The sequence below is a fragment of the Gigantopelta aegis genome, chromosome 5 (assembly GCF_016097555.1).
Source record: "Gigantopelta aegis isolate Gae_Host chromosome 5, Gae_host_genome, whole genome shotgun sequence".
NCBI classification, from domain to species: domain Eukaryota; kingdom Metazoa; phylum Mollusca; class Gastropoda; order Neomphalida; family Peltospiridae; genus Gigantopelta; species Gigantopelta aegis.
The window spans coordinates 28,622,221-28,694,309 of NC_054703.1; the positions used below are offsets into that span (position 1 = coordinate 28,622,221).

The 72,089-nt window shown below is 37.5% G+C and overlaps 4 protein-coding genes across 7 annotated transcripts; 3 read left to right on the forward strand and 1 right to left on the reverse strand.

Moving 5' to 3' along the window:
• Nucleotides 1-11,251: 11,251 nt before the first annotated feature.
• LOC121373059 (uncharacterized protein K02A2.6-like) lies at nt 11,252-12,115 on the forward strand. Its single transcript, XM_041499502.1, has one exon. It carries the CDS (start codon nt 11,252-11,254, stop codon nt 12,113-12,115), a length of 864 nt encoding a protein of 287 aa, XP_041355436.1.
• Nucleotides 12,116-23,136: 11,021 nt separating this feature from the next.
• LOC121373572 (gastrula zinc finger protein XlCGF52.1-like) lies at nt 23,137-26,646 on the reverse strand. The gene is made up of 2 exons (XM_041500256.1): nt 26,551-26,646; nt 23,137-25,994 (listed from the first exon to the last, which is right to left on the reverse strand). The coding sequence occupies exon 2, from the start codon at nt 24,875-24,877 to the stop codon at nt 23,672-23,674; it is 1,206 nt and encodes a 401-aa protein (XP_041356190.1). The 5' UTR covers nt 24,878-25,994; nt 26,551-26,646; the 3' UTR covers nt 23,137-23,671.
• Nucleotides 26,647-32,163: 5,517 nt separating this feature from the next.
• On the forward strand, nt 32,164-42,539 carry LOC121373571 (zinc finger protein 665-like). Its single transcript, XM_041500255.1, has 2 exons — nt 32,164-32,390; nt 39,413-42,539. Exon 2 carries the CDS (start codon nt 40,185-40,187, stop codon nt 41,640-41,642), a length of 1,458 nt encoding a protein of 485 aa, XP_041356189.1. The 5' UTR covers nt 32,164-32,390; nt 39,413-40,184; the 3' UTR covers nt 41,643-42,539.
• Nucleotides 42,540-45,754: 3,215 nt separating this feature from the next.
• On the forward strand, nt 45,755-62,682 carry LOC121373575 (zinc finger protein 239-like). 4 transcript variants are annotated; one of them, XR_005958096.1, is made up of 3 exons: nt 45,756-45,888; nt 55,835-57,808; nt 61,612-62,682. XR_005958096.1 is itself a non-coding variant. In XM_041500259.1 (2 exons), exon 2 carries the CDS (start codon nt 56,666-56,668, stop codon nt 57,755-57,757), a length of 1,092 nt encoding a protein of 363 aa, XP_041356193.1. In that variant the 5' UTR covers nt 45,755-45,789; nt 55,835-56,665; the 3' UTR covers nt 57,758-58,553. The 4 variants fall into 4 exon arrangements, 2 of the variants coding, with proteins under 2 accessions (XP_041356193.1, XP_041356192.1); XM_041500259.1 differs by lacking the exon at nt 61,612-62,682 and having other exon boundaries at nt 45,755-45,789; nt 55,835-58,553; XM_041500258.1 differs by lacking the exon at nt 61,612-62,682 and having other exon boundaries at nt 55,835-58,553.
• Nucleotides 62,683-72,089: the final 9,407 nt, after the last annotated feature.

A 72,089-nucleotide genomic window follows, 5' to 3' on the forward strand; every position in this document is an offset into this window, starting at 1 on the left:
AGAGAGAGAGAGAGAGAGAGAGAGAGTGAGAGAGAGAGAGAGAGACAGACAGACAGACAGACAGACAGGCACGGTTTTACGAAACAAAGTGTCATGAATTTTGTATTGACCAAGCAAGTAAAATCAGTACGACACGCACGCAGTGTAATAATTTCTTTATTATCCATATTATTATTGTTATATTTTATGAATAACAAGGGCCGTCTCAAAATGCTTCATCCACAACTAGAAAGAGACGGCGAAGTGACGCCATATTTCCCCCATACACAGGCTGTGCTAGGACTGGGGAAGCAACCTCAAGTTATAACGTCGCATAGCATTATCATTACATTTGTTATTACACGTGTGCTTCGTATAATTATGATGAAATTGATTGCGTTCAACCATGTGGATAATAAATATATACACACATACAAATATACATATGCATATACATATACACATACACAAACACATACACATACACATACGCATTCTTATACATATACACATACACGTAGGGCCTACTTATTCTTATACATATACACATACACATACACAATGTCATACACATACACATACGCATTCTTATACATATACACATTCACACACACATTGAATTGTGTTTGTTTTGTTTAACGACGCCACTAGAGCACATTGATTTATTGATAACCGGCTACTGGATGTCAAACATTTGGTAATTGTGACATATAGTCTTAGAGAGGAAACCCACTATACACATATACATATACAATATATAAATATTATACATACACAACTTACATACTCACATATATACACATATACATATAACAGATGAATCATATACAGAAAATAAAAGATTAATCATGTGTGTGAAACAAGTTTGCTTTTTAGTGGGAGTTTATCCTTTTTTCACCTTTTAATTTTTTTTTTTTTTTGCCAAAACCAGAAATCAACGACAAACGCAGCATGCATGTTTTCTATATGTAACACTGGTGTATTTCCTTTTGAGAAGTTAATTATTTTTTTCTTTTATTTCAGCCTTTTGAATGGTTAAATACATCATTTGTGAAGAAAAAACAAGTATTGAAGACTAATTGTTTTTTGTTAAACGACACCTCTAGAGCACATTGATTTGTTAATCATCGGCTATTGAATGTCAAACATTTGGTATTCTGAAATATAGTCTTAGCGAGGAAACCCGCTATATTTTTCCAATAGTAGCAAGGTATATTTTATATGCAACATTGCACAGATAGGATAGTCCAGTGGTAAAGCACCCGCTTGATGCGCGGTCAGTCTGGGATTGATCCCCATCGGTGGGCCTATTGGGCTATTTCTCGTTCCAGCCAGTGCATCACGACTGGCATATCAAAGACCGTGGTATGTGCTATCATGTCTGTGGGATGGTGCATATAAAAGATCCCTTGCTACTAATGGAAAAATGTAGCGGGTTTCCTCTCTAAGACTATTATGTCGAAATTACCAAATGTTTGACATCCAATAGCCGATGATTAATAAATCAACGTGCTCTAGTGGTGTCGTTAAACAAAACAAACTTTATATATATATATATATAAATGCAATTTCAAATATACTAATAAATTGTTTCAAATTTACATTTTTGTACAAGTTAAGGAGGATAAACATTATGCAATACAATACAATACAATACAATACAACACAATACAATACAGTCATTATTGAATCCATTGTATGTTTACAATTGTTAATGGGAAAGATTCCCATTATTACAAAAACAGAAAAAGCAAACATATGAACTAGTTAATTTTAAAAAAATGGTGGGCCAATCGAACCATCGTCTTCAATACGTATATATATTTTTTTTATCAAAGTTTGTTGTTTACCGACATCACTAGATAACACAGATTTATTAATCATAGGCTATTGGATATCAAACGTTTGTTAATTCTGACATGGTTCCATTAGCAGCAAGTTATCATTTATATGCATATATCACGGCCTTTGGATACCAGTCGTGGGGCACTGGTTGGCACGAAAAACAACAACCCCAAAACAAACACACCCCCCCCCCCCCCCCCCCCCCCCCCCCCCCCCCCCCAAAAAAAAACAAAAAAAAAAAACCCAAAAAAAACCCCGACCCCCCCCCCCCCCCCAAGATAATCGGTCCACAGCGGAGGTTCGATCCTGCGACCAAAGCAACTCAGACACTCACACTCTATTTTAAAAGAAAGAAACATATGATATAGAAAATTGTATCATGAACACCACCACATTAAATCGGTTATGTCAAATTTCACTGTTCTACCATACATACGTTTTCCGCTATTCATCTTCAAAACGTGGGACAGTGGTTAAACTACCGTTTCTTGGCCACTTTCGCCCATTGGATTAGCATTAGGAAAACGGCGCCTCCGTCACAGCACCTCTCTAGAAAGAAGCGCTAAAAATAGTTCGAATTTCCCCAAGCTAAAAATAGAACCCTCCTTTCCTGTTGTTTTCCCCTTGTGGTAGGGCCCCCACCCTCGTCATAAATAGGATATATGGTGTATAGTAGGGTATATATAGTAGAGTATTGTATTTGAATGTATTGATATCCCAACACATCGTGATTTATTATATAACGCAGTATGTGCAAACAACAGGTTTGGACTTGTCTTCAGAATGCGATCTAGCCAACATAGTATCAGCCAATCAAAATGATTCGAAGTTGTGACGTCACAGTTTGTTGATAAATAAACCTGTCCATCTGAATTTTTAAATTAAATTATATATTTTTTAATTTTAATTATTTTTATATGCCATAATTCTAATAGATAAAAATCTAGCATTTAATTAATTTTGGCCTAAACTCTTTTTATATTCAGTGCTGAAAATTGGCGTATGCAGGCCATCTAGACCTTCCTTCCAGTTCTGGTAACTGGGATACCTTTCTTCTTAACCTGGATAATAAAAGTTGTCGACTATCGCCTGAAACATATACCAATTCACTTGCTGTGGATGTTATTAATCGTTGTCCAAACAGACTGGTTGCCAGTGTTTTAAGAACGATGGCACCAACAGAAGATCATTTTCAACAACTGGATGATAAAGGCATCTGCTAAGCAGCCCAGTATCAGGCAAATACAAATCACAGCAAACCACAAAAGACAATATACTGACTTTTTAAAGAAAACATTTGCACAAACCGAAAAAAAAAAAAGAGAAAAAAAAGAAAAAAAGAGAAGAAACCAATCCTCTAACACCGAAAAAGCAAAAAATGCCATATGTTATAGAAAAACAAAAGGTTGAATTGAAAGGAGTTAAACGTAAACTTGTCGAGTCAGAAAATGTTGTGATATGAAACAAGGAAATGGGAATCGATTTGTAAGCAAGCTGTGAACAATTACAAGATGCACTGAATGTTCAAATAGAAAGTCTTAATTCAATAACCAACAGTTTCTCTGTTATTAACGACGATAAGGAAAAGCTTTCTGATGCATTACATCATGCTGAAGTAAGGTACAGAAACTAAAGGTGATGGACTACACCGTACACTAAAGAAATTTAAAACATATGATAAGGGCACAGTCCAGAGGAGAAATAACATAATTTCAAAGAAGGATTCAGTTATAAATGAACTTAATGAAAAGCATAAACAGGATTGTACAAAGATTTGTGACACTGAAGGTAAATTGAAAAAAATAACCAGTGAATTATTCGAAATGACGAAAATGTGAGAAACTCACGTGTAATGTTGTGTCTTCGTGTTTTAGACCCGCCTCAGTTACAGTATGTGTCCGAGTTTTAAGGGAACCAAAAAGGAATTTAGAAATAAAGGCAACCAGTCTATCTCGAAGAATCTGAGTTCGTGTTGAACATTATATTTGGCGACGAAGATGGCCAACACGTGCAGAACAAACAATAATTATGTCATGTAACATAGGCTCAGGTAACGGTTATGAGTCCCGTTCCAGCTAACTGCAAAACAAACAAAATGCGTACACGTGAACTGTTTATCTTGTTGTAAATGGAGTACGGACAATTGCTCACCGGACAATACCTCACCGGACAATTCTCGGAACCGGCTAGTTCACCAAGGTAAACATCTACGGTCCGTTTTTAAACATTTTGACATTTATTGGACCCGATGTTTACAACTTGAACAGCAAAAACAAGCGTGCAGTTTCCGCCCAGATTTCAGGCGGAATCGATACAACCATGGAATTAATTATTTCGTGGCGAAATATGAGATGTACCAATAAATATAAACACTTACTGTATAAAGAAAACTTCCCGAGTCACGTTTTACGCATAAATAGACAGTTTGTCCAAATAGTAATCCTGCATTAATCCAATTTTCAGTTACGAACAAAATCTCGAATATTCCCGCCGGCCATTGTGAGCATATTTAAAATGTGATTGAAAACTGTTGGTGGAATCGGATTATTTTTATTATTATTCGTCTCGGGTTCACGAGTTTATTCCACGATATTTAATGGAATATCACGTTTAATAATAATAAATAAATAAACTTAATTAATGAATAATATTTTTAAAAAAAAAATCAATTAATTAATAATAAATTAATAATAACAATTAAATTTAACTGAATAAAACCCCTAAAATAACTAATGACCAGTAATTATAGCTAAAAAAAAAGAAATTAAATTAAAACAAAAAAGAAGAGAAAAAAAGAGAGAGAGAAAAACCTTCTTGGAAACACATGTAAGCAATGGCCTGTAATAATAATATTAAAAAACAATCACTAAAGGAAATAATAATTTGGAAAAAAAGTAAATAAATGAAGGCCTTAAAATAAGTAATGACCTGTACTAACAATCATTATTTTTTTAATAATAATAAGAAAGAATAATACACCCCAAAACTTAATGTGATAATATTATTAACAATGTATATAATGCAACCCACACAAAGCACATATGTAGAAACAAAAAATAAATAAATTTAATAATCAATTCCATTCAGTTCCGCAATATTTCTTTTTACTGGGTGTACGGTAAAATGCTTGATACGAATAATTCTCGTTCCGCAACATTTTCATTCCGCATTTTCGATGTGCCAGGATAAAAATAGCTTTCAAATGTTTTAAATGTGTCATCTTCAAACATCTAATCCTGGAAAGGTTACCAAAGGTATTGTACTTAATATTTTTGTCTAAAATTTATTAAAATATGTTGTTGTACGTGTTGAGGCTCTTAAATAAAGCACATATGCCTGATTTGATTCAATCGTGATTGCAAATGGAAAATTCGATCCAATGGATAAACGTTACGGCACAGCAATAAACATCACAATAATAAATATCGTGCCGGAGACGTTTATCTTGATGAACTAGGAACCGGCGTGACGTCACACGGCCTAGTTACCGATCATCCGGGTCTTTGGGGGTGAAACAAAGCCTTAGTGATTACTGGTTTACATAGAATAAAGTTATCATGTTAATTTTTTACATGCCTTACATATTGTCATTTATTTTCTGTAGCTAACACATAGTTGCAATACGTCATGTGTATTATAACAGCTTGGGTTGCCATATAAGAGAAACGAACAACAGGAATCTGAATTAGTATAATCTATATTTAGTACCGATATGTTTCCGTGTACTTTGAATGTCGAGGGGACAGGGAAGGTTGGGCAGAATATAATTTTTGTTGATGCAATTTTCAGGTAATGTTAATTATAAATTTTAACAATTTTGAAATGATAAGATAATTATTAAGATAATAATTATGATGTGGGCTACAAAATATATAATTTGTATTTATAATACAATTTGTATGCATGATTAAGTTAATTATTTTTATGATTTAATAATGATTTTATTTCCAAATAATATGTAATAATTAAACAATGGCAAAGTTGTTACTTTACAACTTCAAAATTACAAAAGTATTATTGTCATATCTTATTATATAGATGTAATGGCAACAGTTATAATGTTCCACTGAATACATTCTTTTATTCTTAAAACAAAATACAGTTTCTTGAAATAATGAAATGCTTTTGGTTTTACAGATTGCAAAATTACCACATGATGTTGCCCTTCCTTACTGGTTGAATGCAGGCAAAAAAAAGAAGCAATAATAAAATATAGCCATCCTCAGACCTTGACATCTAGGGGGAGCAATATCTCTCTCTACTTACCCATCACACCTGAGATTAGTTTCAAGGAGAATAATATATAGTTTCCTTTGGCATGTGAATTTATATACATGTATCAATATGGTAATATTTTAAATTGCCCCCCATAAACTACATTAGGGAGCAAATAATCAGTTCCCTCAGTTATTTTCATGTCGAGGTCTACAACCTAATAAAATACAAGTGTTACCTCGTCTAACAAACATGCAAATGTTTTAATAATAGGGTTTAACCTGGTATATTTAGTAATAAAACACAAAATCTTACCTGAGTAAATAACGGTTAATATATATATATAATATTGGTGTTTTATATCTAGTGACAATGGATATTGCAGATATTTTCTTGTTCAGTCTTGTGCTGTATTGGAATTGTTATTGCAGTTCAATTTAAGTAATATCTACAAAACTAATTTTTAATAGGATACAGCTGGAGAAATGCAAATATGTTTGTTAATAAACTGATCTATATCGGTGTGCCTTCTACTAGACTACACATATTTAACCTAAGTTGCTTTTAACCCGGGTTAAATTACCTCATGTAGATGCACTTATGTAGCATATTCAAGAAAAATATATGAATGAGATAGTTAAATGCTATATTCTCCATGTCAAACTGTTTTCAAAATGGAAAACAAATATCAGATATGGCAGTTGACCATTCATTTTATTGCAGGTAATTGCTAAAGCAGATTACACACACAAACACACACACACACATTGAACTGTAGAATACCATGAAACTATATATATATGTAAAAAGGTAAGTCTTCTAACTTGAACAAGCAAAATTTACAAATGTACCACAACCACCAAATTATATTGATCCACAATAGAATAGATTTTTATGTATTTTAGATTTATGTATGTGTATGTATACATATATATATAAATATAAATATATGTATATATATATGTATATGTATATATATGTATATGTATATGTATATGTATATATATATATAATATATATATATATATATATATATATATATATATATTGTATGTATATGTATACATATATATAGATAGATATATATACACACACACACACATATATATATATATATACTGAAACAAAGGCACACACACATTATTTACCCTCTGCACCAAAGTAAATACTAAACCCACGGAGAGAGAGGGGGTGGGGGGGGGGGGGACGACCTATATTTTCTTACTGCAGGCTTGCTACAGGCACATTTGCAAAATGTTTTTAAAAATAATAATTATTAAAGTTTAAACAAGAATTTAGGCCTATATTATAATTATTATATGTGTGTAATATAGCAGTATAAACTTGTATTTTAAAATTAAAAAATAAGATGTTAGTAGCTGTAGTATGGCAAACTAAATACAAGTATAGATAATATCCAAGCAACTAAGATTAAATGAAAAATAAAGAGCACGCAAATTTAATGATAAAGGAATATACTCTATTCAAGAACTGGATGCATCGTTTTGTTGGGGGGTTTTCATGGAAGACGATGGAATTGTGTGTTTTATTTACAGTATAATGTGGGATTTTTATCACTGCACATGCTTTAAGCATTTTGTTTGCTAAATTAATCTCTGCTGGTGTCAACAAGCAACAACATTAAAGTCAACGTAGTCACATTCTGTGAGGGAAGCCATGAAATTCCATCAGGTTTGTCGTTTTAATGACCCTACCCACAAGCGGCGCCTAGTCTCTTCTTTTGGAAATTTGTAAAACGATATTTTTTTTAACATCATGTTATGGTTTATGCAGCCAACTGCAGAACATGTTTTAGGCATCGTGACCGTTAACTGTTGTAAATGATCGACCAAAGTTGCCTCATTTCACTATCAAACCATACGTAACTAAGGAGAAGCTTCACCGCGTCACGTGATAAACAATGGTGGCCAGGGGTCGAAGTACCCGTATGTTCGGTTCCGAGAATTGCTCACTGGACAATTGCTCACCAATAAAGTGAGAAATAGGACAATTGCTCACCACAATTGCTGATTTTTTTTATCAATAAAATTTTATTTTAGGTTGAAGTGTGTGTAAATGGTTGGGTGGGAGTGGGAATCTCTGATATTATCAGTGGGTATGGTAACCTCAGTTTATTAAACACCTTTAAATAAAATAACAAAAATTAATTCTAAATCAGCTATATTTTAAACAAGTTCAGCACATCAGTTCAGTAGAGTAATGATTAAAGGCTAAAAAGTAACTCAAAAACTTTAATTAAGTGAATTGTGTAATTAACACAACTTTGAAGTTGTGCCTTTAGAAATTCTGTTTTATGTTCTTTTTTATTGAACAAAAGAAAAAATATCAAAGGTGACCACGATTACCTAACTCCAATGCCTTCTAGAAATTCTGTTATTTTTTATTACTAAAATAATAAATAACATTTTATTAATAAAAAAAACCTAAAGGTGAGCAATTGTCCTATTTCTCACTTTATTTGTGAGCAATTGTCCAGTGAGCAATTGTCCGGTGAGGTACTGTCCGGTGAGGTGTTGCCCTACATTCAATACTATGGTGTCTAGGTTAGTGATTGTCTCGCTTTACAAAATCATGGCTCAATCTTTGCCAATATTCCCTACGTTTGATGTTCACAACGAACCGGCGTCTGTTGGGCAAAGGTGGGACAAATATATAAAACGATTTAACAATCTTATGCTAGCTCTGAACATAAAAGACACAAAAAGACAGCGAGCGATACTTCAGCATTACGCTGGCGATGACGTGTGCGACATCTTGGAAACTTTTCCCAAAACCGGAACCGACCTCAACGAGGCAATACAAACATTAAATCACTACTTTAACCCCAAGAAAAATGTCCCATTTGAAACATATATGTTTCGGCAAGCTTCACACAACACCGGTGAAACTATGGATACTTTTGCCACTAGACTTAGACAGTTGGCTACATATTGCGAATTTACAGATCTCTCTCGAGAAATAAAAACTCAGATAATACAAGGTTGCAACTCTGCTGCTATACGAAGACGCATACTTCGTAATCCAGACATTGCTTTAGATGAAATTCTAAATATGGCCCGATCGTATGAACAGTCGGAAGTACAAGCACGAGACATTGAACTAAGAAATAACCCCAAAAAACCCGAATCAGTCAGAGCCGTTAGCAATAAGTAGAGAAAACCGCTGCCTACAAAAAAATCTAAGAAACCTCACAATGTCACGTCCGATTTCATCACATGTTACAACTGTGGATATGCATTTCCACACACCAATGGTAAACCGTGTCCATCTAAAGGCAAATAATTCAATTACTTCACAAACTAAATCAGTTTGCATCAGTTTGCAAAAAAACTAAGAAGAAAAGAACGAACACAAAACTGTGAATTTGTCAAGCAAGTCCATACTGCCGATGCTCCTGATACACACTCAAGCTCAACCATAGACTCTGATGATGAATATGTTTTTGGATTAAACACTACAAACCAATATTTGCCTACTAATAGAAAACAACCAAATACCACTGTACGTGTAACTGGCAACCCACTCACTGTCATCATTGACACAGGTGCTACAGTAAATACCATGAGTGAAACAGTATATGAAACTTTAAAGCCTCTTCCAAAACTAAATCAAACCAATTTACCTCAAATGTTTTCCTACAGTTCAAATCAGCCACTTGAGATAATCGGAAAATTTGCAGCAGATGTTGATATAAATTCAAAAACAATAAACACAGAATTCTTTGTCACTAAGGGTGTTTGTAATACATTGCTTAGTTACAGATCCTCCACTGACTTAGGTCTACTACGGATTTTCCAAGTAATAGCAAATGGGCAATCTGAAGAAATTATAGCCACGTTTTCTGATCTTTTCACTGGAATTGGAAAACTAAAAGATGTTCAAGTGCAACTTCATGTAGATGAAACACTAAAGCCTATTGTTCCGCAACATCGACAATTGCCATTTCACCTACGAAAACGAACAGAAGATGAACTGGATAGACTTTTAAAGCTTGATATCATTGAACGGGTTGGTGATGTCCCAACTCCCTGGGTATCTCCAATTACAGATGTAGAAAATGCCCAAAATCGAAATCAAATACGTATTTGCGTGGACATGCGAGCACCTAATCGTGCAATCGAAAGAGAAAGACACATCATGCCAACGATAGATGATATTGTTGCTGATCTAAATGGATCTACTGTCTTTTCAAAACTCGACCTCAATGCGGGTTATCACCAAATCGAACTAGCCCCTGAGTCTCGTATCTTACTACATTTTCTACTCACATTGGTCTGTTCAGGTACAAACGTCTGAATTTTGGAGTTTCGTCTGCCACTGAAGTGTTCCAAAACCAGATCAAACTCGCCTTGCAAGGTATTGATGGCGTATTAAATGTAAGTGATGATATCCTAATCCATGGCAGAACTCAAGATGAACACGATCGAAGGCTAGAATCGACACTACAACGTTTGTTCGAGAAAAATCTCACTCTCAATACTGAAAAGTGTGAATTCAAGAAGTAAAAGCATTGAATTCTATGGCTTCATATTCTCTAAAGATGGTATCTCACCAGATCCTAGAAAAGTAAATGCATTCAAAAATGCAAGTCCTCCCCAAAACTCCACTGATGTAAAAAGCTTCTTGGGCATGGTACAAGTACTGTGCACGTTTCATTCCTGCTCTAGCAACACTGTCAAAACCACTTCGTGACTTGACTAATCAAAATGCTGACTTTGTTTGGACATCTGCTGAAGAAAAAGCATTTGTTGAAATCAAGCAAGCACTATCAAGTGATGGTGTAATGACCTATTATGATCCATCAAAAGCTACCAAACTTGTTGTCGATGCAAGTCCAGTTGGTCTTGGTGCCATTTTGCTTCAGAAAGATGAGAAATCCAACATAAAATTTGTTTCATATGCAAGTCGCTCCTTGACAGACGTTGAACAGCGCTACAGCCAAACAGAAAGAGAAGCCCTCGCACTTACCTGGGGTATTCTTCACAATCATCTCTATCTCTATGGTCATAATTTCACTGCAGTCACAGACCAGACGCCTCTAGTCGCTTTGTTCAACAAGTCAACGTCCAAACCACCAATACACATTGAACGATGAATGCTAAAGCTGCAAGCATATGACTTTTAATTGACATATCGGCCTGGTTCAAACAACCCAGCTGATTTTATGTCATGACATCCGATGAAATCTGCAATGAAATCAACACGTGAAGAAAAAATAGCAGAGGAACACATCAACTTTATTGCCCAAAACATTTTTCCCAAAGCACTAACACTAGACGAGATCAAAACAGCTACAAAAACTGATTCTGTGCTACAAAGAGTGATTGAACTAATCAAATCAAACAAATGGAAATTAGTGAAAAATAATAAAACTTGCAACTCAAATGAACAAGCAACCAAGAAACAACTCCAGTCGTTTGCTGCCATACAGCAAGAACTATCTGTAACTTCAGATGAAGGCATCGTACTTCGAGGTACTCGAATTGTAATTCCTGCTATACTTCAAAGAAAAACTTGTCAACTCACGCACCAAGGTCAGCAAGGCATTGTAAAAACGAAAAAGCTTCTACGTCAAAAGATATGGTTCTATGGAATTGATTCCATGGTCGAATCGATCATAAAATCATGTTTACCCTGCCAAACGGCAACTCCTGAAAATACACTTCTGAAAACTCCATGGGATGAAGTATGTGCTGATTTCATTGGCCTGTTGCCATCTGCTGACTATCTGCTAATTGTGTATGATGAATACTCTCGGTATCCTGAAGTAGAAAGAGTAACATCAACCTCAAGCAATGCAACAATTCCTGTCTTTGACAAAATCTTTGCAACTCATGGAATCCCAAGTATTCTAAAAACAGATAATGGACCTCCATTCAACAATGATCAATTCGAGTTGTTTGCACAGCATCTTGGATTCCATCATCGTAAAGTAACACCATACTGGTCAAGAGCAAATGGTGATGCAGAACGCTTCATCAAAACATTGGAAAAAGCTCTTCAAACAGCCGAAGCTAAAGAATACCATGGAAACAAGAACTGTATAAATTCTTAAGAAACTACTGTGCAACTCCCCACACATCTACTGACAAACCACCTGCAGAACCTCTGTTTAATCGTCCGTTCAGAACTGATGGTACCTGTTGATGATCATACTGTTCGAGAAAAAGACAACTGTAAACATAAAATGAAGGTAAATGCAGATAATCAAGCCAGAGCAAAACCACACAAGATCAATGTTGGCGATAACGTGCTGATTCGTTAAAAGAATTCAGGAAAGTTATCTACTCCTTTCAGCCCTCTTGTATACCAAGTAACCAAATTAAAACATTCAATGATAACTGCTCAATGCGGTGAACATACCATTACCCAGAATTCATCATTTTTCAAAGCGGTAAACATTCATAATAACCCATCAGCTGACAAAAGGATAAGTGATGTACCTCATTGCAATGATCAAACAGCATACCGAAGAAATGCCTCACAGACTTAAAGACTTCAGACTGTGAAACATTAAGCTCTGAAATGTTTCATTATATGCAAAAAGTTAATTAATTATTAACATTAATTATTTCTTTTATAGTGATAAAAAGAAAGTTTTATCAACACCTTTAATTTGAATTTTGTAATCAGTATAATCATTTAATCCTTATTTAAAATGTTTACATTTCATACACACTACATGAACTATTTAATAATGACAGAAAACTGTTTTGGAAAGATATTCTGTGAAGTTTTAGTTTTATGAAAAACATTATACATGGAAACTGCTACATATAAACAACTCAACAGATTGAAATAGTTTTGAAAACTTTTATTGCTTTCAAAAACAAACTATTCCTATTCATCTTATTCATTTTTTTTTTTTATTGTTGTAAACAAACTATTAATGTTTTGTTAATTTAGTATAACTCCCATGAAGGACTGTTCCTTTAAAAAAAAAGTTGGGAGGGGTGTAATGTTGTTGTTACGTGTTTTAGACCCGCCTCAGTCACAGTATGTGTCCAACTTTTAAGGGAACCAAAATGGACTTTAGAAATAAAGGCAACCAGTCTATCTCGGAGAATCTGAGTTCGTGTTGAACATTATACTCAGCAAGGACAAACTTGCTCTGCAAATGAAGATGGGATATTTAAGAAAGTGTCTCAAGTCACGAATACAAACAGTGAAGGAAACAAATACTGAACAGATAACAGTCAAAAGACTTAGAGAGGAGAATGATCATCTGTCATAAGGGAAGTTGTGATAGAATTACTATCAGAGAACATTGTTGCCATCTACTACATTAATAAACACCGTCCAGACAGAGAGCAAATTTCTTACAAAAGTACAAGTAGCACATGCTATTCGTGGGACCTTGCATTCTGATGGTGCTTCTAAAATGTTCAGACATTTGCAAGGTTTTCAGGTGACCAGTGACCGAGGTGCTCTGACTATGGGTCTACAGGAAGTTTTTGGAGGAGACACTGACACAAACATGATTGCATTCCTGACTGAAATCCGTGACACAGCAACATATATTTCTAAAAATGAAAACAGAGGCAGAACTTTTGTTAGGAATAAAAAACACCACGAGTGACCACCACATTGTTAACAAATTGTTTAATGAAAAATTGTATGAGTTGAGAACAAAAGCATTGCCTGCTGCTGTTCTAAACTTTCCAGATTTCGGTCATGATGATCGCCAAAGGCTATTGAGAATGAATAACCGATTCTATGGAATGCACCTGATAGTGAACATGGTATGGGAGAAAATCGTATCAGATGAACAACTCGGAGCTGGAGCTCTGTCGAGATTCTTTGCCAGCAAATCCGAATCTGGTGTACAACGTTTGATTCGCACTGCATGTACGGCACTTGAAACTTATTGGTCAGAAAAGAGTGAAGTCGGGTTGCAGTTTAGCACTTTCCTTAGAGCGAAGCTGCATACTACCATTGTAGCAGTCTTCTAGCCATGCTCGTATTTTGTGCCACCCTGCCTTTTTTTTTCTTCTTTTTTTTGGCCATTCCATTTTTCTGTGTTCAATTTTAACTGTGACAAGTCTAGCTATTTTACGAGTTAGCTCCCCTGACGTTGAAAATTTGTTATTTCCGGTTGTTATGAAAACAAGTTATAAAAGTTATAAAAATACCACTACTTTTTACACAAAATGTTGTTTAACCATGCCAACACGAGAAAGGAAACTGAAAGCGTTACAGAATGCGGCTGGATTGTACCCCCAAAAAAATCCATTGGATCAAAGTAAGTGTCCATTTTTTTATTTTTTTATTTATGACAATTTACATCTGATGCTGAAAATATATGACTTTCTGATTGATATACTATACAACAATCATTTTCTTAAATATCTAATGCAAACAGACGTTTATTAGAAATTAAATGTTAGTTATTGGGTGTTTTTGTTTTGTTTTATCTCCTTTTTTTTCAACTCCGATAATCGGTATCATTCCCCACATTTCACAAAAGGCCATGTCGTTTTTTATTCCCAATTTTGGACTAAAGAATTTCCAGTCTGAATGTAAATAATTCCTTTTTTATTACTATGTAAAATATATTTTTTTTAAAACGAAACGGAACACTTGACAAAGACCACTAAATTACACTTATTTACTTTTATGTATATGATAGACACATTCATTAAAACAAAAGAACAAATATTATTCTAAAAATCTCTCTAAACTCTCAGTAGATTTAATTGTGAATATAATTTGCATTTTAATACAAAAAAAAAGAAAAGATAAAACAAAAAAGAGATAAATAATAGATTAATAAAATAAGAATAATAATCATAACAATTAAAAACAGAGTTCGTTGGTACACTGTTACTGGAGGAAACCACTGTTTATCCCAAGTGGCAGCACATACCTTTGATATTATTGAGTTAATAAGCAAATATGTTGGAAATGATTACTTTCATAAATCAATGCAATAACTCCTAAATTTGGCACATTCATCTCGGATAACAGTGATTTGCATCTTTATAATGAAATTTAAATGGACGTTTGTTTATTAAAAATATTGTACTACAAAGAAATTATTTTATATTGTAAATTACTGACTACTATAAAGTAATTGGTGTATATTTGCTTCCACAAAGACTAGTCTTCCTCACGTGTGTGAAATTGAAATATGTTATAAAGTTATATAACTTAGTTACGCTATGTCATAGGTAAAACTATATTGTTTCATCAACAGCAAACAATTGAGGTGGGGAATATAGAAGGCTTTGTTGATCACATGGTTTTTGGTAACTGATTTTCTATGTTTTTGTTTCAGTTTTGGAGACTATTTTACTGGCGAAAGGACGGGGGCAGGATGAGGAAGACAACCAACAATTCCTGTATGGGTCAATATCAAAATTGGTAAAATTTTGTGTCCCGGCTCTAAATTATATTATAAAATGTATATATTTCCCAATTTTTTTCACAGAATATTATTTAGACATCTGTACACAAAACCACACATTTGTAATATATTTCGGACATTAGTTTTTTAAAAAATCAGTATTTTATTTCAGGATTTATGCCGAAATCTCATGTCCTTTGCAAGGGGTGAAGTTATATAAAGTTTAATATTGTGTCAAAAAATATAATATTCTTTAACTTTTTCTGCATAAATGTAATTATGAGATATTAAGTAACAATACTGTGCTATTATACTTTATTTTTGATAATTATATTTTACAAATGTTTTTTCTAAATATGTGTGTCCCTTATATATATATGTCCATACTGTTACCTCCATCATAAAATGTTCATAATTGGTACTCCATGAACTTGGTCTGTTGTACTTTCGACAAAGGATCTTTCACCTTCTGTCTTATCATTTGAATGTGGCCTTAATTCAGTAACTTGTACCAGAAGACACATATTTGTTAACAAGTAAGTATATTTCTTTGCATACAAATTTTGAGCATCCATACTGTTACTGTCTTTGCATATGCCAAAATTAGAAATTACATTTTAAAACATTTAAGGAAATTATGTTGTCTAAGAGCACACCATGTACCAACCAGGCATTCTACATTTGACCATGACCTTGCGTACATAATTGCTAAAATATTTTAAAATTGTCCTAACTGTTATAGTCCATACTGTTACTTCACTCCTTGCAAGGGACATCAGATTTCGGCATAATTTCTTAAATAAAATACTGATTTTTAAAAATTAATGTACGAAATATATTATAAATATGTGTGGCTTTGTGTATTGATGTCAAAGTAATATTCTGTGAAAAATTGGGAAATAATATAATTTAGAGCCAGCACCCAAAATGTTACCAATTTTGATTTTGACCCGTATGTGAATATTTTAAAGGTGATACTGTTAAAAAAATAACACGGCAGTCTCATGGGAACCTATGACAGAATTATTTGGAAAACTGTTTCTAGAAACACCAGTGTTAAAGTTTTATAGAATGAGAAAGCGTTGTTTAAAGGCTTCAACAACATTCACAGGTTCTGACTTAGAGTTTCTTAATCAGACTGCTGCAAATTTAGATTCTGCTGGACCAAGACTTGATAGCACTGGTATCTACCGATGCACTCTTTTAGGAGATTTGCAGTGTTTATCAAATATAGTTGATGGTCACCATGTGACAAATGGTTTGATTGTGGAACTGCACTTTTTTATAAAAAAAATTTAAAAAGGAGTGCCTTCCATGGCAGTCGGCATTTCAGTGGTTCGAATGTTTTGGTGTTAGTTGCAGTGGAAGTGAAAGCAAAATAAAGAAAGCTGTGAATAACATTGTTTCAGAATATCGAACAAAGGCAAAATCTAAAAACAAACACAGCAAAACAACAGGTCAGCATTTTGAAGACTTCTGCAGTAAACTGTTCAAGTATGCAGCTGGCACAATTTTATCGGATATAACAACAATTACAAGTGAAGACAGTTTCAAAACCACTGTACCAACTGTTGACAATGCTGTAAGCAAATCTAAAACTAATGTTCAACTGGGAATATTGCTTCGTAGTACACAGGGGCAGTTACAAGCATTAAAAGAAGAAAGTGAACTTCTTAAATACAAACTGATTATATGCAACGGAGAATGTTCCAAAAACAACAACAGGCTGATTAATGAATTGCAAGAAGATGGTGAGAAAAAAGACAAATGAATAATGGAGCATGTCACAGCTAAAGCATCACTGACTGATCAAGTGGCCAAGCTACAAGGAGAGCTAAGTTTGATAAGACAGAGTAATTATTATAATAGATTACAAAGAATGTTAAAATCATATCTAGTGACTCCTCCTTTGAGACAGACCTGTATCACAAAGAAACAGCTTCTCACAGGTACTTAACACCATCCAGTTGCCACCTCAGACATGCATTCCATGCAATACCTTACAGTGGCGCTCTCCGGATTCTCAGAATCTGCAGCAGACCAGAGTGGGCAGACCAACACCTAGAACAGTTCTGTACCTACCCCCGTCAATGTGGCTACACAAAAAAGTAGAGTTACTAACATCTTCAAGAAAGCTAAACAACATACTCGAGATGAACTCTTAAATTACAAACAGCCCAACACTAACTCCAAAAGAACACTTCCCTGGGTTACTACATTCGACCCACGCCAGCCCCAACTCTGTAAACTGGCTGCAGACACCAACATCCTTACCACAAGTAACAAAATATGTCAAGTGCTAGAGGAGACAAAACTGGTAATTGCGGAAAAACGAAATGCTACCATTGGCAACATTCTGAGGGCTAACAAACTTAAACTCCCGACATCAGATAAAACTACCTGGGGTTGTCGCCCGTGTCACAGGCCCAGGTGTAAAACTTGTGAAAAAATTACATCCACCCAAAATATTGCCAGCAAAAACAATAAAGTGTTACAGATAAAAGACAGTGTAGACTGTAGTACAACCTTTGTTATTTACTGTCTCACTTGTATTAATTGCATAATGCATTATGTAGGACAAACTACCCAACCAAACTACCCAACTACCCGACTCAGTAATCATAGGCACAACATTCTGTATAATAAACAATCTAAGGCACCCCATGTGGCCCCTCATTTCAATATAGCAGGACATGATTATAATTGCACTGTGTTACAAAAGATTGTTAATCTTGATAAAACTAAATTGAACATTGCCGAATCACTCTGGATGCACCGCTCGAACACAATGTGGTCATTGACTCTTCTTTTGTTACTTTCCTCCAGTCGGCTTATCCTGTGATTTTTTTTAGTCTTTTAACTTGACATTTTCACTTGAACTGTTTTTATTCACCTGTTTTTAATGCTGAACTCCTGGTTTTATGTTTGGTTTGCTCCTGAGGATGTCAGCATTTAGCTGACGAAACGTTGAGCTTTTTAACTTGAGATTTTTAATTGTGGTTTTCAGACAGAGACTTTATTTTATCAAAGAAAAGATGAACAACGAATTGTTTTTTTTAAAACAACAAAATGAGAAAACCCACATATTTGAAAAGCAACCCCCCCCCCCCCAACAACAAAATGAGAAAACCCACATATTTGAAAAGCAACCCCCCCCCCAAAAAAAACCCAAAAAAAAAACAAAACCCACACAAACTCAGTTGAATATGTTACTGACGAAGTTGTCGCATAAAGATAAAACTATAAAGCTGTTAAGAGAAACACAGTGTAAACTAAATGTGATGGGCAAAAAAATAAAACAAGAGTGTGACAGTTACATAGTACAAAATGAAGATTTGAAAAGTGGTGAAAAAAACATTAACAAAAGCTGGAAACAAGTATAGTGATGCAGTTGTTATGTGCATCATTCAGTTGATTAGAGAAGCAAGTGTACCAGTAAAAAAGTGTACTCGGTGTGCAAGTGTCATTCAGTGTGTTTCAAAGTATCTCTTTGATCGTCAAATAGAAATTGATAAATTGCCGTCTGAAAGATCAACACTTCACTATGCTGACAGAGGTCATGTTCTCGCAAAATACCACACTGCCGACTCCATTATGAAGTCTGACAGATTTGACATGCATTCTGATGGAAAGAGTCATGACCACAGAAAGTACATTGGCAGCCAAGCAACACCTCTCAAGTGGCAACATTTTAGCATGGGATACACAACCGTTTGTACTGAGGATACCAGAACACTGCTAGACATTTCAGTCACCCTTCTCAAAGAACTAGCAGATATTTATGATGATGATGGAGACTCAGTGGACCAGAACTTCAAAGAATTGCTTCAAAAGTTGTCTGGTTTCATGTCTGACCGAGTCAGTGTCAATAAATCCTTTTAACAAACTGGGACTCTTCCCCCATTGATTACAAGAGGTATCTCCTAGAAGATGCGTTGACGAGCCTGGCCTATGGCCATTGGAGAATTACCCAGAATGCTTTGCAGTAAAAACAATAAATAAGGATGAATGCATCAAAATGAAGTCAAGCAATCAACATCATGGGAAGGAGCTCTTGTCTAGAATGTGGAACGGATTTGACCAGAGTAGATAACACAAGGTGACAGACTTTTCAATCTTCTCATCCTCAAATCCCCCATCCTCCTCCTCATTTCCATCTTCCTCAAATCCCTCCTCATCAACTGTTCACCTCTGGTTCACAAGAGTTACATCCATCCACAATGATCGTGTCAGGGCATACCTCGTGTGGAGAGATGTTTTTGGTATAAAAGTTGTTAAACTATGGTAGAATTCATCCAACCCCACAGATGATCTGGTGGCTCTACAAACGTTGACGGCCTTTGTATGATGTTATCAAAGCATCTGCAAGGGTTTAATTCGTCCAATGCATACCCGAGGACTTGGAAAGAGATCATTATTTGCATTCCAGAATCAGAAATCTGATTGCGTTGGACGACCTGATGTCAACGCTGGCAAAGACCATCCCATCACAGACCTGTTCACAGAAGAAAGTCACCACAGAAACCTCTCAGTGATTGCCATCAACCAGAACTTGTATCACAGCAAAGAACCGACACAGAGAAGAAACTGTCATTATATGGCACTGTTTGACAACCCCGTTGACAAGCAACAAGTCCTACCTTTGTCAAGGCAGATGTATCCTGGAAATACTGCAAAGTTTATGCATCAGTATGAAAATGCAGTGAAAAAGCCATATGATCAACTCTTTATCGATCTCAAGCCTTTGACACCCACTCCAAAACGATTATGGCCCAATGCTCTTGACCAAAGAAGTGAAACCCCTAACGTTGGAGATGAGGTCACAAATTCTATAAAAGGAGAGTACAGTCAAGATATGACTAATTTTTATCCAGACCATCAAAGTAAGCAGACATGTGAAGAAGAGCTCTCCAAAATGCTTTCCTGCAACAATTGTGGAGTGATGTTTCCAGTAAGAGACGATCTACAGATATACATAAAAAACATAGTGTCCTGAAAATGTCTGGGAACCTCCAGCAAAAAAGAGTTGGATATAAAGTAGAAGAAAGTCTCAATAACACTGATGATGAATGGGAAACAGCTGGATTGGAATATGTGTGGCAGCTCACCTACTGCAATAATTAACAGGAAATGTGTGAAAAGAAACAAAAGTATAGGGATAGCAATGGGTAATTAAAAAAATGACCACATAATGGGATCAGTCCTGTGAATAGACTGGCAATTATACTACTATTTACTCATTGTTTTTCTGAATCCTCTCTGATGAAACCAATTCTAGATAGAATCCACAAGATGAATCTCACTACCAATATATCACACTCTAAGAGAAAATTAAACCACTCTTGAACACAGTTGCAAAGAAGGCTATTTCCCAAATCAAAATATCTGATGAAGAATCAGACAGTGAGGAAGAGGAATCAGACAATGAAGACTAGACTGTATATAAGACATCTACTATGCCAATAAGTGACATTGTCACTGACACCGTGGGAGAGTGCGGATCATGTGGGAGGATTACTTATAAGAAATGTATTATGACTCATCAAACCCGGCCCGTTTTTCTGGTGCAGATAAGCTCTACAGGTATGTCATAAAAGCCAGGGAATAGATAATCAGAAAACACAATATCAGAAAATGGTTAGAAAACCAGTCTTATAGTTTACATTGTCCACTCCGGTTGAAGTTTGCCATGAACAGAATCGTGGTCACAGAAATTGATGATCAGTGGTCAGCCGATCTCATTGACATGGTAAAGTTTACAAACTATAATCGAGGTTACACCTTTGTACTGGTGGTGATCACTGTCTTTTCCAAATATCTGTGGTTGAGACCCTTGAAAGACGAGAAGGGACAAACTTTGTTTAGAGCAGTGGAAGATATATTCCAAGAAGGTAGACAACCCAAATGAATCCGCACAGATAGGGGTATGGAGTTTAGAGCAAAAGATGTTCAAAGACTTCTTAAACAATGGAAAATTCAACATTTGCACACCAATAACGAAACCAAGGCAGCAGTGACAGAAATAGTCTTAAAAACGATTAAGACACGGCTGTACAGATACTTCACCTATAAACAGTCCTATGGGTATGTCAATCGTCTGCAGACGTTTGCTGACAGCTATAATACCACCTTTACGTTTCACAGAACCATCGGTATGGCTCTAAACGAAGTCACTAAAAACAAGGAAACCTCTATATGGTGAAAAATGTACTGGCCCAAGAAAGATGTGAAGCCAGTGAAGAAGCACTTGCGATTCAAGGTTGGAGATAAAGTGAGAGTCACTCATCTCAGGAACGTTTTCACAAAAGAATATGACGAGTGCTCGACTTGAGAAATCTTTATCATATCACAGAAGATCACACGTGGTGGACTACTCATCTGCTGAGTGAAGGACTATAATGGCGAGAAGTCCAGGGCACCTTCTACCAGTCGGAGCTACAGAAAATAGATATCAAAGAATATGATCTGTGGAAAGTGAAGAAAACCCTAACACGAGAGGTCGAGGGGTCAACAAACAGCACTATGTCAAGTGGTTGCACTGGCCCAAGAAGGTAAATTCCTGGATACGAGCCTCTGATGTTCAAGCTATTGAATAAAACAATCATTGTACATTGTAGTTTTTGCCTTTAAGCCCTATCGATATAACCCTATGTGTGCAAATTTTTATGTATGTTAAGTAGTCTATATAAAGACCAGAGATTGTAATTAGAAATAATTAAAACCAACCCATAATGTCGCTAGCCCATGCAAGTCCCGCTCGAATCGATGGACGTATAGGACGTATAGCAAATGTTTTGTTATTGCTGCTAAATTAGTTAAGAGTGGTTGAATCTGAAGTTCCCTATTTAACACTTAGTTAAGGATCTATATCACACATGGGGAAAACAAAGTCAATATGAAGGGAATGTTCTATTTTCAGCTTAGGGAAATCTGATCTATTTTAAAGTAAACATGAATAAATCACATTGGGTTGGAATATCAATACATTCCCATACAATACACTACACTATATAACCTACTATATACTATATTCCCTATTTAAGACGAAGGCGGGGCCCTTCCACAAGGGGAAAACAACAGGAAAGGAGGATTCTATTTTTAGCTTGGGGAAACCCAAACTATTTTTAGCGCTTCTCGGTAGTAAGGCGCTGTGACGGAGGCACTGTTTTCCTAATGCTAATCCAATGGCAGAAAGTGGCCCAGAAACGGCAGTTTAACCACTGCTTTTGTATATAATAATGTATGTATGATTTTATAAACATAATTTTAAAACAAAAGTTTGTTAAGGGTGGGGAGGGGGGGGGGGGGAGGGGCCATGGCCCCCGTGCCCGCCACTGAAATATATACTCACACACACACACACGAATTCACACAGATACACTTATATAAAATGTACAGAATGTTTGACATCAATACTCAATAGTCGATGATTAATAAATCAATGTGCTCTAGTAGTGACGTTAAACAAAAAAAACCCTAATTTTTCCAATTTCGCCAATTTTGAAAACATTTTTCATTTTTATTTTGTGAAATATGTAATAATTAATATTTTGTTAGAAAGTAACTGTGTTTCTTCAATGTTTGAAATTTAATAGATAATTTATCAAATATTCTGCTCAACTAGCTTATACCAGCTACCAAAGTACCCTATATATATATATATATATATATATATATATATATATATATATATATATATATATTAAAGTGGGATATATTTTTACTATTAAGTCGCTTTTGAGAAATAAAATCTGACATTATTTAGATTGTATTGTTTAGCTTATTTATTCCCATATATCCGAAGTGTTTCTGGTCACCAATACCACAAAATGTATTGTTCATATATATATTTTTAAAAACGTTTATGGAGACATACGGCTATTTTTCAAGGGTATTTCCCCGTTTCAATGTACAAAGTCTTGTTAAAAAACTATCTTAAATTTATCAAAATGTGTTACAAGTTAAAATTAAGAACACCACCAGAGCACATTGATTAATTAATCATCAGCTATTGGATGTCAAACATTTGGTAATTCTGACTTGTAATCATCAGAGGATACACGGTGAAAAAATATATATCACGAATTAAAAGTAAAAACTGAGTGATACAATCATTAGTATACGACTGCAAACATATTCGATGTACAGACACTGGTATTCTAAAAAAGCAAATGTATTTAGTATGAAATAGTAGTCGCCAACAAGGCTCTGTTATCGCAAACATCTTATAATGGTTGCAGACTCAGGACAATCCCTTTAAGTTTTTCAACTTTTGTGACATCTCAAATGATTTTTAAAAGTGTTTTTTCCCCCAGTATGAATCGATATATGGTCTTCTAAGTTATGTTTCAGTGAGAAACGTTTCTTGCACACTTCGCATTTGAATTTCTTTTCACCAGTATGAATAAACATGTGACAATTCAAACTGGTCATGTGTCTAAAGCGTTTTCTGCACACCTCACATTCGAAAGGTTTCTCACCAGTGTGAATCAACATGTGCTGTTTGATGCTGGTCATGTGTCTAAAACGCTTATGACACACATCACATTTCCAACATTTCTCATCAGAATGAAGCAACATGTGATTACGTAAACTGCTTGCACGTTTGAAACGTTTGTTGCACACCTGACATTTAGAAAAATATTCCTCTCCATGAATCAACATGTGATTTTTCAAGCTGGTCTGATGTCGGAAAGATCTTTCACAGACCTTGCATTCCCAACATTTCACATCGGCATGAGTCAACGCATGATTGTTTAAGCTGGTCGCGTGTCTAAACGATTTCGCGCACACAACACAACTCCAACGTTTTTCGCCCGTATGAATGAACATGTGGTTTTTCAAACTGGTCTGATGTCTGAAAGATCTTTCACAGACCTCGCACGCGAAATCTTTATCGCCTGTATGAAGTAACATGTGAACTTTCAAATTGGATTTCTCTGTGAAGCACCTCGAACACACATCACATATGAAGGACTTAACGCCGTCATGTGACTTCTTCACATGATGCTTCAGGTAGCAACTCCGGGTGAAGCGTTTCCCATAGTGGACGCATTCTGACGGTTTTCGATCAGTGTGAGTCAGAACATGGACCTTCAACTGACTCTTGTGAGCGAAACATTTCTTGCACACATCGCACTGAATTGGGGTTTCACCTGCGTGTACCACCGAATGTGCTTTCAGACTAGAAAAAGCCACGAAGGATTTGTTACCCACATCGCATGCGTCAGTCTTGTTACGAATGTGGATCGACATGTGGCGATTGACGTTGGCCTGGGACGCGTAGTCCTTCAGACAGATTCCACATCTGAAGGCTCTTTCCCCGGTGTGGACGACCATGTGTCTCTGTAGGTAATTGGATACGATATGCTTGCTACACACCTCGCACTGCACGTGTGTCGTCAGTGGATGGCATGTTGCTCTCCTAGTGGACGTCTTCGGTCGACGATTTGAACAGACACCTTCAGTCATAGATCTTTGCTTGTGTTGTATTGCTGTGATAATATCACCGCTAGGCGTCAACTATCTTAACACAGTTCCAGTACTGTTGTAGATCTTTGCTTATGTGTTGTATTGCTGCGATAATATCAAGACTTAACGTCAACAATTTTAACACGTCTTCAGTCATAGATATTTGCTTATTGTTGTATTGCTGCAATAATATCACCGCTAGACGTCAAAGATTTTAACACACTTTCAGTCTTTGATCTCTGCTTATGTGTTGTATTGCTGCGATAATATCACTGCTAGACGTCAACTATTTTAACACAGTTCCAGTACTGTTGTGGATGTGTTGTATTGCAGCAATAATATCAACACTAGACGTCAACGATTTTAACACATTTTTAGTCGTAGAGTTTTGCTTATATGTTCTATTGCTGCAATAATACCACTGCCAGAACACACCTTCAGTAGTAGATATTTGCTTATATGTTGTATCGCTGCAATAATATTTTTGCTAAACTTCTTCAGTCAACGATTTGAACACACATCCATTTGTAGGCATTTGCTTATATGCTATATTGCTATGATCGCTAGACGCCAACTATCTTAACACATTTCCAGTACTATTGTAGATATTGACTTAAATATGCTGTATTCCCAGTACTGTTGCGATTACTTGCTTTTATGTTGTAGTGCTGCGATGATATTATTGCTAGATGTCTTCATTCAACAATTTGAACCAACGTCCATTCGTAGATATTTGCGTATATGCTGTATTGCTGCGATATGACTAGACGTCTTCCGTCAGCTATTTTAACACACATGCAGTTGTAGATATCTGCTTATATGTTGTATGCTAGACGACTTCAGTCAACGACATTTTCAGTCAGCAACGTTAACGGGTGTAGACCAGTGTATATGCTATGGCTAACCACACTCATGCAACACAGTATTTATTGTTCCTTGTATTTTGGGCCAGTGGCCTTAATACTGATTAAAGCTTGTCTTGATTTGTCTCGTCTTGTCTTGTCTTGTCTTGTGATATCAGAATCTGTTATATTTCTGTATGTATGATTAACTCTCCTTAAATAAATATTGTTTAAATCAGTGTATCGCCAGCATTGTAGAATGAAGTCAGAAACCACTGAAAGTGAACCAATACATTCATTAATAAATGCAATCTATAAAGTAATGAATGATTGTTTAATAAAAAAATTTAAAAACCCACACACCCAAAAACATATATTCCCCCGAAAAAACACACACACACATATTCCAAAACCCCCCAACAAGAACCCCCCTCCCCAACAATAACAACATTGTCTATTGGGTGTCAAACAATTGAATAGTATTTTTTTTATTATTATTATTAATTTGTTTTTGTTATTTCCAAAACACTTTTACTTTTCTTCTTATGTCAGACCAAACTGAAATTATGTAAAAAAAAAAACCCAAAAACTACATTTTTGTAGGAGGAATCTTATGGCAAAAACAAATACAATTTTTTTTTTTATGTCTTAAAGTCTTAAAAGGTATACGGTATGCCGCTCAACTCTAGTCTGATTTCACGTCCCACTTCGAATATGACCTAGTATACACACAACTGTTGAATCGCTTTTAATTATTCGAAATAATTAATTGTATATGATAATACATGTATGCGTATTTCATGAAGCCTTTTTTTTATTATCATAACTCACCAGGTATCGGTTCATTGTCTGTTGCTTTTAACTGCAGAATAAAACAAATTATACTAACAAAATAACTGACCGACGCAAGAAAAATCAGGTCAACACAAAGAAAATGAACATAAATAAACTGACCTGACACGGAGTTCGGACTGACCGTTGATATGCGGACCGCTATTTATCATCTCCCCTTTTCAGGTGTAGTTTTATTTGTTTGTTTTTATATAATAAATAATATTACTCACACGAGTCAGTTTAAATTAAATGAGGCCAAAATTTAAATCTACTTCCAAAAAAATTTGAAATGTCCAAACTAGCAAACTCGGATCCAGAATATTTTGCAGGGAGTGGGTGGGTGGGGGCGGTGGTTAAATGAAACATTTAAGAGTGCCTATTCATTAATTAAAGTAAGTGAAAAACATTGTTGTCCTGAGCGGAGGGGGGGGGGGGGGGGGTATGGACTCTGGATTCGCGCCTGTGTACATGTGAACTAACTAAATTATTAAAATAAGTTACATTTATTCTATATACAAATTAAATTTCACTGTACTACTACTTCTACTGCTGCTGCTGCTACTACTACTACTACTACTACTACTACTACTACTACTACTACTACTACTACTACTACTACTAAAATAAAATAAAATAAAATAAAATAAATAAATAAACAAAATAAAAAACAAAAAATAAAAATTGTAAAAATATTTTATTTTATTTAATTATTTATTATTATTATTATTATTATTATTATAATTATTATTATATTATTATTGTAGTAGTAGTAGGCCTAGTAGTAATAGTATTTGTAGTAGTGTTGAAGTAGTAGTAGTAGTAGCAGCAGCAGCAGCAGCAGCAGCAGTAGTAGTAGTAGTAGTAGTTACTTAGTCGTTGTTGTAGTAGAAGTAGTGGTGGTGGTATTAAAAATTGTTTTGTTTAACAACTCCACTAGAGCACATTGATTTATTAATCATCGGATGTTGGTTAAACATTTGGTAATGCTAACAGTCTAAGAGAGAAAAGCCGCTACATTTTTCCATTAGTAGCAAATGATCGTTTATATTCACCACAGGCAGGATAGCACATACCACGGCCTTTGATATGCCAGTCGCGGTGTACTGGGTGAAAATAGCCCAAAGGAACTGCTATAATTTCTTTTGGAAAATTAAAACGTAGTCACACTCTACTGTGAGTATAATATATTATAAACGCTAACGCTAAGTTTGTTTTTGCTACATAAAAATACTGTTGGTGGTCAAAACGTACCCAAACCGAAACGTACCCAACCAAAACGTACCCACTTTTGGTCAAAACGTACCCTGCCAAAACATACCTACCAAAAACATACCCTATTTATATACGCTAAGACTCGTAAAGATTAATTTACAATTCATTTCAATAGTTTTTGGAGCTAAACCAAAACGTACCCATTTTTAGTCAAAACGTACCCAGTACAAATTATTTTTTGAGTAGTAAATAAATTATCAGTTTGAAAAAAATTAAGAACTGTTTTAAACCCAAAACAAATAAAATAAACCCGTTTCATAAATTTATTTCGTTTGTACATGTTGACCAGCATGACTCCACAAGGAAAGAAAGAAATGTTTTATTTAACGACGCACTGAGCACATTTTATTTACGGTTATATGGCGTCAGACATCTGGTTAAGGACCACACAGATATTGAGAGAGGAAACCCGCTGTCGCCACTTCATGGGCTACTCTTTTTCGATTAGCAGCAACGGATCTTTCATATGCACCACCCCACAGACAGGATAGTACATACCACGGCCTTTGTTACACCAGTCGTGGATCACTGGCTGGAATGAGAAATAGTCCAATGGGGCCACCAACGGGGATCGATCCTAAACCGACCACGCATCATGCGAGCGCTTTACCACTGGGCTGCGTCCCGCCTTGGCTCCACAAGGCAACATTGATTAATTAATAATCAAACATTTCGTAGGTTATTTAATTTCGGACACCAAGTGATGATTAGTTCTAGATCAGTGAAACTTTGTTTATAGTTTCAATGTTCATCTTAGATCATGTGGTGTTGAATGCCGTATACATGTATCAGTGGCTGTTCAATAAGTGTGCGTTTTTCATGGTCGTAGTGTCTGTATTAGGTCAAATTTCATTTTATATTCTAATAATAGACTAATATATATATATATATATATATATATATATATATATATATATATATATCGTTAAAAAGTGTATGTTTTTCTCTACATGACAGGCTTGTTTCGTGAGAGAGTTGAATTATTGCTCTCACTCATCAGATGTAGATTTAATTACACCGTCGACGGAAAGCTGATCTATATATGTGTGTGTGTGTGTGTGTGTGTGTATATGTATATGTATATGTATATACATATACATATGCATATAGATATACATATAGATATATATACATATATACATATACATATATATATATATATATATATATATATATATATATATATATATATATATATATATATATATATTGCGAAATTATTGGGAGATTAAACCCAAGTTGGGCTTTTTCAGACATACACATTGAATATATACAGATACTGATATTCAACACAAGAAACTATATTTGTGTAATTTTAGTCGTTAAACGATTCCATTTGAAAAACAACAACAACAAAACGTCAACCCAAAACCCAAAACAAACCAACCCTTCTTACAATGATGGGCAGGGCGTAGCCCAGTAGTACTTTAAAGCACACTCCTGATGCGCAGTCGGTCTTATATCGATCCCCTATTTCTCGTCCCAACCAGTGCACCAGGACTGGTATATCAAAGGCCGTAGTATATGCTATCCTGTGTGTGGGATAGTGCATATAAAAGATCCCTTGCTACTGATGGAAAAAATGTAGTGGGTTTCCTCTCTATGTATGTGCCAAAATGACCATATGTTTGACATCCAATAGCTGATGATTAATAAATAAATACAAATGTGCCCTAGTTGTGTCGTTAAACAAATCAAACTTTAACTTACAATGACAGCAAAATCAGGAAAGTTCCTTTAAAATAAATTCTGGTAAATCTTTATTCAATATGGTGCCTTTTTCACAGCCCGTAGTTTGTACATAGTTTAAGACCATTATATTGCTTCTATTTTTCACAGCCCGTAGTTTGTACATAGTTTAAGACCATTATATTGCTTCTATTTTTCACAGCCCGTAGTTTGTACATAGTTTAAGACCATTATATTGCTTCTATTTTTCAGGGGGCGGGACGTAGCCCAGTGGTAAAGCGCTCGCTCGATGCGCGGTCGGTCTCGGGTCGATCCCAGTCGGTGAGCTCATTGGGCTATTTCTCGTTCCAACCTGTGCACCACGAATGGTATATCAAAGACCGTGGTATGTACTACCTTGTCTGTGGGATGGTGTATATAAAAAAACAACCTTGCTGCTAATCGAAAAGAGTAGGCCACGAAGTGGCGACAGCGGGTTTCTCTCTCAACATCTGTGTGGTCCTTAACCATATGTCTGACGCCACATGACCGTAAATAAAATGTGTTGAGTGCGTCGTTAAATAAAACATTTCCTTCCTTAAAATAAATTCTGGTAAATCTTTACTCAATATGGTGCCTTTTTCACAACCCGTAGTTTTGTGCATATTTTGATTAAGATCATTATATAATTTATATTGCTTCTATTTTCAGTATTTGGTGAAATTAATAAACACCAGAGATGCAGTTTATAGACTTGTGGGGAACATAAATGCAGATGCAGTATAGGTGAAACGCTGTATGACAAAGAAAAAAAAAAGTATATTAGGGTTCACACTGATGCCAAACCTTTTCAGTGCGGTGTATCTTTGAAGTATTTCTCAAGTAGATCTGTCATTCTACGTCATATACCCGTTCACACTGAAGACAAACCGTTCAAATGTGGATTGTGCACAACATATTTTACATTCCGTCCCAGCTTTAAACGACACATGATGTTTCACACTGGTGAAAAACCCTACAAATGTGAAATGTGCAAAAAATGTTTTGCGCAGAATGGCGACTTGAGTCAGCGTATGTTGACTCATTCTGGCGATAAGCCTTTCAAATGTGGAATGTGCTCAAAGTATTTTTGCAAAAAGTCTACGATTCTACGTCATGTGCCAACACATACTGGCGAAAAACGTTTACAAGTGTGAAACGTGCACACAACTTTTCACACACGTTCCCAGTCTGAAGCGGCATACGATGATTCACACCGGCGAAAGACCCTTCAAATGTGAATTGTGCCCCACAAGCTTTACACAGAAAGATGACTTGAGAAAACACAGTTTGATTCACACCGGCGAAAAGCCTTTCAAATGTCGGTGGTGTGATAAAACGTTCAGACTTCGGAGCAGTTTAAGAAAAGTAAAGTTTGTTTCATTTAACGACGCCACTAGACCACATTGAATTTTTATCTTATCATCGGCTATTGGATGTCAAACATATGATCATTCTGACACTGTTTTTTTTAGAGGAGACCCGCTTTCGCCACATAGGCTACTACTCTTTTACGACAGGCAACAAGGGATCTTTCATTTGCGCTTTCCACGGGCAGGATAGCACAAACCATGGCCTTTGTTGAACCAGTTATGGATCACTGGTCGGTGCCAGTGGTTTACACCTACCCATTAAGCCTTGCGAAGCACTCACTCAGGGTTTGGAGTCGGTATCTGGATTAAAAATCCCATGCCTCGACTGGGATCCGAACCCAGTACCTACCAGCCTATAGACCGATGGCCTAACCATGACGCCACCGAGGCCGTTCAAAGAGCAGTTTAAGACGACATACATTGGCCCACACGGGTGTAAGGCCTTTCAAATGTGAAACGTGCACAGAATGTTTTAGGGGTAACCAGTCAATTCGTACCATAGTCATGTCGTACCATAGTCATGTCGTACCATAGTTATTTTGTACCCAATTTTACCATTTCGTACCCAAGTCATTTCGTACCATGGTTATTTCGTACCATGTCTGTTTGGTCATTTCGTACCAAAGTCATTTCCTACCTCCCTCAATCATTTATTGCGTAGCTTAGTTGACTGATGGATAGTAAAATGTCGAATTACTGATTTAAAAAACATTAGGCTAATGCAGCTATATTGAAGCCCCACCCTTAAGAAAGAAAGAAAGAAACACACAAATAACAAGAAAAAGATGATATATTACTTTCATCTTCAAACGTTTCCGTTCATCGTTATATTAATTACCAACGAGCACTTTGTGTTAGAATAACATATCAAGATCTTCTAAGACAAGCTGATCTCAGAAAAACCTTAATTACCCACAGAGATGTACACATGGAGTAAGAAATATATTTAATACACTGTCGCTTTGAATTTTAATGACAACCGCATGCCGTGATCAAAATCGTACAATCCACAATCTACTTACAAAAATAAGAAGTGGCATACCATGACAAAAATAAGATACCGAGTACGAAACCACTGTGGTACGAAATGACCAAACATTATGGTACGAGATGGTAAAAAGTAGGTACGAAATGGCTATGGTACGAAATGACTGTGGTACGAAATTACCAAAGCACTATGGTACGAAACGACTATGGTTCGAAATGACTATGGTACGAAATGACCATAAACTATGGTACGAAATGGATGGTACGAAATGACTAGTAACCGTTTTAGGAACAGTTCCAGTTTATCTCGGCACGTGATGGGTCACACTAGCGAAAAACCTTTCAAGTGTGAAGAGTGCACAAAATGCTTCAAAGTGAGATGCGACTTGAAACAACATGGATCGATTCACACTGCAGAGAAGCGATTCAAATGCGAGATCTGTGATAAATCGTTTACACGCTGTGCCACGTTGAACGCCCACGTCACGGTTCATGCCAGTAAGAAAACAAACATTTGAAATGTGAAGTGTGTACCGAATGTTTTGCATAGCATTTCATTTCAACTTATTTTTGTGCTTATATCCCATTAAGGTTCAAACACGCTGTCCTGGACACACACCTCAGCTAGTGGTTAATTGTTAATAGTTAGTGAGCGAGAAGAGGGTGTAGTGGCCTTACGCCTACCCATTGAGACCTTAAAACTCGCTCTAGGTGGGAGCCGCTACTGGGCTGCGAACCTTGTTCCTACCAGCCTTATGACCGATGGCTTAACCAGGACGCCACAGAGGCCGGTTTTGCATAGCAGTAGAGCAGTGAATTAAAACAGAACGGGCTGGATGTAGCCCAGTGGTAAAGCGCTCGCTTAATGCGTGGTCGGTTTGGGATCGATCCCTGTCAGTGAACCCAATTGACTGTTTCTCATTCCATCCAGTGCATCACGACTGGCATATTAAAGACCATGGTATGTGTTATCCTGTTTGTGGGATGGTGCATAGAGAAGATCCCTTGATACTAATAGAAAAAAATGTAGTTGATTTCTTCTGTAAGACTACGTCACAATTACCGAATGCTGTATATCCAGTAGCCGATGATTAATAAATCAATGTGTCCTAGTGGTGTCATTAAACCAAACAAACTTTATTATTTTATTTATACTAGTATACTATTAAGAAAACAAACATTTTAAACGTCATGTGTGTACAGAATGTCAGGGCCGTACCCTGATCAAAATCCCAGGGGGGGGGGGGGGAGGAGACGCAACTTTTTTTATAAACAAATGAAACACTATACAAATTAGATGTGTATACTATTTTCTGGAGTAAAAAAAAAGTGAGATTCTAAGGAGGCAACTGCCCCCTCCTCCTGCCCCCCCCCCCCTAAATTTTGCGACAGTTGTAGGGTAATGATTATATATTAATATTCATTTTTTTTTACGATCCCCCTCCAATCCTTCCCCAAAGTTCCCTTGGCAATCCGCTTCATGTCATTGCCCCACTACAATGGATTTTCTGGATCCGCCACTAAGTGGTATAGCGCTCGACTGATGGACGCAGGATCGGTCCCCTCTGCTGTTCAAAGGCTTACAACCAGGAGCGGATCCAGCGTTTTTGTAAAGAGGGAAGGGGTCACAAAATTCTAAAAAGGACAATGAATGTGTCAACGGTAAATGAGTCGAGCTCCCTGGATCAAGTTAAAATAAGGAATGGATGAATGAATGAAATGAATGAATGAATGAATGAACGAATGTTCAACGATACTCCAGCACAAACATGCATACATCTACTATTGGGTGTCAAACAAATTTAAAACGTTTTGTGTGGTACATGGGCGTACGGGCTGTTGTTATTGTTTTGCCCGAATTTGAGGAATTCCCCCTCCCTCTCCCCCGGTTTCGTTCGCTTGTGGTGTGGTAGCCTAGTTTGATAGCAAGTTTGGTAATATATTTACTGAGTACTTTTTGACCAAAAGTGGGTACGTTTCGGTTTCGGTACGTTTTGACCAGCTCGCAGTCCGCACATCAAAGCAAGTTAATAGTCCGAACCAAAGGCTAGAATACTTGTAGTTGGCTGACATCCGTTTCCTTTGTGGAAACCTGTTTTTTTTTATTCGGTAGGTTTAATAAATTATTAGTGCACTTTCCCCTGTTTGTCAAATAAGAAATCATTTGTATCTTTGGGACTTTCGGCCAGAAACAATTATTTTAATGTTGAATGTTATTTTAATAACATCGCAAAAGTAGAACGCGAGATGGGACTCGGACTGAGTACTTTTGCTTTGGTTTTGTTTGTAAACACAAACCAGTTCCGGTTGTACTTGGAGATTATCATCAACAATACTGTAGTTAATTTTCTAATAAAGATGTAGTAAACAACAGTATACAATATTTTATTATCGACATTAAATTAGAGTGCATTTTATTATTTAATTAACAATTAAAGGGGCAATCTCCCGATTTGTATAATAATTATGATAATTAAATATCTTTTAAAATATATAGGCCTAGCCTAAAGTAGACCCTATACCTTGAATTTCATACAATACTAGTCCAAAAACGGACGTAGAAAGTGTGTGCCTTGCACTAATACAAAAAATACGAATCAGGGTAGTTTCGTCTCCAAAATAATTTTGCACCGGAGTCATTTCGCCTGTATCCATTTTCGCCCCTATCCATATTCGCCCCGAGTTGTTTCGTCCCCCAGTAAGGACATTTCGCCCTTTATTCGGGTCGTTTCGCCCCTGATATATTTTGTTCTAAATCTTTGTGGCTTGTGTCCTCTCCCTCATGCCCTTTTCTGTTGTGAAGAGATTAAATGCATGTTGTAGTCTGATATTGACATTCTTCCGCATTCTACATCGTTGTTTGTTCGTACATGTGAGCCATAGCTCGGAACCATGATTTATTTATTTCTGTTAAAATAACTCTTTGCTGAAGAAAGACACTATATATATGTGTGTGTGAGAGGGGGGTGGGGGTGGGGTGTGTGATGGGAGGGACGAACCTACCGGGGACAAAATGACCCAGGGCGAATCTGGATATGGGCGAAACGACCTGATACCAAAAAAATATATCTATAGTCCATCCCACAGCGATGCGTTTATTCATACTATGAAATTTACTATAAGTTTTTATTTTTGAGCTGATTGCTTTAATACTTTTCTTCCTACATCGTATGTGTCCCTTAGATACAATGTATGAAGGGACTGGACGTAGCCCAGTGGTAAAGCGCCCTCCTTATGTGTGGTCATTCTAGGATCGATCCCTATCGGTGTACCCATTGGGCTATTTCTCGTTCCAGCCAGTGCACCATGACTGGTATATTGAAGGCCGTGGTATGTGCTATCATGTCTGTGGGATGGTGCATATAAAATATCCTTTGCTACTAATAGAACATTATAGTTGTTTTCTTCTCTAAGACTACATGTAGAAATTATCAAATGTTTGATAACCAATAGCCAATAATTAATAAATCAATGTGCTCTTGTGGTGCCTATAAACAAAATATATTTTACTTATGATACAATGTACCATATCATTACAGGGGTAAAAAAAAACCCACTATATGTGTGCTTGACTAATTTGCATGTTACTGTAACTAAGAATATTATATATACATATATACTAAACGAGCCTGCCTGTCATACCATTTTTATGAAATGAGTGAACAGTTTTGATATCTGGCGAGCGAAAGCGAGTCAGATACCAACACTGTTCACGAGTTTCATGAAAATGGTATGACAGGCAAGTCGATACCTACATGTACACATTGTTTTGCTATGAATTGGGTCAGCAAGTGATCTACATGTACATCACACCAAATATTGCACTAGTTAGACATTGAGTGATTGTTATGACATGACCAATATCTGACACTGGTGTGTAATAAATATATATATTCTTCAATTGTCCCCCCATCCCAGCCATGACTGGTATATCAACGGTAGTTGTATGTGCTGTCCTGTATGTGGGAAAGTGCATGTAAATCCTCCTTTTTTGCCAACAGAAAAATGTAACAGGTTTTCTCAAACACTTCATGTCAAAAACTATCAAATGTTTGACATCCTGTAGTTGATAACTAATAAATCAATGTGCTCTAGTGGTATCGTTAAACAAAACAGACTTTAACTTTACTTAAAGGTGCATTTCCAATGTTGCTTGTGGAAGTACATAGCCCAGTGGTAAAGTAATCACTTGATGGGCAGTCGATGAACCCACAGACACCATTTTTCATTCAATTCACTGAGCGATCCACAACTGGTGTACATAACAAAGGCTGTGGTATGTACTATTCTATCTCTGGGATGGTGCATACAAAAGATCCCTTGTTGCTAATCAAAAAGAGTATCCCATTGAGTGAAGAATGGTCTGCATGTACTTCCTTGGCCACGGTGGTGTCATGGTTAAGCCATTGGACATGTTATGTCATAAGGCTGGTAGGTACAGGGTTCGCAGCCTGGTACTGGCTACCACCCAGAGTGAGTTATAATGACTGAATGGGTGCAAGACCACTACACCCTCTTCTGTTTCACTAACCACTAACAACTAACGACTAACCCACTCTTCTGGACAGAGAACCCAGATAGCTGAGGTGTGTGCCCAGGACTACATGCTTGAACATTCATTAGATATAAGCACGAAAATAAGTTCGAATAAATGAAGAATCATTGGTGACTTGTGAAACATACAAATGTCATGCATTCAGAAAATCTTCATCTGCATCCATTGATTTTTCAGGGCAGGACGTAGCCCAGTGGTAAAGTGCTCGCTTGATATGCGGTCAGTTTGGGATCGATCCCCATTGGTGGGCCCATTGGGCTATTTCTCGCTCCAGCCAGTGCACCACGACTGGTACATCAAAGGCCGTGGTATGTGTTTTCCTGTCTGTGGGATGGTGCATATAAAATAGCCCTTGCTGCTAATCGAAAAGAGTAGCGTATGAAGTGGCGACAGCGGGTTTCCTCTCTCTCGCCATATAACCGTAAAAACAATAATAAAATAATAAAACATTTACTTCCTTCCTTCCATTGATTTTTCTGGGCAGGTCATAGCCCAGTGGTAAAGTGCTCGCTTGCGCGGCCAGTTTGGGATCGATCCCCATTGGTGGGCCCATTGGGCTATTTCTCGCTCCAGCCAGTGCACCACGACTGGTATATCAAAGGCCGTGGTATATGCTATCCTGTCTGTAGGATGGTGCATTTAGAAGATCCCTTGCTACTAGTTGAAAAATCTGATGATTACGTGTCAGAATGTTTGACATCCAATAGCCGATGATTAATTAATGAATGTGCTCTAGTGGTGTTGTTGAACAAAACAAACTTTCCATTGCTCTTTCCAGCAGTCAGTTCTTTATTAATTCCTCACCGAACAAACCAGAGGAGACTGTAGGTTTTATCGCCATCATTATGTCCATATGTCTGTCTGTCTGTCTTTAGATGCCATCTGTCCCATGTGTAGTTTTGAGTGGGGGAAGAGAGGAGTGGAATGTAGCCCAATGGTAAAATGTTCGCCTGAAGCACGGTCTGTCTAGGATCTATCCATGTCAGTGGACACATTGGACTATTTCTTGTTTTAGCCAGTGCACCACAATGGGTATATCAAAGTCTGTGGTATGTACTATCCTGTCTGTCGAATGGTGCATATAAAAGATCTCTTGCTACTAGTACAAGTAAAAAATTACCAAATGTTTGACATAATAAATCAATGTGCTCTAGTAGTTTCGTTAAACAAAATAAACTTTTTTTTCATGGTGATTGCTCCATTTACACGTATGACAGAGTGATGGCCATGTCAAGTGACTTTTATGAGAATTTATTCAAGGGCCACAACTCGTGGAATTTATCCATATTTTTAAGAGTTATGACCCTTGAACTTGGGGAACTTATTTATGTGTTCGGTGTTCAAATGAATAAACAGGCGGGACGTAGCCCAGTGGTAAAAAACTCTCGCTTAATGCGCGGTCGGTCTGGGATCGATCCCCGCCGGTGGGCCCATTGGGCTATTTCTTGTCACAGCCACTGCACCACGACTGGTATATCAAGGGCCGTGGTATGTGCTATCCTGTCTGTTGGATGGTGCATATAAAAGATCCCTTGCTACTAATGGAAAAATGTAACAGGTTTATTCTCTATGACTGTGTCGAAATGACCATATGTTTGACATCCAATAGCCGATGATTAATAAATCAATGTGCTCTAGTGGTGTTGTTAAACAAAACAAACTTTTTTTTCTAAATAAATAAAATGATAAATAATTTTGTTCATTGTGAAAGTTTGAGACAACCCCTTTAACAATCTATCCCAGCATAGTTCAGTTAATATTCAAAAGTATGCATGCTTCAAAACGATGTTTTGTGATAACTTTAGTTGTACATCCAGTAGCCGATGATTAATAAATCATTGTGCTCTAGTGGTGTCGTTAAAGAAAACAAACTTTCCAGGGATCAAAATTAATTCTGTGGACTGGGAAGCAGTCCCTTCTTGTGACATTTTAATCTAGAAATGTTTTATTGAAAGACGCATTCAACACATTTTATTTACGGTTATATGGCGTCAGACATATGATTAAGGACCACACAGATATTGAGGGAGGAAACCCGCTGTCGCCACTTCATGGGCTACTCTGTTCGATTGGCAGCAAAGGATCTTTTATATGCACCATCCCATAGACAGGATAGCACATACCACGGCCTTTGATATGCTAGTCGTGGTGCACTAGCTGGAGCGAAAAATAGCCCAATGGGTCCACTAACGGGGATCGATCCTAGACCGACCGCGCACCAAGCGATTTTAATCTGTATGCATATGTCAGAAATTGATAGCAGCTCTAGATGGCTTAGCAGTCAACCGTTATTAATTTTATGTAAATTAAAAAAAACAAAAAAAAACTAAAACAATTCTTGTTCATGTTTACGATGTAATCTAATATAATAATGGCCTTCCTAGGGTTGACGTAGTTCTTGGTACTAATTGCTTAATTTGAATAGTTGTAAAATGTTTTAAAATGGAAAGCAAGCGCTGCTTGTGGGAATGATTACTAGTATTAGAAAAGATCATGCATTTTGCGGTGCAGGAGGTAGCCCAGTGGTAAAGAGCAACCGGCTTCGGTGGCGTCGTGGTTAGGCCATCGGTCTACAGGCTGGTAGGTACTGGGTTCGGATCCCAGTCGAGGCATGGGATTTTTAATCCAGATACCGACTCCAAACCCCGAGTGAGTGCTCCGCAAGGCTCAGTGAGTAGGTGTAAAATACTTGCACCGACCAGTGATCCATAACTGGTTCAACAAAGGCCATGGTTTGTGCTATCCTGCCTGTGGGAAGCGCAAATAAAAGATCCCTTGCTGCTAATCGGAAAGAGTAGCCCATGTAGTGGCGACAGCGGGTTTCCTCTCAAAATCTGTGTGGTCCTTAACCATATGTCTGACGCCATATAACCGTAAATTAAATGTGTTGAGTGCGTCGTTAAATAAAAAATTTCTTTCTTTTTCTTTTTCTATTTTACTTACACATTTACAATTTTATTTTCAGAACGTCCTTTCTTCATACTGGAGATGCGCACCAGATAAAGACCATTCCAGGTTGACTTTAAAAACAAGATCTTTTTTAGAAATAATGCATTTCTCTCTTTACGAGGAAAGGCGAATGATCACTCCAGCTTTCCTCCACACTCGTCTGGAAAATTTTAGAAGAAAGACAGATTGATTGTCTTACATTTTATTGGATGCTTCTTGTGATTGTTCTCCTAGCACCATTTCAGGAGAGCGATCTACAGCTCGCCTTAATTTTGTTCATGGCAAGACTGCATTTCAATAAAAAATTACACTGCTCATTTTACATTTTACTACAAATTACACTATTCGAAACTTTTATTGAAGACTTCTATCTAAAAAGCAATATGTCGTCTAAAGATAATGGACGTTTTGAATGTGAAGTATGCTGTTCAAAACTGTGACTGAAGAATTTTCTGTCTGAAAAGCAATATGTCATCCAAAGATGATAAATGTGTTGAATGCGAAATATAGTGTTTAAAACTTCGACGACTTCTCTCTGGAAACCAATATGTCGTCTAAAGATGACGGACGTTTTGCACGTGGAGTATACTGTTCCAAACGTTGAATGTACACTTCTCTCTGAAAAGCAATATGTCGTCCAAAGGTGATATACGTGTTGAACGTGAAGTATACTGTTCAAAACTTTGACGACTTCTCTCTGAAAAGCAATATGTCGTCCAAAGGTGATATACGTGTTGAATGTGAAGTATACTGTTCCAAACTTTAAAGACTTCTTTCTGAAAGGCAACATGTCATCTAAAGATGACGGACGTGTTGAATGTGAATTCTACTCAGAATATTGTGAGGACAATTCTGATCTGGAAGTTCATATGCAGATACATTCTGGCGAGAAACCCTTCAAATGCGGAGTGTGTTTTACGTCTTTCTCGTCCAAGATTAACATAAAGAGGCACATGCTGAGCCACTCAGATTGGAGATACTTTAAGTGTGGGGTGTGCATGAAATCATTCCCGTTCAGGAGTTATCTGAAAAGACACATGTTGACGCATACCGAAGTTAAGCCTTTCGGATGCGATATCTGCACAAAACGATTCTTGGAGCGGTCCAAACTGAAACAGCATCTCTTGGTTCACACTGGAGAAAAACCTTTCAAATGTGAATTGTGCACAAAATGCTTCTCGCAGAATTCCAAGTTGAAACAGCATACGTTGATTCACAATGGAATCAAGCCTTTTAAATGTGAGGTGTGCACAAAATGTTTCGTAGAACCTTGCAAACTGAAACTGCATATGCTGATTCACAGTGGAGTGAAGCCTTACAAATGCGAAGACTGCTCAAAATGCTTCTCGCAGAGTTCCAAACTGAAGCAGCATATGTGGTGTCACATTGGATTGAAGCCTTTTATATGCGAGGTGTGTGCAAAATCCTTTTCACAATATTCGAAGTTAAAACAGCATATGCAGGTGCATTCGGATGACAAGCCTTTTAAATGCGAGGTGTGTGCAAAGTGTTTCGCACGGAAGTCCAATTTGAACCATCATCTTTTGATTCACTCCACCGATACCCGCTTCGAATGTGAGACATGTGCAAAAACGTTCACACAGCGGTCGTACTTGAGAAAACATGTGCTACTCCACAATGACGTCCAGCCTTTCAAATGTGAAATATGCACTAAAGGATTCCCTTCGCGTACAGACTACAAGAGACACATGTTGACTCACACTGGATTTAAACCTTTTAAGTGTGAACTGTGCACAAAATGCTTCTCGGAGAGTTCCAAACTGAAGCGACATCTGTTGATTCACGCTGGAGTGAAACCTTTCAGATGTGAGGTGTGCGAGAAACAGTTCCCTTCAACCACGGACTACAACAGACATATGCAGGTTCACACTGGACACAAACCTTTCAAATGTGAACTGTGCGCCAAATGTTTTTCCGAGGCTTCCAAGCTGAAGCGACATATGTTGACTCACTCTGGGGTGAAGCCGTACAAATGCGAAGAGTGTGTCAAGTACTTCTCCCAGAGTTCCACGCTCAAACGACACTCGATGATGCATGCTGGAGTTAAAGAGTTCCAGTGTGACGTGTGCGCCAAATGTTTCTCGGAAGGGTCCAAGTTAAAGAGACACATGCAGGTGCACTCTCGCGAAAAACCGTACATCTGTGGAATGTGTGGAAAGAGTTATAAAGTCAAAGTCAGCTTGAAGGTCCACATGTCCTTTCACACTAACGACATGGATGGGTAGGTTCCAAGTTAAAAAGACACATGCAGGTGCACTCTCGCGAAAAACCGTACATCTGTGGACTTTGTGGAAAGAGTTATAAAGTCAAAGTCAGCTTGAAGGTCCACATGTCCTTTCACACTAACGACATGGATGGGTAGAACAGAGGAAGGTCCACTTGATCTTCCATACTAACGCCAGTGATGGGTAGAACAGTGGAAGGTCCACGTGTTGTTTCATACTAACACCAGTGATGGGCACAACAGAGGAAGGTCCACCTGTCCTTCCATACTAACGCCTGTGATGGGTAGAACAGTGGAAGGTCCACGTGTCGTTTCATACTAACGCCAGTGATGGGTACAACAGAGGAAGGTCCACCTGTCCTTCCATACTAACGACAGTGATGGGTACAACAGAGGAAGGTCCACCTGTCCTTCCATACTAACGACTGTGATGGATACAACATTGGAAGGTCCACGTGTCATTTCGTACTGACGGCAGTGATGTGAGAAAGAGTGGAAGGTCCACGTGTCCTTCCATACTAACGGCAGTGATGTGTAAAACATGAATTGGGGGTTATAGGTGTACGGGCTGCTATTTGTATTGGGGCAAAGGCTAATTTTTGCCCAAATTAAAAAAACAAATCCACGACCATTGTGTAATAAACGACCCATTTTGTAATAAAATACCCCAAACCCATTCTGTAATAAAACTAGGTGCCCATTTTTAATAATTTTGGGCTCATTTTGTAATTTAAAAAAATAAGTTCCCATTTTGTAAAAATATTCTGTAATAAATTTTTAAAACGTTAGAATATGTCAAGAGGTGAACTATTTTCTCGTTCCATCCACTGCTGGTAAAACTAGGTGCGTACTCTTTGTCAGTGTCAAAGATGTTTTGCGTATTAAAACGAATAGCGTATGTGGATGTTACAGTTTTATTTTCTTGGCTTTGTGTTGTAATTATTGCATTATTAATAATGGTATGGCATACTGCAATTATATAATTGTAAATATATTTATTTCAGTATCTATTCAAGAGAACTGCTGACTAAGGTTTTTTTTCTAGACAGACTTGAGGGCGCGACGTAGCCCAGTAATAAAGCGCTTGCCTGATGCACGGCTGTCTAGGATCGAACCTCGTCGCTGGAGTCATTGGGTTATTTCTCGTAACAACCAGTGCTCCACAACTGGTATAAAAAAGGCGATGGTATGTATTATCATATCTGAGGGATGCTGCATATAAAATATGCCTTGCTGCTAATCGGATACACAAACCCACTGCATGGCGGCAGCCAGATTTTTTTCATTAACTGTATGGTCCTTACACAAATATCTGATGCCATATAACCGTAATTAACATATGCTGACTGTGTCCCACAGACATGGTAGCACATACCACGGCCTTTGATATACCAGTCGGGGTGCACTTTCTGGAACGAGAAATAACCCAAGTGGGCCCACCGACGGAGATCAATCTCAGACCATCAGGCGAGTGCTTTACCACTGGTCTGTGTCCCACTCCAATATCATATCTCTGAAAAATTAAGAATCCTAAAGAATCTAAGACAAGGTTTAGAGTGTTAGCTTGAGGTGCTTACGTCTCAAGATCGAACCACCTCGGTGGATCCATTCAACTGATTGCTTTCTTCTCGTTCCAACCAGTGCACCACAACTGGTTAAAAGGCCGTGGTATTTGCTTTTCTGTCTGTGGGAAAGTCATATAAAAGATCCCTTTCTGCATTCATAAAAATATTGCGGGTTTACTCTGATGACTAGGTGTCAGAATTACCAAATGTCACATCCAATAGATGATGATTAATTAACCAATGTGCTCTAGTGGTGTCGTCAAACAAAACAAACAAAAACAAACATGAATCCCGTCTATAGAAGTGATGGTCTTTATCACAATACATGTATTTTGTTTCCACTACTTAAAGTAGGAACGTCACCTTTTAAAAGAAACCCCACGCCAATACAGGAGCCAAAAGCTTTCTCTACAGCATCTGTATGAATAGGCACATCGATGTGCACAGAGAAAAATGTCAAGTAAGGAATAGAACTACGTTTTTACAACAATTTTACACGAATACGTTTGTTTTGATTCCGATCAGACGTTTACATAGTGTTCCACTAATAATACATTTTGTTATATACATACACATCAAATTTATCAACAATGATAAAAGTGAATGTAAAATTAAGTGATAAAAAATAAATGACAACATTTGTCAGATTAAGTATACTAGTATACAGGGCCGCAACTAGGATTGTTTATGTGTGTGTGTGGGGGGGGGGGGGGGGGGGGATTTTTGGAACGAACGAACGAGCATAAAATTCGCAAGACATTGGGGATCCGGGAAATTTAGAAATCTAGTCTGAAATATCATCTTGCATCCATTTAAGGGAGGTTACATACTTAAAACATCAATATTAATAACCAGTATAACCCGCTAACTACGGCCCTGGTATACTATATTTCATTTCAGTTAAGGTTCAAGCACACTTTCCTTGGCACACATCTCATCTATCTGGGCTGTCTGTCCAGGACAGTAGGTTAGTTGTTAGTGAGAGAGAAGAGAGTGTAGTGGTCTTACACCTACCTACCCATTGAGTCGTTAAAACTCGCTCTGGGTGGGAGCTGGTACCGGGCTTCGAACCCAGTACCTGCCAGCCTTATGTCCGATGGCTCAACGATGATACCACCGAGGCCGGTTGGTATACTATATGTTTTTGTCTCGCATTATCGGCTTATTATGATCATCGATCCTGGACTATGCAGCCTGTATATCAGGCAAGCTCTTTATTGTTTGGTTTCGTCCTGCCCAATATTTTATTTTGGGGCGGGACGTAACTTGATGCGCGATGTATCTAGGATCGATTCCCGTCGGTGTGCCCAGTACTCCACAACTGGTGTAACAGGCCGTGGTATGTACTATCCTGTCTGGGATGGTGCATACACAAGATCCCTTGCTGCTAATCGAAAAGAGTAGTCCATGAAGTGGCGACAGCGGTTTTCCTCCTTCAATATTTGTGTGGTCCTTAACCGTATTCGTGAATATTTATTCGTATTCGAGACCCAATATTCGTGATGCGTATCGTATTCGCCACTTGGTGTATTCTTTGCAGCTCTAATACAAATCTAATATTAATCTATAGGCCTAATGACAAAACTGATTTGGACCCGGCCCGTTTTGCAATACAAATACAATTTTGTAAACTGGTAAAATTCTTTGGACGGCGATCGCAACCGCCGCCCCTGCCGCCCCAGTGATTCCGGAGCGTTTCGCCCTAAACCCATTTCGAACCCTGTGTTGTTCCGCCCTTAGTCCTATTCACCCTGGGTTGATTCGCCCTAAATCCCATTCGTACCAAGTCGTTTCGCCCCCCTCCCCCCTAAATATATTTATTATAGTTTTAAAGTTTTTTTCTTCTGTTTATTCATTATTCATTACCAAATGTTAGGTAATTTTCTGTCTTTGGATATTAATGCCTTATCAGCTGTTTACTTTCTGTCAGCTGAAGCTGAGCAAAATCAACATACTGTATTCGACGTTTGAACCTCAGCTGGGTATGTAGTATATTTACTAAGAAACTACAACACATTAGATGATTAGTAGTATGCAGTGTGACTTCATAAATTAATTGTCTGTATATTATCTAAGGCCTGTACATATTTTGTGTATATGGTTTGAATTAATGATATTGGAAATAAAACAATTATAACATTATTTTTATCTGTAAATATAAACACGCAATATAGGACGAAACGAAACATGGGGCGAAACAACTCGGTCAGAGGTACGAATCGATCCTGTTCGGGTGAATTAGTAATAAGGGCGAAACAACCTGTTTCCGCCCCAGTTCCGGCGGAATGCAAAATTACCAAATGTTTTACATCCAATAGCCGATGATTAATAATCAATGTGCTCTAGTTTTGTCGTTAAACAAAACAAACTTTACCGACGCCATATAACTAAAATGTGTTCAGTGCGGCGTTAAATAAAACAGCCCCCCCCCCCCCCCCCCCCCACTCCCACAGATGGTATGGAAATAATCAATAGGAGTCCGCATATCAAATTCCTCCAGAATAGTCCGAATTAGAGGTCAGTATAGTATTAAAGTCCGTTTCCTTTTTGTTAAACTGGTGTATTTCGCTGCAGGTTTAAGGTGTAAGTTTGTCGTAATTTTGTTAACAAACTACAAATTACGCTCATAGATATGGCTAGTTTGAAGTATGTGACCACAGAGGCGGTATATGTTCACTATTTGTAAGCAGAACTATTTGTATTTGATGCCAGCCATATTTTGTTAGTGTTAGTGTTTGATAAGCGAAATGAAACACGGAATCGGACCTTAGTCAAGTAACTAAAGTAACGGTCCACATCCATATTTTACAGGTCTGCCCGCAGAAAGCAAAGGGGTGGGGGATATACGCTGCAGGAAAAATATCCGCCCGGTCCCCCCCTCCCCTAACCCTAACCTTAACCCCAACCGTAACCCCAACCCTAACCCCTAACTAAAAATAATAATGGAGGGGACCGGGCGGATATTATACCGGATGGCTGTTGTGGTTATTTTTATTTTTTATTTGTGTGTTATGTTTTTTTTTCTTTTACCCCCTTATTTGTATATGTGTTGTTTCGAATGTGTACTTTTTACAAAATATTTTTAAAATGTTTTTGGAGGGAGGAGGTGTTTTGCTTTTTAGGGTGTACTAGAAAAAAGAAACCCCACTCCTCTCCCCAAAAACAAAATACAGCACCAAACCAAACTAATTTTTGCTGTTAAAATTTATTATTTATTTATTAAAGCCGCACACCCTAGTTCCATCCAGCGAAAATAAATTATAATTTGGTTAATCTACAAACCTGTAACACACTTAGATCACGTTTTAATCAAATGGAGTGAAAAAGCAGGTTTTATATCGATAAATACCATGGGAATCCCCATGTCCCAATTGCTTGAAATAATTTTGAAAGTTAGTATTCTGATGTCACCGGTAGATGTCGCTCGAAGCACAACAATGCCTACGTCACGACAAATTTCACAGACTTGGGGTGCGATTCTTTCACCTCTTCTGGACATGTTCCAACTGTTCTGTCCTGGTTGTATCCCCTCTCCAGATATCGTAAGACTTAGCAAAATTATTGGTTTTAAGGGTTTGTAACGTTTTGTATTGAGACACTTACTTGTCTGAACTTTATTACTACTGAAAATGTTCACGAACTGTGAAGAAAAATCTCACAAATGAACAACAACAAATCGGATGTTGATTGCGCGAACCGTGCACGAGAAAACAAACCAAACCAAAATGATAACTGTCACGTGATATACCAACGTCTGTGACATTGAAATGGAAATATCCCCTCTAAAAATAGATTAGACCTTGTCTGCTCAACGTTTTTTTCTCAGATGTGTGTGCGATTTTATGAAATACGAAAAATGCATTTTGTGGTATTACAAAAAACAGGATTACCAAAAAAAACTTCAGGTGAATGGAAATGTATATTCTAAATAATAAACGGTAAGTAAAGTGCAATTTTATTTGTGAAAAAATGGGTTTAATAGCGAAAAACAACGCCGTAATGGTTAACAACTAGCCGTAACTAGGGTGTGTCCCTTTAATATAACGTTCCTAATAGACTTCTTCAGGGGGCAGTGCACCACAACTCGTCAAAGATTGTGGTATGTGGTTTCCTGTCTGTGGGAAAGTGCATATCAAAGATCCCTTGCTGCTAATGGTGTCTGTTAAACAAAACAAACTTTTTAAAATTAAATTTATACATTTCATTTCAACTTATTTTCGTGCTTATGTCCAATTAAGGTTCAAGCACGCTGTCCTGGTCACACACCTCAGCTATCTGGGCTGTCTGTCCAGGACAGTGCATGGGTTAGTTGTTAGTTGGTTAGTGGTTAGTGAGAGAGAAGAGGGTGTACTAGTAGTGGCCTTACACCTACCCAATGAGCCCTTAAGAACTCGCTGTGGGTTAGAGCCGGTACCGGGCTGCGAACTCTGTACCTACCAACCTGTAGTCCGATGGTTTAACCACTACGCCACCGAGGCCGGTAACATTTTTATACACATACATTTTCATGATTGGTTAAGCAACACGAGGTAGAATTTGTGTTTGCATATAACCCATTTATAAATTGTTCTAAAAAAAAAAAAAAAATTAAACTCTTAGAAGTTTGTATTACCTTTTTATCACAATTAATTTACAGTTTTGATACAACTAGTAGTAATCAGCAAGTGTATACAGTGGATTCTGTCTAAACCGGATTCACTTGGGTCCGATAAAACATGCAGGTTTAGACAGAGTGCCGGTGTAGACAGAGTTCGTCCAGAGGTACGGTTCTTGCAATATATTGATAAGAAAAATACCAACGTAAATAAAACGTTAAGTGTTTCTGCCAGAAAGAAATTTTTTGGTATGGCGCTATGGAATTCAATGCAACCAAAATCAACAGGGAGTATGGGGGGCATCCCCCAGAATGAAAATGGATTAAGTTTAGGGTTAGGGTTAAGAAAATCATACAGTAATGATAAGAGTAATTAATTTTGTGAAGAAGTTAACTTAAAAATAATAAACTTTGGGTATGGTGCCATACCCGTTTTAGTAACTTTTATCCTCTGGCAGAAACCCTGACGTTATATTAACCAAACATTTGGACATCTGTAAAAGCAAGGCTAAGTAATGCTTGTTTTAGTGATTGTTACAAACCTGAAAGATATTTGCGTTTCTAACAAAAACCAACGAAACTCACGATAAACAAAATACGACAGATTGTCAGTGAGAAGTGGGCTGGGACACCAGTTCAGTCCTGACTTTTGAAAGTGGGATATTAACATTTGACTGTAATAAAAAATATGTATTCAAACCAGAACGCATATAAAACAACAAGCAGAATAAATAACATTATTTTATGTATTAAAATCATATGAAACAGGGGTCTGAATGTATAGTTTTATTATTTTAAACTGATCGGTATGATGCAATGCAGATATGAACACATACACATAATAATCCGATTTATCTTGCTACACCCATTACAACAGGTGTGGTTCATTGTTTATTAAGCCTCCAAAAAGGTGCGATTATTTCATAACACATTCTTGTTTATTAAGCCTCCAAAAAGGCACGATTATTTCATAACACATTCTTTGGTGTCCTAATTACTGGGAAACTGCCGTCATTGTGTAAAAGGTGACCACTCGCAGACAGTATAGGTAAAATCACGTGTCGGGGTAGACAGAGCTAATTACTACATAAACCGTTCTTTTGTTCTTGAATTTGCATCCAAAATCTGGAATAGACAGCATCCGGTGCAGACAGGAAGGAAATGTTTTTATTTAAGAACACACTCTACACAACTTACTTACGGTTATATGGTTTCAGACATATGGGTAAGGACCACACAGATATTGAGAGAGGAAACCCACTGTCACCACTTCATAGGCTACTCCTTGCGATTAGCAGCACAGGATCTTTTATATGCACCATCCCATAGACATATAGCACATACCATGCCCTTTGATATACCAGTCGTGGTGCACTGGCTGGAACGAGAAATAGTGCAATAGGCCCACTGACGGGGATCGATCCCTGACTGACCGTGCATCAAGCGAGCATTTTACCACTGGGCTACGTGCCGCCTTCCCGGTGTAGACAAAATGTTATTCCTAATAAATTAACGGTAGCTGGACGAGACTTTAAAACTGTGCCGGTTTACACATGCAGGCGCTGGTTTACACAGGTGCTGGTTTACACAGGTGCTGGTTTAGACAGATGCCGGTTTGGTTTAGTCCACTGTACTTTGTATCATATGGGTATTATTACATTAACATTGTGTCATATTTATGACAATCTAAATACACAGTGACCTCGGTGGATCCTTTCAACTGAATTTTTTTCTCTTTCCAACCAGTGCTCCACAACTGGTCAAATGCTGTGGTATGTGCTATCCTGGCTTGAAAAGTGCATATATATATAAAAAAGATCCCTTGCTGCTAATGAAAAAATTTAGGTTTCCTGTGATTACCATCCAACAACCAATGATTAATTAATCAATCTGCTCTAATAGTGGTGTTAAACAAAATAAACTTTATCTAAATACCCAGGTGGCAACAGCAAGTCTTGACACTGAGATTAGTGTTATTTAATTAACATCACATGTTTTAAAATTTTATTTTATTTTTTCAAAAGTTTATTTCCATGAAATGCCACATTTACATCCGTGTTATATACCCACGTGGCTTGGGGATACTACACACACATATACGTAATAAATATTATACATCTTATTAGAAGAAATAACATCACAAAATACTAATAATGAAAAATAGCTATGTACATCTATTACATAATAGGGATTGGCAAATTTCAATGGCACTTAACTGACAGCAAGTCTTGATGCTCATAATAGTGTTATTGGCAAATTAACATCACATTTATGACACAATTTCAGTACACACTTAACTGACAGCAAGTCTTGATGCTCATATTAGTGTTATTAAATTAACATCACATTTAGGACACAATTTCAGTACACACTTAACTGACAGCAAGTCTTGATGCTCATATTAGTGTTATTACATTAACATCACATTTAGGACACAATTTCAATACACACTTAACTGACAGCAAGTCTTGATGCTCATATTAGTGTTATTAAATTAACATCACATTTAGGACACAATTTCAGTACACACTTAACTGACAGCAAGTCTTGATGCTCATATTAGTGTTATTACATTAACATCACATTTAGGACACAATTTCAATACACACTTAACTGACAGCAAGTCTTGATGCTCATATTAGTGTTATTAAATTAACATCACATTTAGGACACAATTTCAATACACACTTAACTGACAGCAAGTCTTGATGCTCATATTAGTGTTATTAAATTAACATCACATTTAGGACACAATTTCAATACACACTTAACTGACAGCAAGTCTTGATGCTCATATTAGTGTTATTAAATTAACATCACATTTAGGACACAATTTCAATACACACTTAACTGACAGCAAGTCTTGATGCTCATATTAGTGTTATTAAATTAACATCACATTTAGGACACAATTTCAGTACACACTTAACTGACAGCAAGTCTTGATGCTCATATTAGTGTTATTAAATTAACATCACATTTATGACACAATTTCAATACACACTTAACTGACAGCACGTCTTGATGCTCATATTAGTGTTATTACATTAACATCACATTTATGACACAATTTCAATACACACTTAACTGACAGCAAGTCTTGATGCTCATATTAGCATTATTACATTAACATCACATTTATGACACAATTTCAATACACACTTAACTGACAGCAAGTCTTGATGCTCATATTAGTGTTATTACATTAAGGGGCGGGGCGTAACCCAGTGGTACAGCATTCGCTCGATGCGCGGTCAGTGTAGGATTGATCCCTGTTGGTGGGCCCATTGGGCTATTTCTCGTTCCAACCAGTGCACCACGACTGGTATATCAAAGGCCGTGGCATGTACTATCCTGTCTGTGGGATGGTGCATATAAAAGATCCCTTGCTGCTAATCGGAAAGAGTAGCCCATGAAGTGGCGACAGCGGGTTTCCTCTCTCAATATCTATGTGGTCCTTAACCATATGTCTGACGCCATTACATTAATATCACATCACCATCACATTTATGACACAATTTATATACTCACTTATCTGACATCAGCAAGTCTTGATATTCATATTAGTGTTATTACATCAACATCACATGCATGACACAATTTAAATACTCGCTTATCTGACATCAGCAAGTCTTGATATTCATATTAAGTGTTATTACATCAACATCACATGCATGATACAATTTAAATACTCACTTATCTGACATCAATTCTTGATATTCATATTAGTGTTATTACATCAACATCACATTTATGACACAATTTAAATACTCACTTATCTGACATCAGCAAGTCTTGATATTCATATTAAGTGTTATTACATCAACATCACATGCATGATACAATTTAAATACTCACTTATCTGACATCAATTCTTGATATTCATATTAGTGTTATTACATCAACATCACATTTATGACACAATTTAAATACTCACTTATCTGACATCAGCAAGTCTTGATATTCATATTTAGTGTTATTACATCAACATAACATTTATGACACAATTTAAATACTCACTTATCTGACATCAGCAAGTCTTGATATTCATATTAATGTTATTACATCAACATCACATTTATGACACAATTTAAATACTCACTTATCTGACATCAGCAAGTCTTGATATTCATATTAGTGTTATTACATCAACATCACATTTTTGACACAATTTAAATACTCACTTATCTGACATCAGCAAGTCTTGTGTTATTACATCAACATCACATGCATGATACAATTTAAATACTCACTTATCTGACATCAGCAAGTCTTGATATTCATATTAAGTGTTATTACATCAACATCACATTTATGACACAATTTAAATACTCATTTATCTGACATCAGCAAGTCTTGATATTCATATTAAGTGTTATTACATCAACATCACATGCATGATACAATTTAAATACTCACTTATCAGTTTTATTACATCAACATCACATTTATGACACAATTTAAATACTCACTTAGCTGACATCAGCAAGTCTTGATATTCATATTAGTGTTATTACATCAACATCACATGCATGATACAATTTAAATACTCACTTAGCTGACATCAGCAAGTCTTGATATTCATATTAAGTGTTATTACATCAATTAACATCACATGCATGATACAATTTAAATACTCACTTAGCTGACATCAATTCTTGATATTCATATTAGTGTTATTACATCAACATCACATGCATGATACAATTTAAATACGCACTTATCTGACATCAGCAAGTCTTGATATACAATTTAAATACTCACTTACATGTAGCTGACACCAGCAAGTCTTAATACTGAGATTAGTGTTAATAAATTATCATCACATCACTTTTATGACACAATTTAAATACTTAGGTGACATCAGTAAGTCTTGATACTCACATTAGTATTATTATATTAACATTACATTACATTTATGATAATTTAAATACTCACTTAGCTGACATCGGCAAGTCTTGATACTCACATTAATGTTATTATATTAAACATTACACTACATTTATGATAATTTAAATACTCACTTAGCTGACATCGGCAAGTCTTGATACTCACATTAATGTTAAATTAACATTACTCTACATTTATGATTAAATACTCGCTTGGCTTACATCGGCAAGTCTTGATACTCACATTAGTCTTATTATATTAACATTACATTACATTCATGATAATTTAAATACTCACTTAGCTGACATCGGCAAGTATTGATACTCACATTAGTGTTATTATATTAACATTACACTACATTTATGATAATTTAAATACTCACTTAGCTGACATCGGCAAGTCTTGATACTCACATTAGTGTTATTATATTAACATTACACTACATTTATGATAATTTAAATACACACTTTAAGTATTTTCGCTGGGAGATAATTAAAGGAGTGCGGTCGAGCGGCACCACACCCTACAAAAAATCTCCAAACAAACCGAAAAGCAAATGATGAAAAAACAAACAACAACAAAAAACCTAATAAAATTAGAAAACTTGATTATCATATATCGTTGTGGAAAGACATACTTCTTATTTTGCCTCTCAGTATTTGGTACAAAAAAGTTTGGTACAAAAAAGTTGATATGAAATACAAGCCGACTCATCTTTTAACTGAACCGAAGAAAGAAAGAAATGTTTTATTTAACGATGCACTCAACACATTTTATTTACGGTTTTATGGCGTCAGACATATGGTTAAGGACCACACAGATTTTGAGAGGAAACCCGCTGTCGCAACTTCATGGGCTACTCTTTCCGATTAGCAGCAAGGGATCTTTTATTTGCACTTCCCACAGGCAGGATAGCACAAACCATGGCCTTTGTTGAACCAGTTATGGATTGCTGGTCGGTTCAAGAGGTTTACACCTACCCACTGAGCCTTGTGGAGCACTCACTCAGTGGTTTGGAGTCGGTATCTGGATTAAAAATCTCATACCTCGACTGGGATCCGAACCCAATACCTACCAGCCTGTTGACCGATGGCCTAACCACGACACCACCGAGGCCGGTCGGAACGTCTGACATTCACTGGCAGTTTCATTTTAGCCGACATCAGCAAGTCTTGATACTCATATTAGTGTTATTATGCTAACTACATGTATGTGCATTAGGAATGAAGGAATGTTTTATTTAATGACACGCTCAACAAATTTTGATTACTATTATAAATATGGCATCGGATATAAGGTTAAGGACCACACCACAGATACTGAGAGAGGAAACTTGCTGCCGCCACGCAATGGACTACTCATTCCTAGTAGCAACAAGGGATATATTTTATACAGCAACCCACCAACATAGCATGGCCTTTGTTACACCAGTTGTGGAGCGCTGGATTGAAAGACAAATAACCCAATGGGCCCACTGACAGGGATCGATCCCAGACCGACCGTGCTTCGGTCGAAAGAAAGAAGTGTTTTATTTAACGACGCACTCAACACATTTTATTTACGGTTATATGGCGTCAGACATATGGTTAAGGACCACACAGATTTTTTTAGAGGAAACCCGCTGTCGCCACATAGGCTACTCTTTTATGACAGGCAGCAAGGGATCTTTTATTTGCGTTTCCCACAGGCAGGATAGCACAAACCATGGCCTTTGTTGAACCAGTTATGGATCACTGGTCGGTGCAAGTGGTTTACACCTACCCATTGAGCCTTGTGGAGCACTCACTCAGGGTTTGGAGTCGGTATCTGGATTAAAAATTCCATGCCTCGACTGGGATCCGAACCCAGTACCTACCAGCCTGTAGACCGATGGCCTGCCACGACGCCACCGAGGCCGGTGCTGCTTCGATCGAGTGCTCAATCACTGGGCCAACATATATATAAAGTTTTGTTCTGCTCTGTTTTGTACAAATCTGACTATTCATTTGCTGGTGTTGTGAGACATAGCCCAGTGGTAAAACGCACGCTTCATGTGCTGTCAGTGTAGTATCGATCCCATTGATTGGCCCATTGTGCTTTTTCTTTTTCAAGCCAGTGCACTAAGACTTATATATCAAAGGCCGTGGTATGTGTTATGCTGTCTGTGAGATGGTGGTATATAAAAGATCCCTTGCTACTTATAGAAAGAAATGTTTGATTTAACGACACGCTCAACACATTTTATTTACGGTTATATGGCATCAGACATATTGTTAAGGACCACACAGATATTGAGAGAGGAAACCCGCTGTCACCACTTCATGGGCTACTCTTTTTCGATTAGCAGCAAGGGATCTTTTATATGCACCATCCCACAGACAGGGTAGTACATACCACAGCCTTTGATATACCAGTCGTGGTGCACTGGCTGGAACGAGAAATAGCACAATGGGGCCACAGATGGGGATCGATCTCACACCGACCACGCGCTGTACCACTGGGCTACGTCTCGCCCCTACTACTAATATAAACATAATGACTGAGTCAAAATTACCAAATGTTGGAAATATAATAGAAAATGATTAAAAAATCAATGTCCTCTAGTGGTGTCATTAAACAAAACAAACGTGTGTGTTATGCTGTCTGTTGGATGATCCATATAAAAAGATCTGTTGCTACTAATAGAACAATTTTGCAGGTTTTCTCTCTATGACTGTACAAATTACCAAAAGTTTTAAATATAATAACGAATGGTTACTAACTCAGTGTGCTCTAGTGGTGTCATTAAACAAAACAAACGTGTGTGTTATGCTGTCTGTGAGATGATGCATATAAAAGATCCCTTGCTGCTAATGGAGCAATGTAGCAGGTTTCCTCTCTATAACTATGTAAAAATTACCAAATGTTTAAATATAATAACAAATGGTTACTAACTCAATTTGTTCTAGTGGTGTCATTAAACAAAAGAAACTTGTGTGTGTTATGCTGTCTGTTGGATGATACATATAAAAAGATCTGTTGCTGCTAATAGAACAATGTTGCGGGTTTTCTCTCTATGACTGTAAAAATTACCAAAAGTTTAAAATATAATAACGAATGGTTACTAACTCAATGTGCTCGAGTGGTATCATTAAACAAACTTTCATTTGCTTGTTTCCTTTTCAGGACTATCTGTATATCTGTTCATACTGCAACTTGGGATATAACTTGTTCCTTTTTCCTTTTTGCTTTGATGGAAGCTCATAAGGAAGCTATACATTATAACATGTACACTGGTAAAAAACACCCAGACATGTGTATGGAATTTTCGGAGCCCTGATACTGAAATCCAAGACTTCCGTGTGTCGATCCCAGCTAGTGAATGTTTGGTCTGGACTAGTGGACATTATCATCTGTATTACTATCACATATAGGACACTAGCTAGCGACTTTCTCATATGCTTGTTGAACACCAAGACCACAAATGTGATATACACGTAAAACAATTGGTCTCTTCATTAAAAGGACTATCCTGAGTAAAGTGAGTTTTGTACCATATAGGGCATAAGCCAACACTTTTGTGAGAGCTAGTGACTTTCTCAAACATTTTGTCGAACACTGCCACGGCATCTGATCAGCAGTATGAGTAATATTCAGGGATGATACAATTTTCAATTCTGAAGTCTGTTCAAAGTGCTTTGAACACCAGTCTCTTCTAGACATAGGCAACATGTGTGCCCATCGCGACAAGAGACACTTCAAATGTGGAATTTGCTTCAAGTCTAGTCAAAGTGCCACGAACACCAGTCTCTTCTAGACATACCCAGCATGCGTGCCCATCACAAGAGACCCTTCAAATGTGGAATGTGCTTCAAGTTTGTTCAAAGTGCTATGAACACCAGTCTCTTCTAAACACCCAAAATGCGTGCCCATCAGGGCAAGAGACCCTTCCAATGTGGAATGTGCTTCAAGTCTGGTCAAAGTGCCATGAACACCAGTCTCTTCTAGACGCCCAACATGCGTGCCCATCACGGCAAGAGACCCTTCCAATGTGGAATGTGCTTCAAAGACTTCTCATCCAAGACCTGCATTAAGAAACACATGCAGCTTCACAATGGGTCAAAACCATTTAAGTGTGAGGTGTGTGAGAAATCGTTTGCAGTGGGTGCCTACTTAAAACAGCACATGTTGACTCACACTGGCGTGAAACCGTACAAATGTGAAGTGTGCACAAAATGTTTTACACACAAGTTTAACCTACATCTGCATGCAAGGATTCATAGCGTGAAACCTTTCCAGTGTAAATTGTGCACAAAGTGCTTTAAAACGTCGACTGAGAAGCAGCTGCATAGTATGTCGATTCATACCGACGAGAAACCTTTCAGATGTAAGATGTGCACCAAATGTTTCAAAAACAGAGACGGTCTGAAACAACACACGTTGACTCATACGAGTGAGAAAACATTCATGTGCGATGTGTGTACAAAATGTTTTGCGCGGAGACCCGGCTTAAAACTCCATATGATGGTTCATACTGGAGAGAAACCTTTCAAATGTGAAAGGTGCCCAAGATGTTTTACACAGAGATCCAACTTGAAGCAGCACGTGTTAGTTCACACTGGTGAAAGGCCTTTCGAATGTGAAGTGTGCAAAAAGTGGTTTAAAAATTCCACCGTTTTGAGGCTACACGCGATGATTCATACTGGAGAGAAACCGTTCAAATGTGGAATTTGCACAAAATGTTTTGCACAGAGATCCAACCTGAACCAGCATATGTTACTTCACACTGGCGAGAGACCTTACAGATGTGAAATGTGTGAGAAAACTTTCACCGAGTCTTCCAGCTTGAAAAAACACATAACCGTTCATACCGGTGAACGACCTTTCAAATGCGAGGAATGTGCACAGTGTTTTTCACAACGGCCCAATTTGAAACAGCACGTGTTGTTGGTTCATAGTGGTGGTAAGCCTTTTAAATGTGATATGTGCACGGGATCTTTTACGAAGAGTTCAGGACTGAAGAAGCACATGAAGTTTCACAAATGCGAGGTCTGCACGAACTGCTCTGCACAGTGTGCGAGTTTGGAAGAACATGTGTGTTGCTGGTGAAAACTGTGTCAATAACCAGTGATATGATATTGACGATACCGAAAAACACTGGTAGTAACCTCACTACCTCTCTCTCTCTCTCTCTCTCTCTCTCTCTCTCTCTCTCTCTCTCTCTCTCTCTCTCTCTCTCTCTCTCTCTCTCTCAACACTTTCTAATTAAAAGTAATTCGTTTTACTTTTATAAAGTAGTTAACGCTTTCGAAACATTAACGAGAAAACCAAAAGAAGAACACTAAATATCAATAATATTGTAACCACCGAAATCAGCCGGTGTATAGTGGAATATTTGTCGTACAGTGATAATTTGTAGGTTGCACACAACAGTTTATCATGGCTATATACTATTGAGTGTACAATAGTTTGTTTTAGAAAGAAAAACGTTTGTTTTAATTTTATAGATCTAAATTAAAGATTACTCCCGCTTGTTGTTACATTGTTAAAACAATATAGCTATTATGTTTTAATACATTTATTCATATAAGCATTAAACAATGTAAAAAATATTAATTATAATGTTTGAATGTTTATTTATTTATGAAAAAAACAACAACAACAAAACAACCAATTTCTCTTCGAGTAGAGTTGAACCACCGGTGTAATAAAAAAGATCATTCCTGCCCAGCAAAGAGTTTGTGGTGGTTATTGTCATACAATTTCAATGTTTAATCATTAATTTTTTTTTTATTACAGATTGTATTACTTATTAATATTAGCAATGAAGTAAACTAAAAAATTTTTTATTACAATAAAACATACATGGAACATAAAAAAATGTTCATGACAGTCAATAATAGCATTGAAACTGCGTTGAATAGTGTTTTTCCATTGAGGTAGTACGGTTGTCCACAGTGCGTTTATCTTTTGACATCGGATAAGGTTGGTACTGATTGTCTCCTTGAATTGATGAGTATGAACTTCAGGTTTATTTTCCTGTTACAGTCTGCAGGTTACATCCTGGTCATTTGATGTGGGTATCCGTGCACGCTTCATTTCCTTACAATTTGCTGTTTTCGGCTGTGGTTCTTCTTGCATTTTTGTAGCACCCCCAAACGTAGTCATATGCATGTTTTACATTCTAATATTATCAATGCATTCGATAAATTCATCCTTACGATTCAAGATTTCCTCAAATGCATCTCCTGGCAAAGAACAACCCGTTCCCTTTTGTCCAGATAAGAGGACCCATACATTTCACCGAAATTCGTTTATATGAACTTTATATCTTCCATCACTTAGAGTAAATTTTGTGTCCATGTTATTCCCAAATATTTTTTTAGTTTTTTAACAGAAAAATCTATTGAATCTTTGTAGTTCAGTAGTTTTAGAGTGAGTAAAATATTATTTGTATAAAAGCAAAGAAAATAACTATTGTAAAGTAAAGAATTAATTTCATTGTAATTTTACTTCATCTTAAATAACAATGTTTAGCAAGGATCTGGTATGTGTGAACATGAAACACCCCCCACCCCCCACCCCCCAAAAAAAACAAGAAAAAAGAAAGAAATGCTTTATTTAACGACACACTCAACTCATTTTATTTTCGGTTATATGACGATTTAAGGACCACACAGATTTTGAGAGGAAATCCGCTGTCGCCACTTCATGGGCTACTCTTTCCGATTAACAGCAAGGGATCTTTTATTTGCGCTTCCCACAGGCAGGATAGCACAAACCATGGCCTTTGTTGGACCAGTTATGGATCACTAGTCGGTGCAAGTGGTTTACACCTACCCTTGCGGAGCAATCACTCAGGGTTTGGAGTCGATATCTGGATTAAAAATCCCATGCCTCGACTGGGATCCGAACCCAGTACCTACCAGCCTGTAGACCGATGGCCTAACCACGACCACCGAGGCCGGTGGAAAAAACTGGTGTCAAATTAAATCTCCCTCTCATTGTCGGATATGCCATTCTAGATATTTTAAAAACACTGCTTTTTGAGTTTCATTATAAAATAATGAAATGAAAATTTGGAAATAAACTCAGTCATAGTTTCAGACACTGACAGTATCATGCATGTGTCAAAGGGTGTAGATCTATTCGACCACATGAAGAAATATTGAATTGTATCACACATCCAATTTCCCCACTGATCATGATCTTTATTCAAATGCTAGAAAACAAGAATTGGAGAAAATGGGAATCACAAACTGGTGCCAACTTGATTACGGAAGTAGTTGATCTTAAAGCAAACAACTATTCATTCAAGTGAAACTGGTAAACAAAACATTTTCTATAAAGCAAAAGGTATTAAACGATCATGTTTGGAACAAAACCTCAAGCATGAATTCTTCAAAGTATGTTCGGCTTAACAGTAGCGTGACTATATACTATTCAGACAGACGAACAAAGTGATCCTTGCACCTTATGATGATAAGAGGTATATACTCCAGGACAGAGTAATTTCATCACCGTATGAATATTACCCTTGATAATACATACTTATAATAGCTATTAACAAAAATCAAATTAACATAATGTATACTCAACAACGAAAGTTTAGCTAATGTTAAAAGAAACGACATAACATTTATAAATTAACCTATTTTTATTAATTAGTATTCACATCTGAAATGTTTACCATTTACAAACAACATAAACTCATCAACCTATGTCTTAACACAACAGGAGCACCTGGTTTTCTTTTAAGTTTATTCAACCATGGAAAATTTAGACGTCATACAAGATATTTGCTAAACTTTCGTTGTTGAGTATATATACTTTCCATAATAAATATTCACGTAATACATACAGCAAATGTAAAACATATTTTGTAAGGTGTGGACGACCATTTTCTTTTAGTTAATTCTTACATAAAACATTTTTATTTACAAAAATATTATAATATTAATTTTCATACATCTACATGAATTTTTTTTTTTAAATTTTAAAATGTTTATTTCATTATTTGTTGCATTTGTTTATTTTATTCCTTTCTCTTTTGTTTCAAAAGTGTGCAACTCTAGTGCATGTAAGTGCAGATGTTCGGTGTGCTCGGTGAGCTATACCTTTATTTCCGTAGTCAAACTGTGTAGCGTCCACTTGAGGTGTGTTAGGTCGAAGGATCGATCCACCTCCGAACACTCACTAGAACAGGGGCGGGACGTAGCCCAATGGTAAAGCTTTCGTTCGATGCGCCGTCGGCCTGTGATCGATCCCCGTCGGTGGACCCATTGGGCTATTTCTCGTTCCAGCCAGTGCACCACTGGTATATCAAAGGCCGTGGTATGTGCTATCCTGTCTGTGGGATGGTGCATATAAAAGATCCCTTGCTGCTAATAGAAAAGAGGAGCCCATGGAGTGGTGACAGCGGGTTTCCTCTCTCAATATCTGTGTGGTCCGTAACCATATGTCTGACGCCATATAACTATATAACTGTAAATAAAATATGTTGAGTGCATCATTAAAGGAAACATTTCATTCTTTCTTTCACTAGAACAGTGGTTAGTGATAATTAATTAAAGGATGTGGTATGTGCTATCATGTCAACAGGAAAGTGCATAATAAAAGATCCCTTGCTGCTGATAAAAACATAGTAATTTGTTAATAGTACGTTTTCTCTGAGAGTGTGTTAAATTACCATGTGTACAATAGCAGTTGATCCATGGATTAATTAATATTCAACAGTGACATTGTTAAACAAACAGATATGCAATTTGTGAAGGTTAAGACTCGGTTTATAAAATGTGTGTTAAAATGCCTGTTATATATATTTTTTTCTGGTTTAAACTCATATGTTTATTGATTTCATCAATGTAACTTTTCTTTGAACACACAACTAAACACAATGTTACATAATATATTATAATAATGATATAGACAATTTTTTGATTTATTTCGTTTGTTTATTTCAGGATTTTCTCTCCTAAAAGTAGTTCACCAAAAGCGCTGGATCGTTTTGTGTTATACAGAGATGACGATGGAGATGGAATATTCGTCAGCAAGGACCACTATAGGACAAGAAGCGACTGCAGCCGTGCTGTGCATCACGTCGAAAAACCAAGAGTTTTTTTAAAAACAAACCAGAACGAAATAATTCGAATCATGTGTTCCTATGTGCGCCATTACCTACCTACCTCCCCATCATATTGCTAGCAAGGACGAGAGACGCAAAAAGGAATTGGCGGAACACTTGTTGGTTAAAATGTTTCTCGCGGACATCGAGAAAGCTATATACCAAATCAACCATGATCAAATGATGATGACAATGCCTTCTGGAAGTCAGGAGACGGCGATGGATGATCGTCCATCAGGCGAAAAAACCCCCAGTAGATACCATGACAAGATGATGATGACAACGCCACCTGAAAGTCAGGATGCAGCGATGGAAGATCACCCATCAGGCAAAAACAAATGTAGAGACCATGACAAGATGATGATGACAACGCCTCCTGCAAATCAAGAGGTAGCGATGGAATATCACCCATCATGCGAGGAAAACGTACAGTTACATTTTGAGAATGTTTTCAAATCACTCGATAGAAAAGAAATTATTTCAAGATGGCAAGAATATATATGCAAACATTTTTCAATGATTCATGACATCTGGTGTTGGAGATTTCAATACAACAATGGTTTCAATTTTTTTTTCAATGCTTCAAAGATTAAAGAAATGAAACGTGCACTCACAATTAGGATGATGTGAACACATACTCATTACTAGTAGTTTATACATATTCGCATTTATTCTTTAGCATAGGTCCATCATATTACATGTAATTTCATAATAAATTTGTATATACTACTACTAATAATAATAACCAAACAATTAATATCACTTTGGGAATGAATTCCCATTGTATTTATTTTCTCAAATAAATTTTTCTGTATACCTGGTATTTTATTAGGTGACGTTTTTGCATACATATGTTTTTTCTTGTGAATATTTTTATTGTATCCTTTTTTAAAAATTAAATATTTGTTATCAGTGTCAATACATTTGTTATGTGTTACCATAACCAGTTTGAAAGTCATAGAATATGTTTATCAGATCTGATACGCCAGTGATTATGTCTAGAATTACTTACATCCACTTGGTGCATCCGGTTCATGGGGGGGGGGGGGGGGGGGGGGGGGGGGGGGGGGCGGGGGCGTAGCCCAGTGGTAAAGCGTTCTCATGATAGGATCGATCCCCGTCGGTGGACCCATTAGGCTATTTCTCGTTCCAGCCAGTGCTCCACAACTGTTGTGACAAAGGCCGTGGTATGTACTATTATCTTTGTGGGATGGTGCATATAAAAGATCTCTTGCTTCTAATAGAAAAGAGTAACCCATGGAGTGGCGACAGCGGGTTTCCTCCCTCAATATCTACCAGCCTCGGTGGCGTCGTGGTTAGGCCATCGGTCAACAGGCTGGTAGGTACTGGGTTCGAATCCCAGTCGAGGCATGGAATTTTTAATCCAGATACCGACTCCAAACCCTGAGTGAGTGCTCCGCAAGGCTCAATGGGTAGGTGTAAACGACTTGCGCCGACCAGTGATCCATAACTGGTTCAACAAAGGCCATGGTTTGTGCTATCCTGCCTGTGGGAAACGCAAATAAAAGATCCCTTGCTGCTAATCGGAAAGAGTAGCCTACGTAGTGGCGACAGCGGGTTTCCTCTCAAAATCTGTGTGGTCCTTAACCATATGTCTGACGCCATATAACCGTAAATAAAATGTGTTGAGTGCGTAGTTAAATAAAACATTTCTTTCTTTCTTTTTCCCCTCAGTATCTGTGTGGCTCTTAACCATATGTCTGACGCCATATAACCGTAAATAAAATGTGTTGAGTGCGTCGTTAAATAAAACATTTCTTTCTTTCTTTTTTCCCTCAATATATGTGTGGTCCTTAACCATATGTCCGACGCCATATAACCGTAAAAAAAATATACGTTGAGTGCGTCGTTAAATAAAACATTTCTTTCTTTCTTTTTCCCCTCAATATCTGTGTGGCTCTTAACCATATGTCTGACGCCATTTAACCGTAAATAAAATGTGTTGAGTGCGTCGTTAAATAAAACATTTCTTTCTTTCTTTTTTCCCTCAATATCTGTGTGGTCCTTAACCATATGTCCGACGCCATATAACCGTAAAAAGAAAAATATGTTGAGTGCGTCGTTAAATAAAACATTTCTTTCTTTCTTTTTTCCCTCAATATCTGTGTGGTCCTTAACCATATGTCTGACGCCATATAACCGTAAACAAAAATATGTTGGGTGCGTCGTTAAATAAAACATTTCCTTCGATTTCTCTGGAGATATCTTGTTCTTGTTCTGTTTTTCTTTTTTGCGTAGTAATCCAGTAATGCATTAATTATCGTGGGAAGAACAAAGTGGTAATCTTCTAACAGTTGCAGTTTTTGCTTCTTACCGATAAATGTGCGAAGCAATTTTCTAATGACATTTTTTATAGCGTTGTAATTTATTTAGATCATATTTTGATAAAGGGATATTTCCTGTTAAAATGTTTTATATGATTTCTATTATAGCCCTGCACTGTTGTAACGATAAATGCGACAATAGAGTTGTGCGTTGTTTTACTCTCACGCTTGCCAACACTTGTAAAACAAAGGCAACTGCCTATTGATTATTTCCCCCCATTATCTGCTGTCAATATTAAAGGCATATTGTCACAGACCACTGACCTATTTACTGGCCTAACAAAGTATTACCTGAACAAAAATAATTCGATTTGTCCCTAAATGTATTTTTATTCAACCATCTTCATAACCACCATAATCCATTTATTAATGATATTTTGTAAAAATAATAATTGAATTATGGCAATAGTCCATAATTCAAAAAATAAAATTGCCGAGAGGGTTGGCATGGATTTCACTCCATCATGGTTCAGTTTAGGTGATGCGATAGCTAGGTTTGGTTTCCAACAATTAATGTAATTTTTATTTATTATCCATTTTTAGAAAAATAAGGTCCTTAAATCCGTGACAGTATGCCTTTAAACTCTCTTCTGATGATTCTGTCGGTTATGTGCTTGCTTGAGGTGCTTGCGTCACAGGATTGAACCACCTCGGTGGATCCATTCAGCTGATTAGTTTTTTTCTCGTTCCAACCAGTGCACCACACCTGGACAAAGTCTGTGGTATGTGCTTTCCTGTCTGTGGGGACCGGCCTCGGTGGCGTCGTGGCAGGCCATCGGTCTACAGGCTGGTAGGTACTGGGTTCGGATCCCAGTCGAAGCATGGGATTTTTAATCCAGGTACCGATTCCAAACCCTGAGTGAGTGCTCCGCAAGGCTCAATGGGTAGGTGTAAACCACTTGCACCGACCAGTGATCCATAACTGGTTCAACAAAGGCCATGTTTTGTGCTATCCTGCCTGTGGGAAGCGCAAATAAAAGACCCCTTGCTGCCAATCGGAAGAGTAGCCCATGTAGTGGCGACAGCGGGTTTCCTCTCAAAATCTGTGTGGTCCTTAACCATATGTCTGACGCCATATAACCGTAAATAAAATGTGTTGAGTGTGTCGTTAAATAAAACACTTCCTTCTTTTCCTGTCTGTGGGAAAGTGCATACAAAAGATACCTTGCTGCATTAGAAAAACTGTTGCGGGTTTCCTGTGATAACAACGAGTCAGAATTGCCCAATGTTTGACATCCAATAGCTGATGATCAATTAATCAATATGCTCCAGTGGTGGCGTCATACAAAACATTGTTTTCCTGATAATAAAATACACCAGCGGGAATAACAACCTGTCGGGAATATCAACAGCTTTCGACATTTACTGTTGTATTGATCTAATGCAAGTCTTCTTGTTACAAAACCACCCTCCTTCATATAGGGTCACTTCTTCAGCTGCCTTTCCCGTATTAGGACCGGCCTCGGTGGCGTCGTGGTTAGGTCATCGGTCTACAGGGTGGTAGGTACTGGGTTCGGATCCCAGTCGAGGCATTGGATTTTTAATCCAGATACCGACTCCAAACCGTGAGTGCTCCGCAAGGCGCAGTGGGTAGGTGTAAACCACTTGCACCGACCAGTGATCCATAACTGATTCACCAAAGGCCATGGTTTGTGCTATCCTGCCTGTGGGAAGTGCAAATAAAAGATCCCTTGCTGCTAATCGGAAAGAGTTGCCCATGTAGTGGCGACAGCGGGATTCCTGTCAAAATATGTGTGGTCCTTAACCATATGTCTGACGCCATATAACCGTAAATAAAATGTGTTGAGTGCGTCGTTAATAAAAACATTTCTTTCTTTTTCCCGTATTAGGATAAACAAATGCTACAATGTGCCAAGTGTACTCCGTGGATGTCATATCCACAACTGAGCACTTATAACACGTCGACACCGTTTATATTCAATTCACTCTCGCAGGTTTCTACACAATACAATCTTCTCCCAGGAATATCTTAGTTATCAACGGAAAATACATGAGGGTTTTGTTTAGGCGAGTCGTCGATAAATATGTGTAAGATTTCGACTTCACGGCATTGTTGTATGCTTCTGCGAAATATTTGCTCTTTCCAGGAAATAGTTGTCTAGCAAGCATATGATATTGTTGTTCGCCACTCAAGTTTCTCATTAAAACAAAGTAATGACAATTTAAAGATATGGTACGCCAACAATTTCCTTTTTGAAATACTTGTTGTGCCGTATGCATACAGGTAATTCCGAGATGGTGAGCGAGGACTGTACAGTGTTTCGACGAAAGCCTTATTACAAGACTGTTGCATCATGCCATCCAAAACAAGCATAATAGTTTTATCGTTTTCCTTTGACCATGTAACGAGCATATCTTCAGTAGGTATTCCTTAGTGCAAGGGGCGGGGCGGGGCGGGGCGTAGCCCAGCGGTAAAGTGTTCGCTTGCTGCGCGGTCGGTCTGGGATCGATCCCCTTCGGTGGACTCATTGGGCTATTTCTCGTTCCATCCAGTGCTCCACACCTGGTGTAAAAGGCCGTGCTATGTACTATCCTGTCTGTGGAATGGTGCATATAAAAGATCCCTTGCTGCTAATTGAAAAGGGTAGCCCATGAAGTGGCGACAGCGGGTTTACTGTATCTATATCTGCGTGGTCCTTAACTATATGTCCGACGCCATATAACTGTAAATAAAATGTGTTGCGTGCGTCGTTAAATAAAACATTCCTTCCTTTCATCCTTAGTGCAATTGTAAGTTTTCGAAGTCTTCTTCCAAATGTGGAATTACACTTTGAACTAAACTATAGCAATATATTATTATTATTATTATTATTATTATTTTTTTTTTATCAAACATGATATCAATACATTGTAACAGTTTGTAAATAAAGCTGGATTTACCACTTGACGTCACTCCGAGCACTGCAATATTGCAGGGAGTAATAAAAGGTATTAAAGATGTCATCATGTCACACTTTTACCAGAGAGAGAGAGAGAGAGAGAGAGAGAGAGAGAGAGAGAGAGAGAGAGAGAGAGAGAGAGAGAGAGAGAGAGAGAGAGAGAGAGAGAGAGAGAGAGAGGGGGGGGGGGGGAGAGAAAGAGTGAGAGGGAGGGAGAGACAGGCAGAAAGAGAGAATGACCGGATTTGCACTTAACGAGAACGTAAACAACAAATGATTCAAAGAGTGTAAACGTCAATTTTTAAGCTCTAACTCGAGACAGTAGTCTGGCATGATAATACATTCTTGTTGAACTGCACTGACGTGTTCTCTTGTTAATATAAATGATATTAATTATGTGAAGGGTATTGAAAGTCGCTTTCACGAAGGGTTTTGATGTAGCAGTGCGTGCAAAGCGCTATAAGACGGAGCAATAGGTATGATTTGAATTTGAGAGCAGAAATCGTTGTTGCTCACTTCCCATCACTGGGATGCGACCGTCGAGCAGACGTTTTACTATAGAGACAGGGCTTCTAGAATTTTTACAAAATCTACTGGCCATGGGATCAGTGATTTAAAAACAATTACTAGCCACAATTAAAAATTTACTAGCTCTACTTTACTTTAAGTTAATACAATTTTACTAATAGCAATAATCAAATAATTATGTCACATAAAGATGGAGATATAGCTTAAAAACACTATGGTTGGGGGTGGGGACAGGATATTGAATTTAAATTTACAAAATAGATTTAAATGAAGCATTTGACAACGTTTTTATTCAATAGCCGTCGGGCATGGCGATAGTAGATATTTACTAGCCCAGAACTTAATATCACTAGCCATGGGAGTGAGGCTACCATAATCTAGAAGCACTGAGCGACCATAGCAAACATCTGCTCGCGGTTCAAGTCTATGATTGCTTGTAACGTAAACTGATAGTCATTCAGTAATAGTAAATCTCTTAGAAACTGATAATGCTTTACCACGTATCGAGCTATAGTCATCTACTCTCAAAGTTCACAACTAAATGACGTAACATCGAAATGTCGAATTATATCTAAAACAATAAAAATACAACAAATTATATTTACACATTTATTTATTACTCACATCGGTTATCATATAACATAAGCATTAATGACAAACAAAATATTAAGACACTGAATGAAACTGATAATTTTAAAATGGTATCAAACCATTACAAACAAATCACATTAAAGATTTAATTTTTCTGAATACACGAAACACAAAACCAAGTACAATATTGAAAATAGTTGGTTATAAATTTATGTACAAACAACTCATTTTCTATCAAGTTTTCTCCAAATTGTGCAATTTTGGACAAAACATACATATTTTTTTTAGACTTAAACAATAACAATATAAGCAATATAACCCACGAACAGTTGACGTTGGGCTTTGTAATACATGTGTGTTAAGTGTATAAGTCTTACAATGTTTCATTAAAAATAGTTTGAAATGTTGATTACAATTATAGGATATTAAACGAGCTTCCATTTCGTATCATGTTTATGTCCCTCGTGAAAACGAGTGACAATGACAATTATTTCACGAGGGACATAAACATGATACGAAATGGTAGCGAGTTTAATATCCTATTTATTACCCATAATCGATCTTAATTTATATCACTCATCTCCTTTCGTTGACGTTTCTGTAAGGTTGTAGTGCGCTAATTGATGACGTCATCTAGTGGGACGTATCAGTGACATGTACCAAGATATTTGTAACTATATGGGTAATAATTACTGGGTTTCTGCCCTAAACTTTCTCACAATCCACCTGTAGTATTTTGATGATTAAACTAAAAAGCGATCCTGTGAAATCCGGGTTTCATGCTGTCGTCGGTATTCGCAATCAATCCCCAACCAGTACTGATTGGACGTTTTTTAGGTAGTTGGTTCGATGGAGATACTCCTATGATGTGTGATTTTAAATCTGGGTCATACTGAACAGCAGACATTAATTCAGAAGTGTCCGTCGTCATGTCTATTTGAGAAATATGTTCTTCAACTGATCGACTTGGAAGAGGCTGGAATTTTTGCTGTAGGCGATCACGCTAAGGGTGTGTGTCAGCGCCGACTTAAAATGATCTTCTAACCTGACATTTCCACGTTCGATCAGGTTTAAATACGTACCATCCTTAAAAAGAGGTTCCAGATTAAAGATGTAGAGTGCATTTCCCAATTCAAATTGCATTCGACATATTGCATTACTCGAATCTTCTCTCCAGGTGTTGACACCGTCAAACAAATTCATGTAGGTAGATACGTCATCTGGTTCAAGAGGTCGTCCGGTACAGACACATCATCCAGATAGAGACCCACACTTTTAATATTAGCACTCTGAAAGTTGATGCATCACGACTGGTGCATCAAAGGCCGTGGTATGTGCTATCCTGTCTATGGGATGGTGCATATAAAATATCCCTTGCTGCTAATCGAAAAGAGTAGCCCATGAAGTGGCGACAGCGGGTTTCCTCCCTCAGTATCTGTATGGTCCTTAACCATATGTCCGACGCCATATAACCGTAAATAAAATATGTTGAGTGCGTCGTTAAATAAAACATTTCCTTCCTACTGAAAGCTGAATGTATTTGTGGTGTAAGATCTGCTGACGGCTACAGCCTTTACAAAGCCAATGACTACACGGGTGGAGCATTGCGATTGAAACAGAATGTCCCACTGGTAGGTGGTTTGTGTGGAGGGGACACTATTTATCGTGGCCGATTTACTCCCATAGGGATACAATGCATTGCTCTTTTCTAACATTTTACTACGCGCCAGAATGAGTGCATTATTCATCCTCAGCTTGCATTCTTTCAAGTACAGGAGAGTAGGCTGGGGGGGGGGGGGGGGGTGGGGGGGGGGGGGGGGGGGGGGGGGGGGGGGGGTTCCGTGAAATAAATGGTCCGCTTCCAGAACTAAACATACAGGTTTATACATACGGAGTTTCTGGTGGTGCAAAAAACAAAATAGAAAAGGGTCCACTTGGTTCATATTTGACCTCGCACCCCACCCCTACCCCAATGTCCAGATCACGCTACGCCCCTGAAGTATATGTCGTGTAATTCTAGTTTATATTCTTCACCTTGTTTTCCCGACATCAGACAGAAGTCTGCATTGTTTCTAACAGTTTGATCGCAATGCTAATGTTATCCACCAAACAACGTCGCATGGCAAAGATATCTTCGTAAAGCGTGCTTTCTAAAGTGACAGACTTATTACCAGCAATGTAACCTCCTCTGGCAATAAGCCCACCGTTGGTACCTGTTTCCGAGTTAGTACTTTCTATGTCAGTTTCCACGGTTCTACTGTCTGCGTAAAACAACTGAGACTGTAGTTCAGTGCCTTTGATCTCCTCCCCCATTGTACAACAGAGTTTGAATGGAGGCCTTGTATGCCCGAGTACTCTCACTGTAAGAGAGCTAGACGGACATTTGGACGGTTATCAAATGTGTTGAGTGCGTCGTTAAATAAAAAAGCGTATACGGTATTGTTCGAGCTCACGAGTTAATTTTGTAGATATACCTGCATCTGTGACTATAGACTGGATAGCAGTAAATTCACGGGTCCTATGCGTTCTTTGTCAGACAAACCGATTCCGTCGGCATGAATAACTTTAAGTTTCTCATGTAGACGGGATCGTCTCAAATCGATGTACTCGCTTCCGCTGATGGAAATGAGAAATACGACTGGGCTCGAATCCGTTATGGTAGGAAATGTAAGGAAATGAAGGGAGGGGGGGGGGGGGGGGGGGGGGGGTCGTAGTCAATCAGAGTACTCGGGCTAATAACCGTCCAAATGTCCGTTTACCTCTTTTACTTTCAGACTATTCGGGCTAATAACCGTCCAAATGTCCGTTTAGCTCTCTTACTGTCAGACTATTCGGGCTAATAACCGTCCAAATGTCCGTCTAGTTCTCTTACAATCAGAGTAATCGGGCTGATAACCGTCCAAATGTCCATCTAGCTCTGTTACTGTCAGAGTACTCGGGATGATAACCGTCCAAATGTCCGTCTAGCTTTCTTACAGTCATAGTACTCGGGCTAATATCCGTCCAAATGTCCTTCTAGCTATATTATAGTCAGAGTACTCAGGCTGATAACCGTTCAAATGTCCGTCTAGCTCTCTTACAGTCAGAGTACTCGGGCTGATAACCGTCCAAATGTCCGTCTAGCTCTCTTACTGTCAGAGTACTGAGGCTAATAACCATCCAAATGTCCGTCTAGTTATCTTACAGTCAGAGTACTCGGGCTGATAACCGTCCAAATGTCCATCGAGCTCTCTTACTGTCAGAGTATTCGGGCTGATAACCATCCAAATGTCCGTCTAGCTCTCTAACAGTCAGAGTACTCGGGCTGATAATCGTCCAAATGTCCGTAAAGTTCTCTTACAGTCAGAGTACTCGGGCTGATAACCATCCAAATGCCCATCTAGCTCTCTTACTGTCAGAGTACTCGGGCTGATAATCATCCAAATGTCCGTAAAGTTCTCTTACAGTCAGAGTACTCGGGCTAGGTCTCTGACTGTAACGAGAGCATCATAACCGTCCAAATGTCCTTCTAGCTCTCTTACAGTCAGAGTACTCGGGCTAATAACCATCCAAAGTCGAAGAACAGTATCTTTAAAAGTACAAAAGAAAGAAAGTTTTATTTAACGACGCACTCAACACATTTTATTTACGGTTATATGGCGTCAGACATATGGTTAAGGACCACACATATATTGAAAGAGGAAACCCGCTGTTGCCACTTCATGGGCTACTCTTTTCGATTAGCAGCAAGGGATCTTTTATATGCACCATCCCACAGACAGGATAGCACATACCACGGCCTTTGTTACATCAGTTGTGGAGCACTGGCTGGAACGATGGGTCCACTGACGGGGATCGATCCTGGACCGACCGCGCATCAAGCGAACGCTTTACCACTGGGCTACGTCCCTCCCCTTAAAATGTACGTGTGTGTCCATCTTATTTATGTTTTAAGCCTTTTTACTGGTGTTTAA

Excerpts from the sequence above, each read along its gene's own strand:
- LOC121373575 (XM_041500259.1), top strand. The coding sequence starts at position 56,666 with ATGCGTGCCCATCACGGCAAGAGACCCTTCCAATGTGGAATGTGCTTC.
- LOC121373571 (XM_041500255.1), top strand. The coding sequence starts at position 40,185 with ATGTCATCTAAAGATGACGGACGTGTTGAATGTGAATTCTACTCAGAA.
- LOC121373572 (XM_041500256.1), bottom strand. The coding sequence starts at position 24,877 with ATGACTGAAGGTGTCTGTTCAAATCGTCGACCGAAGACGTCCACTAGG.
- LOC121373059 (XM_041499502.1), top strand. The coding sequence starts at position 11,252 with ATGAAATCAACACGTGAAGAAAAAATAGCAGAGGAACACATCAACTTT.